General features: G+C 47.2%; 5 protein-coding genes across 11 annotated transcripts in view; 3 read left to right on the top strand and 2 right to left on the bottom strand.

The window, feature by feature from the left end:
* WBP2NL (WBP2 N-terminal like) overlaps positions 1-6714 on the top strand; it is a 24425-nt gene extending 17711 nt beyond the window's left edge. Inside the window, exons 5-6 of the mRNA XM_034987252.1 lie at positions 2936-3046; positions 5830-6714. Coding sequence (XP_034843143.1) covers positions 2936-3046; positions 5830-6269 — 551 coding nt within the window. The 3' untranslated portion in view covers positions 6270-6714. The remainder of the gene's footprint in view (positions 1-2935; positions 3047-5829) is intronic.
* Positions 6715-25879: 19165 nt separating this feature from the next.
* NAGA (alpha-N-acetylgalactosaminidase) lies at positions 25880-42835 on the bottom strand. Of its 6 annotated transcripts, XM_034987381.1 has the most exons (11): positions 35405-35463; positions 34889-34979; positions 33950-34085; positions 33357-33528; positions 32695-32872; positions 32247-32341; positions 31411-31572; positions 29923-30120; positions 29019-29066; positions 28711-28854; positions 25880-28227 (listed from the first exon to the last, which is right to left on the bottom strand). In XM_034987381.1, the coding sequence occupies exons 2-11, from the start codon at positions 34902-34904 to the stop codon at positions 28093-28095; spliced, it is 1284 nt and encodes a 427-aa protein (XP_034843272.1). In that variant the 5' UTR covers positions 34905-34979; positions 35405-35463; the 3' UTR covers positions 25880-28092. The 6 variants fall into 6 exon arrangements, with proteins under 6 accessions (XP_034843272.1, XP_034843273.1, XP_034843269.1 ...); XM_034987382.1 differs by lacking the exon at positions 29019-29066; XM_034987378.1 differs by lacking the exons at positions 25880-28227; positions 35405-35463 and adding exons at positions 38814-39026; positions 42816-42835 and having other exon boundaries at positions 28762-30120.
* Positions 37886-42701, top strand: PHETA2 (PH domain containing endocytic trafficking adaptor 2). 2 transcript variants are annotated; one of them, XM_034987384.1, is made up of 3 exons: positions 37886-38064; positions 39608-39688; positions 40509-42701. In XM_034987384.1, the coding sequence occupies exon 3, from the start codon at positions 40514-40516 to the stop codon at positions 41294-41296; it is 783 nt and encodes a 260-aa protein (XP_034843275.1). In that variant the 5' UTR covers positions 37886-38064; positions 39608-39688; positions 40509-40513; the 3' UTR covers positions 41297-42701. The 2 variants fall into 2 exon arrangements, with proteins under 2 accessions (XP_034843275.1, XP_034843276.1); XM_034987385.1 differs by having other exon boundaries at positions 40455-42701.
* A 542-nt stretch (positions 42836-43377) lies between the features above and the next one.
* SMDT1 (single-pass membrane protein with aspartate rich tail 1) lies at positions 43378-47904 on the top strand. Its single transcript, XM_034987376.1, has 3 exons — positions 43378-43639; positions 45398-45538; positions 47667-47904. The coding sequence occupies exons 1-2, from the start codon at positions 43454-43456 to the stop codon at positions 45533-45535; spliced, it is 324 nt and encodes a 107-aa protein (XP_034843267.1). The 5' UTR covers positions 43378-43453; the 3' UTR covers positions 45536-45538; positions 47667-47904.
* Positions 47905-49102: 1198 nt separating this feature from the next.
* On the bottom strand, positions 49103-57106 carry NDUFA6 (NADH:ubiquinone oxidoreductase subunit A6). The gene is made up of 3 exons (XM_034987375.1): positions 56928-57106; positions 50282-50397; positions 49103-49354 (listed from the first exon to the last, which is right to left on the bottom strand). The coding sequence occupies exons 1-3, from the start codon at positions 57064-57066 to the stop codon at positions 49223-49225; spliced, it is 387 nt and encodes a 128-aa protein (XP_034843266.1). The 5' UTR covers positions 57067-57106; the 3' UTR covers positions 49103-49222.
* Positions 57107-69286: the final 12180 nt, after the last annotated feature.

The following is a 69286-nucleotide window of genomic DNA, read 5'->3' as shown; positions in this document are numbered from 1 at the left end:
AGGCGCCCCTTTGCTTTTGTTTTTACTGAACTATTTGGGAGTAAGTCACAAAGATCATTTCCTTCATTCCTAAGTATTTAGGAGCAAGGGTATTCTCTTATCTACCCTCAGTCTACTTACCAAATTCAGAAAATTTAACATAGAAACAATGCTATTATTTAATATATGGTTTATATTCAAATTCAAATGATTAAGCCATTACTGTTCCTAATTCTAATAGCACACTTTTTTTTTTTCCAATAAGGATCTAATCCCAGATTACACATTGAATTTAGTTGTCCTACATCTTTGGTCTCCTTTAATAAGGACTCAACCTTTCTTTGTCTTTCTTGACATTGACATTTTAAAGAGAATACAGGCTTATTATTTTGTAGAATGTCCCTTAATTTGGGTTTGTCTGTTTCCTCATGCTCAGATGCAGGTCATGCATTTTGGCAGGAATACTGTATTAAGTGATGTTGTATTCTTTTGATCCTATACTCTTAATTCCTGCATCTTATTAAATGTGAGGTACATCGGAATGCTAGTGGCCAGTGGATGTGCAGCTCGGAGCTCCAAAGATGAGCTATATCTAGAGACTGATTTAGAAATCCTCAGCACACAGGTCATCTCTGGAGCCATGTGAGTAATAGGATCATTCAGTGACTTAAGGATGGTATTCCAAGGGTCCTCAACATCTCAGGGATGGGTAGGGAGGGGTGACCGAAATGAAGATTGCAAAGGGGCTGACTGAGGTAGGAGGAGAATTGAGTGAGTTTATTATCCCAGAGGTCAAAGAAGGAAAGTTTCAAGCATTACTGAGTGGTCATCTGTCAGCTGCTACAGAGATGTTTGATAAAATTAAGACTGAAAAATGTGCATTGCATGTGGAAATTTGAGTTTGTTGGTGGTCTTAACAAGAGAGAAATGCTAAAGAAGACAGGTGGCAGAAAAGCCATATCTAGGAAATTGAGGAGTAAGAAATTTTTTACTGTTACCTTTAAGATACAGTGCAAAGATATAAAGGCCAAGGAGTTCACACGCCGTACCCAACCAACAGCTCATCGTTGTCCAAAGAACAGACAGCATCTGGAAGCCTGACACTGGATAACAAGGTGTCCTGGCAGACAGAGCATAGCTATGTGGAACCCAGAGTCAGGGGACACTTGGAAGTCCAGCTCCTCTTTGCTACAGATGTATGCAGAACTCAGAATAACTGCATACTGAGTCTTGAATTTATTCTTATTTTTGGCCTCACAGTACTGATGGGGGCTTATTTTTAGGATTATGGACTAAGAATCAGGCAATGTGTGGGGATCCTCTTTGTGCTCTCATTAAGATCTGTTCCTTGGCCTGCAAAGCTACAGAGTCCCAGTAGTTACATAGCTACTTGGGAAGAATTTAGGCAACTTATGTGAACTTGGCCCAATGTCTGGGCCTATTATGGGTCTGATTATATCATGGCTTATGTGTGGGAGCCTACCCCCACTCCCCCAGTAAGAGTCAGGGCTTGTGAGATGGGCTTCCTTGAGGCCTTTAGAATTAACTACCCATCATGCTTCATGATCTGATTCTTTGACACTTTGCAGAAGTCCCTTCCCCTCTGCAGAGCTGACTTGTTGGGGCTCTTTGATTCTTGTTTTTACCAAATATATATTGAGTACCTATTGTTTGCCAAACACTGTATGAGATAATTGAGAACACAACAGTGAACAAGGCGTCATAGTCCCTACCATTGTTAAACTTACAGTCTAGTGAGAGTCATATAAGAAATAAGCAAACAGAGACGCCTGGATGGCTCAGTCATCAAATGTCTGCCTTTGGTTCAGATCATGATCCCAGGGTCCTGGGATGGAACCCCGCGTTGGGCTCCTTGCTCAGCGGGTAGCCTTCTTCTCCCTCCCCCTCTGCCTGCTGCTCTGCCTACTTGTGCTCTCTCTCTCTCTGTCAAATAAATAAATAAAATCTTTAAAAAAAAAAAAAAGAAGAAGAAATAAGCAAACATAAATTAATAAAATAATTACTTCTGGGAAGAATATGAATAGGATATTGAAAAGGAGGATAATGGGGTAAAGCGGACAACTTTAGATTTATAATGAATTAGTTAAGATAATGCTAGCTACTGAAACAGATAAACTCCAAATTATCAATAGCTTAAGTCAATAGATATTACTGCTTATGTAAAGGACAATCAGCAGGGGTAAAAGGGGGCTCTGAACCACATAGCCCTTTAGGGACCCAGGGTACTAGGGTCTCTGCCATCTTTAAAGCATGGCTTCCACAGCCCCCCTGGATAGCCAGCAGAGAGGGAAAGAGAGTAAAGATTTCACCAGGGAAGCTTGCACCAGGGAAGACCTGGAAGTGGTGTACGTTACTTCTGTCATATGCCATAGGCCAGAAATTAGTGTGGTAGGCTGATAACGGTTCCCAAAGATATATCCATGTCCTAGTCCTCAGAATCTGTGAATGTTGCCTTGTTTGGAAAACGAATCTTTGCAGATGTAATTAATTTAAGGATCTTGAGATGAGGAGATTACCCTGGATTATCCAGGTCAGCTCCAAATGCCATCACAAGGGTCCTTATAAGAGAGATGCCGAGGAAGATAACAAGAAATGCTTTCTTTCTTCTGTATCACATTGCCATTACATTGGTCTTTAATGGATGTATCTTGCCAACTTGATAGAATCCTCACTTGGAAATGTTTTCTGAATGTTTTTTATGGTAAGTGCTATGCTAGGCCCTGAATAAGCACAGACAAATAAGACACAATCTCTGCCCTCAAGAAGCATACAGTTCAGGACAAGGGAGGTGTATATTTTTTATCTTGTATCCTGGGAGCGTTGTTGGACACACATGTAAGATGATGGTTGATAATTAATTATTTGGTTGATAGCTACTGTACATCTGACTTAAAAGGATTAAGAAGTCCTTATTTTGCCAAACTTGTCTTCTCAGCTGCCAGAGGAGTTCCACTTGGAAGTGTAAATTACTGGTTCAGCACTCCAGGACTGTATGTAGTTACTGGGCAGGGGAGCATGATGTGCTCCCAACAGATGCCTTGTCCAGGTAAGGAATGGCAGGGAAGTTCTTCTTGAGAGGTGGAAAAGTATGCCAGGGGCTCAAAGATCCACTCATTACTAGTTTGCCTCCAACTCTGCTACAGGAGAAACGGGAGAAGTTTAGGGAATTGGAAAATAGTTGAGTCCATGACTTCGTTTCTAGACTGAAGCCCAGTGGCAGGTCAGCAAGTGACTGGGCTTCAGTTTCAGGCTTACTTTTAATTGTAATGTACACACATACGGAGCATACCTGGGAAACCCTGTTAGCGGGAACAGTCACTTCCTGCTTATAGCCTGAGCAGAAAAAGTGTGCTCTTCCCCACCTCCCCCTTCCCATTTCACACAAGTATAGCCATCATGCTTGTGCCATGCCCTTCATCCTCACTGAGGACTCCAGCTTTATGCCCTGTGCCCCTTAACAGTTGTGCCTGTCCACAGTGATTCTCAAACGTGGTCCACAGCCTACAGGTGGGCCACAAAGGGTCTCCTAACAGGCTGTCAACAGGCCCCAAAATGTAGCCCTTTCTTGAGTTCTCCTTGGAACATGACATTACATGTCTACCAGCTTTTAGTTTTGTACACAACTGATGTCACAAAATTACATCTTTATAGTTGTGTACCTAAAAATATAATCTAATAATTCTTTTAAATGCATTCATCTCTTAGAGGTGCCTGGGTGGCTCAGTTGGTTAAGCCTCTGACTCTTGGTTTCAGCTCAGGTTGTGATCTCAGGGTCGTGAGATCGAGCCCTGTGTCAGGCTCTGTGGTCAGTTTGGAGTTTTCTTGAGATTCTTTTCCCCCTCCTCCTCCCTCCCCTTCTGCTCCTTCCCCCACTTTCATGCGCTCTCTCTCTCTTCTTAATAAATAAAAATCTTTAAAATAAATAAATAAATGCATTAGTCTCTTAAATTATGTAGAAAACAAACAAAAAAAAATGGAATTACAAGCCATTGGTAGAAAAATACTAGCTTTTGTAATTGTCTAGTGATTCACCTTTACTGAGATCTTTAGTTCTATAAAGATGGCTTTAAATTATTGTCTGTTGTCCTTTCACTTCACCCTGCAGGACTACCTTAAGCACTTCTTGCCCTGCAAGAATGAACTTCAGCTTTTGTTTATCTGGGAACATCTTCATTTCTCCCTCACTCTTGAAGGAGTTTGGCCAAATAGAGGATTCTTGTTTGACAGTTTATTTCTGGCCTCTAAAGTTTCTGATGAGAAATCTGCTAATTATCTTATTGAGGATACCTTGTATGTGATGATTCACTTCTCTCTTGCTTTCAAGATTCTCCCTTTGTCTCTGTCTTTTGAAAGTTTAATTAGAATGTATCTCAGCGTGTGTTTCTATAAGTTGATCTTACTTGAAGTTTATTGAGCTTCCTGGATGTTTATATTCATGTTTTCATCAAATGTGGGAAATTTACAGTCATTATTTCTTCAAATATTTGCTCTGTCCCTTTTTCTCCTCCTTCTGGGACTTCCACAGTATGTATGTTGGTCTGCTCGGTGGTGTTCCACAGGTCCCTCAGTTCACTGTTCTTCAGTGTTTGGTTGGGTTGTTGTTGTTTTTTTTTTCCCTATTCCTCAACCTCTACTGTTTCCATTGTCTTATCTTCAAGTTAACGGATTCATTCTTCTGCCTACTCAAATCTGAATTTGAATCCCTCTAGTGAATTTTTCATTTCAGTTACTGTACTATTCAGCTCCAGAATTTCTTTTTGGTTTCTTGTTAAGTTTTCCACCTCTACTGATATTTGTGTTTGATGCATACATCATTTTCTTGACTTCCTCCACATTTTCCTTTAGTTCTTTGAGAATCTTTAAGACCATTCTTTTAAAGTTTTTTCTAGTTAGCTGAAACATAAATATGTATTACAGCAAAATAACTTGACAGTGGTCCATTCATTGACTCAGTTAAACCACTTTGGAAATGTAGCCAAGAAAATAAATAAAGCCCAGGTTTATTGCAATGTGAATTAGAAAGTTGGAAACGGGGTGCCTGGGTGGTGCAGTTAAGTGTCAGACTCTTGGTTTCAGGTTAGGTGGTGATCTCAGGGTCCTGGGATCGGGTCCACCTCGTCTTCGAGCTCAGTGGGGAGTCTGCTTAAGACTTTCTCCCTCTCCCTCTGCCTCTCCCCCCTCCTGTGCTTGAGCTCGAGCGTGCTCTCTCTCTCAAATAAATAAATAAATAAAATCTAAAAAAAAGAAAGTTGGAAACAACATGCTCTCCTACAGCAGGGAAATTAAGTAGCACCTATCCATGTGATAAAATATTGTCCAACTTTTAATGTATGAAATATGTTAATAATATAAAGAAATTTTTTACAATGTCAAGTAAAAAGAGCCAGATAAAAAAATGTGTGGGTGTTATGATTGTGATTGTATAAAAATATTAACAGAGCTCCTACAAAGAAATACACCAAAATATTAAGTTTTTGTCTTTGAGAGTGGAATTATAGATGACTTTTAAAGTTCATCTTTTCTCTATTTTCCAAATGCATATTTCCATTGAACATGTATTACTTTCTTCATACTCAAAATTAAGTAAATTATATCTATGAGCACAACTATAAGTAATAAGAGATATAACTGTAGGGTTATTTTCATGTTAATTTGAACCCCTCCACAACAGGAAATGATAAAACCTTCATCTTGTGGTGGCTGAAGGATCTGGCTTTAGCATTATTCTGCCTGAATTCTCTTCCTGTGTCAGTTTGCTTCTTCCTCCTTCTTACCTACTCCTTGTCCACTCTAAAAAATGCGTAACTGATTTTTTTTTTTCCTTCTCAGCATACCCATTTGTTGTCTATGGAGCCCCACAGGCAGGATACGGAACCCCACAAGTGGGATACGGACACCTGCAGGCAGGATACGTACCCTCACAGGCGGGATACAGACTCTCACCAGGGGTGTATGGAACCCCACAGGTGGGATACGGACCCCCACAAGCAGGATATGGGTCCCCACCTGTGGGATACAGACCCCCACCTGGGGTATATGGAGCCCCCCCTACAGGATACGGACCCCTACCAGCTGGAAATGAAGCTTCACCCGCTGCAAATGAAACCCCACCTGCTGCAAATGAAGCCCCGCCTCCAGGATATGAAGTTCCACCTGCTGGAAATGGAGCTGGGTCTAGCAGATTTATGGCAGCCCAGCCTGCTGGATATGAGCCTTCTCTCCCCCCTGCTTCGTCTTCTGTGGCCCAGCCACCATCTTTCAGGAAATAACCTTTGAAGACTCACCAAGCAAAGTTGCACTCAAGAACCAAGGTCAGGACAAGAAGGCGGACTCAGGTATGTGATGAAAGGCGTGTCTGAGGTAGTGTGGCACCCTGAGGGAGGGCAGTCTTCGCGGGAGGATAAAGCTTTACTTCCATGCCTAGACTTTAGAGGCTGAGTCAACTCTTGATTAGATGGGCCAAAGGAGAAGTAGAATTAGAGCTAATTCCCTGATAATTTGGTTGACATTGGCCTGCATTTTTTAACATGTGAGGGTGGAAAAAGCTTCCCCGCCTTTCTCCCCTCCCCTCCACTCAAGAAACATTTATTATGCTGTTTGCTAAAATATGTTAGAAATATCAAGTTGGGGTGCCTGGGTGGCTCAGTCATTAAGCGTCTGCCTTCGGCTCAGGTCATGATCCCAGGGTCCTGGGATCGAGTCCCACATCAGGCTCCCTCCTCGAGGGGAAGCCTGCTTCTCCCTCTCCCACTCCCGCTGCTTGTGTTCCTGCTCTCGCTATCTCTGTCTCTGTCAAATAAATAAATAAAATCTTTAAAAAAAAAAAAGAAATATCAAGTTGAACACTTAGTTGTTTTTCACAGCATTGCTTATATTATTGAAAGGATGGGCCAACCTAAACTTCCATTAGTGAGAGAGAATTTCATAAATTATGGTATACCCATACAGTGGAATATTATGTGGCCATTGAAAATGATATCTGGATGTAGGAAAAACCTTCTTTAAGAAGATCAAAAACAGGGGCGCCTGGGTGGCTCAGTCGTTAAGCGTCTGCCTTCAGCTCAGGTCATGATCCTAGGGTCCTGGGATCGAGCCCCGCATCGAGCTCCCTGCTCTGCGGGAGGCCTGCTTCTCCCTCTCCCACTCCCCCTGCTTGTGTTTCCTCTCTCACTGTGTCTCCCTCTGTCAAATAAATAAATAAAATCTTAAAAAAAAAAAAAAAAGATCAAAAACAAAAAACAAAAAAGAAGAAGATCAAAAACAATGAAACAATATAGGAAAGCAGTGATAAGGTTGACTATATCAAAATTTGAAACTTCTATATGACCAAAATGAAAAGACAGGAAACAGAATAGGAGAAAGTTAATCTCCAACATGTATGTTAAACAAATAATTTACAGTCAGAATATATGAAGTTCTCCTACAGGTCAATCAAAAAGAAAAAATGGACAAAAGATGTGAATTCCCAATTAACTGAGGCAATAAGGTGGCTTAGAAACATTTGAAAAGATGTTTATTCAACTTGACTAGTGTTAGGAAAATGCAACTTAACATGAGAAACAATTGTATCTCCAAAGATTTACAAATATTGAAAAGATTGAAAAACTTATGTGTTGGAGAAGGAACACATGTGGGGAAAAGGTTATTTAATACAATATTGGTGAGAATGTAACTTGGTATTAATTTTTAGAAGGAAATTTGGCAGTTCCTTTTAAAGGTTAAAAGATACTCTAGATTTAGCAGTTTCACTTCTCAGTATCTATTCCTGAGAAATCCTTGCACATGTGCACAAAGATGTGTGTAGGAAGTTGTTATTACATTGTTTCTAACATCACAGAATTAGAAATAACCTATGTGTTCACTAATAGTAAATATTTACATAAACTATGGTACATCTAAGCTACATGTGCAAAATTTTCTGTCTTAATGTTAAATGAGAAAGGCAAGTTGTAGGGATTATATACTACAGTGAATTTCAGTCTCATCAGACTGAATGTCCCCATAACAAATAATTTGTAATGTCTCCTTTAGATCATTGGAATGAAATTTGTAGACAACTGTGTATGATTCCACACCATTTCAAACAAAATCAATATATAATACCATAAATGTAATGTAAAGAAATAATAGAAAACTAGTTTGAAGTAAAATTTTAAGTATTTTAATATATAAATGCTCAAATTCCACCGTACTAGAAGACAACAAAGTAATCACTTGCTCACCCCCCATACATAGATTCACCAAATTTATAAACACTAGGAAAGCCAACTAATCCGTGTATGTTGTATTAGTAACTTGAATACCATGCTGGCAATGTCATTTTCCAAAATGAACAATTCTTGACAAATTTCCAAATAAAAGAGTTTAGTTTTCCCTTGATTTACACAGTGGTTGAATTCCTGAAGAGTTCTCTGTATATTAAAATCATTTAAAACAGGGTTAGGCTCTAGGCTTAAATGATTAGAAGCACATGTTTCACCTTTATCAATGGCCAGAGATTCATTTGAAAGTCATGAGGGGGTATAGGACAATTGTTTGTTGTGAGGAACTGCCCTGTACTTTTCAGGATATCTAGTATCCTTGATCCTTCACCTATCAGATACGAACGGTGGCCTCTAGCTGTGATAACCAGAAACGCCACCACTTAACTTCATAATTGCCCCCTGGGGGTCAATGCCTTCCCTGCTGAGAACTATCCTTCTAGACTATTCCAAGGTTTTCAGCCTCTTAAAAGCTCACTATTCCCCTTATTTTGACCAACTTCCTGATTTAATTGGCCTTTTCTTGCTTTCTTTCAGGCTCATCAAGCCACCTAAAAGTGAGGTCTTAAAAATATTATATCAAGTATTTTTAGATATATAGCAGAAGGGTTTCAGAAGCTGTAGTGCACAGCATTACCAGGCCCAGAAGACATTTAAATCATATATTTTTTTCTATGTATATTTTGTATGTAGCTGAAAACATGCTGTACATACAGTGTTTCACCTGACACTTTACATTTTCATAGGGTTTTTTAAAATAGCTTTGAGGTATAATTGATATGTTAAAAATTGCATATATTTAATATATATATTTTTAAAGATTTTATTTATTTATTTGACAGAGAGAGAGCACAGTAGGGGAAGCAGCAGGAAGAGGGAGAGGTAGAAGCAGGCTCCCTGCTGAGCAGGGAGCCCTACATGGGGCTTGACCCCAGGACCTGGGGATCATGACCTGAGCCGAAGGCAGCCACTTAATGACTGAGCCACCCAGGCGCTCCTTAATGTATAGTTTGATGAGTTTCATAGGCTTTTAAGAATTCTTCATAAATAGGGCGCCTGGGTGGCTCAGTTGGTTAAGCGACTGCCTTCTGCTCAGGTCATGATCCTGGAGTCCCTGGATCGAGTCCCGCATCGGGCTCCCTGCTCAGCAGGGGGTCTGCTTCTCTCTCTGACCCTCCTCTCTCTCATGCTCTCTCTCTGTCTCTCTCAATTAAAAAAAAAAAAAAAAGAATTCTTCATAAACATTGTTAGTGTTTACATGACATTCTGACAGGGTTGCACCATTATGTGTTTTCTGATCCCTATTTTAAGGTATTTTAGTTGTTTCCAGGTTTTTGCTATTACAGACAACATTGCAATTAACTTCCCTTATATAGAGGGTTTTTTTTTTTTTTTTCCATCTTGGATTATTTCCTTAAAAGAGGTTAGAGTTACTGATTAATCCTCATTGTAACAATTAGGAAACCAGATGCTCCTATGTTGCTAAGACAGCCTTTCCTAAGGAAGTGGTGGATGTTAATGGGTCTTATGTGAAAAGGGGGGTTATTGAGTCATATATATTTGAAAAAGCCAGGTGAACAGATTTCTTTACTTCATGATTTCTCAGCACCTTGAATATACTAATGAACATAAATCTCCAAGAGGGAGAGACTTTCAAAATATACATATTTTTTCAAAATTATTTGACCTTAGACTATTTTATTCACTAAACGTTTTGGAAAGACTTACTCAGTGGAACAAACTTTGGGAAACACTTTCTGGAATGAGGGGATATTAGAATTAAAGTCCTGTAAGTGTCTGGAATGTGCTAGCCCTTAAAACTCTTCCCAGCAATGAGACAAGTCAAGGACCATTCTTCTTTCCCTTCCAAGAAAAAGAGCTTCATGTCCAGTTTGTAGAGAGCAGGAGATCTTGAAGAAGGCATATGATAATATAGCTCCAGATTCCTCTTAGAAATTACTGGCACAGGGTCATGGGTATAGGAAGCTGGCATGTCAGTAGCACAAGGGACTGCTGGTATGCCCAGACGACTGTCACAAAGGGAAGAAGTAAATAGGGAAAACGTAGGTTTAACCCTTTTCTAAAGGTTCCAGATAGAGAATTTAGACCATATGGATCTTAAATGTGGGTCACAGGTTCCAGATCTCTTTCTCTTAAAAATTTTTGAGGAGGGCGCCTGGGTGGCTCAGATGGTTAAGCGTCTGCCTTCGGCTCAGGTCATGATCCCAGAGTCCTGGGATCGAGTCCCGCATCGGGTTCTCTGCTCAGCGGGGAGCCTGCTTCCCCCTCTGCCTCTGCGTCTCTCTCTCTCTCTCTCTGACTCTCATGAATAAATAAATAAAATATTTAAAAAAATTTTTTTGAGGAAAGTGATAAGGATTTTTTTTTTCTTTTAAGAGTCTCTTCTTTTCTCACTTCTAAACCTCTCTACATGGGCAGAAGTGACAAGGAGAGGAAGAGGGAGAGATTCTACCAACCAGAGCAGGAATAGGGTTCCCCTCATTCAACTTTTCAGTTTCTGCTGGAATGTGATGGTAAATTGGGAATAGGGTCAAGGGGTGAGGCCTCTTTTATGCTGGAATAGTTGTCTAAATAACTAATGTCTGGCAGACATATTCTGGGATTAGAATTCTAAAAGAGTAGCAACTAGACTTTGTCTTCTGCTCTGCATTCTAGGTGGATTTTAAAAAAATGATTTATTTATTTGAGAGAGAGAGCATGTGTGAGTGGGGGGAGGGACAGAGGGGGAGAATCCTCAAGCAGACTTCTCGCTGAGTGCAGACCCCAACTTGGGTGTGGGGGTGGGGGGGAGCCTTGATCTCATGACCCTGAGATCATGACCTGAGCTGAAACCAAGAGTCAGATACTTGACTGACTGAGCCACCCAGGTGCTCCTGTACCAGGTGGATTTGAAGTGAGGTTCAGTGACCTAGAAGGATTAGTAAGTCCAAGTCTCCTGAAGGTGGAATTCTATGATGTTCTCCCCTGCAAAGGGAACTGAGGTTCAGTGACCTAGAAGGGTTAGTAAGTCCAAGTCTCCTGAAGGTGGAATTCCATCATGTTCTCCCCTGCAAAAGGAACCTGTTCACCTGTTTCACCGATTATAACCAAAGGTTATAATCAAAGGTTGTGATTATATACAGATGGGACCAAGCAGAGCCACAGTTTGGACCCGTTTGGAGCTATGTGACACACCTACTCTTAGCTCCCACTGCCTGGTGCAGCTGTTCCCCCAAAAGACTCAGTCAGATTCTTTCTATAAGAAGCACATCGTAGGGCGCCTGGGTGGCTCAGTTGGTTAAGCGACTGCCTTCGGCTCAGGTCATGATCCTGGAGTCCCAGGATTGAGTCCCGCATCGGGCTCCCTGCTCAGCAGGGAGTCTGCTTCTCCCTCTGACCCTCCTCCCTCTCATGCTCTCTGTCTCAAATAAATAAATAAAATCTTTAAAAAAAAAAAAAAGAAGCACATCGTATAAGGAGAGTTTTGGGTCTTGTGTATTCAAAGGGATCTGGTTTTGCTCCACCTATCATAAGTCCAACAAGGATTCAGCTAGGCCTGTTATGTGCTGAAAGCATTGATGCTGGGTCATTCAGCTCCCCACTGACATTTTAAAAAATATTTTACTTATTTATCTGAGAAAGAGAGAGAGTGCACAAGTTGGGAGGGGGCAGGGGGAGAGGGAGAAGCAGACTTCCCCCTGAGCAAGGAGCCCAACGTAGGGCTCGATCCCAGGATCCTGAGATCATGACCTGAGCCGAAGGCAGACGCTTAATGGACTGAACCACCCTGCCCCTCCACTGACATTTTGGATGCTTCCTTCCTGACTCACTCCCTGAGCTGGTGGATTCTTTCTTCTTCCTGTCTCTTTCCCAGCTGCAATACAGAAACTACTCTTGCTTTCTGTACTTTGTCTCCTCATTTCCTATTAGGAATACAAAGGGAAAGGAAGAAGGCCTTTTCTCTCTGGACTATCTGGTAGTGAATCCACAAAATAAGCATCTAAATACTCTTTTTCCTGGATGAGTGGATGCTTGTCAGCCTGCTGGTGCAGAGCCTTCCTGGCTTGACTGTCCTGTGGAATCAAGGGGAAAATGTACAGTTGGTGGGATTTTTCAATCCATAGATTAATATATGCAGGAAATATTGCATGTCTTTGTTTTCTTTTAATTTAGTTCTGTTATAAAGATCCCCACCACCATCTGCCTTGCTGGTGGGCTCCCCCAAACTTCTGAGATTATGCAAAGGTATCCAGATCTTATGCGGCATCAAGATGCCAGGAAGGCCCTTCCAGGCATCAGATTACTTCTGAAACAACCACTGCCCAGTCCTGGCGGTTCCTTAAGTCTGATAGCTCGGTTATTTCCTTATGTCCCTGGAATCTTGGGTGGGGCCTGGCAGCTGGGTTTCAGAGATCCAACTCCATGTACCATGTCACCTGTGAACACTGGGGAGCAGGACCCCAAACCCTACTCCTTGAGAGGCTCCAGTTCCTTTCCGAACCTCTCAGATTCTCCAGTACCCCATCCCCTCTACTTCTTGAGCACGCATTGTAATCCTAATCTCAGGATTTGGGTTTCCACAGAAGATAATAGAGAGCCTTTGCCTTCATGTTGACTTGGCTTTTCTTGCCCACTGCCTGGCTGCTTGCTTGAAATTATGTATGTGTGACTATGTATAGAATGTAAAGACCCAATCCAAATTCATACTGCACAGGTTCCTTATCCATCTGGTAGAAAGTAAAACATGGGGCATCCATCCTAACCTTTCCCTGGAGTGCCTTTAGGAGAGGGGAGATGGTGTGGCACACTCGACCATGGACTGCTGGAGAATAAACTCTTGAAGATTCTTAAATGGCTCAAGAAGAAGGGATTCTGTCTAAGGGAAAGGGTCTATAGATTCCACCAGCCATTTGATTAGTCTAGCTATGTATTTAGTAACTAATATTAAAAAACTTGTATAATATTTAGTAATCAGCATTTATTATAAAAAATAAAACATTTTTTAATTGAACTGAGCATTAATAAGTAGCTACTAATATTGAAAACAGTTGTTAAATTCCTTTTAAGGTCTAAATAGTCATTTGACAAATCTTTGAGTGCCCTAGCCAAAGCCAGTGGGGCTAGATTTTTGAGCTGTAAGAAAAAGCAAGGACAATTTCATCCTCCACCTCTGAGAGAGGTAATGCTCATCTCCTGGGTTTGGAGAGGAGTTATCAGAATGTGCCTTGCTCTCCTCTTTCACCATGTATGTGTGTAGAATGCTTTCTGCCTACCCCTCTCCCCACTGCAATACTATACTCCTTTTGGCTGCCTAGCAAAGTTCTATTCATCTGCTAAGTCTCGACTCAAAGGCTCTATGAAACCTTCCTGAACTTCCCAACCAAATTCAGATGTTATTTCTTCCTCTGTCCCACTCTATTTTGTGCACGACTCCATTAGAGAGCATTTACAGAGTGAATTGTCACTGTTGGTTTATATGTCTGTCTCTGCCCTGAACTGTGAGTTCTCTGAGGACATTTATTGGGCCATTACTCCTAGTGCTGTAGAGAGGGGACAAAGTCGTTTAAAATATAGTCCCTGTCTTCTAAGAACTTACTGATCAGCGCTTTAGGGCAAAAAGGGAACTAGTTGTTAGGTAATTGTTTGCCTCACTCTGCCACTCTTCTGGAGGATCCAGGGAAAAGAATTTCTGGTTATTGTTTTAATATAGGCTTTATTACTATCTAGGTATGGTGAGGCCATCAGATCAGGAGACAGCTGCCATTGAGAAGATAATTTGTTATACTTACAGATGCAAAGGCAGGGGCAGGCCACGCCATGGGCGCCACACAGGAAAGCACCAGGGATGAGGCGAAACTGGACCAGAGTCTTTATTGTGGTTTCCATGGGAAGGAACAGGTGAGGCAGGGTAAGCAGGTTTAGGTTTGCACAGTTTGAGTAATTTCAGCGGGCTCGGGGGCAGAGAGGCTATCCCTGGTTGTCTAGTACCTGGCCCAGGGATGATTAGAGCAGGTAGAGCTTCATAAAAGATATGTGTGGGGGAATGGCCCCAGAATGGTTTGCTTCCTTTTGAAAGGCACATTTACTGGCAGGTTGTTTACCATCTTTAGAAACTGGCAACCTCGAGAGGGGCAGTCCCTTTAGGGGTAGCAAGTCTCCAGATGTCCAAGTATCAGAATACAGAAAATAAAAGATATGATTAATACAGTGGCCTTCCTCTTTGGGTTCCCTAACGCTGGGTGGAATCTCTGAAAATCAGGGTGAAAAGTTCTTTCTTCTGAGAAGCTTTTTCTGAACTCCCCTTCCAGAATAATTGCCCTTCTGCTGAGCTTATATTGTTTCTGGTGAAAAACTGTGCCAAACTTATTGGGATTGTTTGCGTGCCCATCTCCTCCATGACCTATGCGCTCCTTGAGAACAGAGGCTGTATATCCCATTGCAGGGACACCTAGCAGAAGGTGCTGCACAGAGTGGGTGTCCAGCAAATATTTGTTGAGGGAATAAAGATGTGAAAATTTGTGTTTCTTGATTTATGATGTACACACACAACACATATATACACCACTAAATTCTAGCCACCAGTTGAAGATTATAATTTGCAAGATAAGTTTTGTTTGGCAGGCTGTTAGAGAGGATTAGAATTTCAGATTTTAGAGAAAGCTGTCCCTTCTCTGGCTGGTTGAGTTGACCAGTCCTGAAGGCATGGTTATGTTTCACCTCTTCCTACCCCACAGCCATGGTTTATATGGTTCCTATTGGCCAAAGCCACTGCTGGCAAGGTGATCCCATAGACCTCATCTGGTGTTGAAAGGCCTTTGAAAGTGAATTAATGATCATTACTGGAGTTGGATGCCAGGCAATGTACTAAGGCACTTCATAAGCATGTCTCACTTCATCCCCGTAGCAATCCAGTGAGGTGAGCACTATTCATGTCTTCATTTTACAGCTAAACATACTAAAGCTGGGAGACCTTAAGAAACCCAAGAATCCATACCTATTGAGTGGCGGATGCAGGACATGAACTCAGGCTGATTCCAGAGCCTGCTACCCCAACCTCTGACTGAGGAACCCACCCCCGAGCATCATCCTCTTTTCATCCCACAGGTGCCAAGCAGTAGGAGGTGTTTCCTTGCATGTGGTGGCTCGATCCTCTCCGCACATCTGTGAGGTCCTGGTGAGTTCTGAGTCCTTTCCTTGTTGTGGGCTTGATCCCTGCTGGTCCGAGGGCGTCCAGTATGGTCCAGTAGGTCAGAGAGGGCTCAGATTTCTCATAGGGCCAGAAGATTGGTTCCAGATCCTCTGCTGCCATGTGACTGGGGTGTGGGGGTTGGAGAGCCCAAGGCTAGCTGCCCTCAAGTCAGCTAAGCTGGTACAGGAAAGAGGGAACCCTGGGATCTTTGAGTTTTCCTTGGCCTCATGCCCTCACCACAGGCCTGCCATCTGTGGCCTTAGTAATGCCCCTGAATCAAGAGTATGAATAACAGACGGGAGGTGAAGAGTTTGAGACAGGCAGGAATTATGTCCATTTATGAACTAACGAAGCACCCTGCCAGGCACTTCACAGGCATAATCTAGCAAGGTGAGTGCTTGGACCCCCATCTCACAGATTGAGAAACTGGGGCAGAGAGGGAAGCAAATTGCCTAAGGCACACAGCTACCTAGTAAGTGACAGGGCAGGATCTGAACTAGGTTTCGCTTCTCATTCACACACACTCATTTATTGAATGCTTTTTTTTTTTTTTAAGATTTTGTTTATTTATTTATTTGACAGAGAGAGAGAAACAGCATGAGAGGGGATAGGGTCAAAGGGAGAAGCAGGCTCCCTGCTGAGCCGGGAGCCCAATGTGGGACTCGATCCCAGGACTCCGGGATCGTGACCTGAGCCGAAGGCAGTCGCTTAACCAACTGAGCCACCCAAGCGCCCATATTGAATGCCTTTTGTGTTCCATCTCTGTGCACTTGGGATATCAGTGAGCAGACGAAAGTCCCTGCTCTTACCGAGCTTACACTGTAGTGATACTAAGATATAATCAGTACATAAGTGATATGATATAACTAGGCATATCCTATTCAAACTGCAGAAGAAGCAAAGACAGAGAAGTTGATGAGAGTTATGGAAAAGTACAGAGCTAAGTGTGGGAGATTGGGAATGCCAGGGGGTTGGCGGAGGGGGCAGACTGTAACAGAACCTTGTCAAGTAGGTAATGTCTGAGTGAAGACTGGAAGGATAAAGGAGATGAGGGAGCTAGCCATGCAGATATCTGTGGAAGGGTGTTCTAGGCAGAGGAAACAGCTAGCGTAGAGGCAGCTTAATTCCAGGGTGACTCAAGACATAGATGAATGTGAGAAGACTCCTATTCTCAAGGAAGGAAAATGCTTGAAAACAGATTGCAAGCCAATCAGAGTGAGAGAGATCTGAACCAGCCCACGTAATACAGCTTGGGGATGGAGACTGATTTCTAGGTTCTCGTTAGAAAACAGGCCTTCTTCCTGCCTATGTCCTGAGGAGAAAAAAGAAGCTAATGTAACCGAAGAGGCTGGGTCACCCTGGCTGTACACCCTCCATTAAAGCCTGCTTGCTGTTTCAACACCTCTGCCGTGCCCTTGGTCTCTCTGTTCCTGAGGGCATCTGTGATATGTACTGCCTGGTGCTGGTTCCTCAGGACTGCCCTGCAGGCAGCGTGGACAGGCCTGGACTCTCAGCTTCCTGGCTGGGCTCTGCACTTGTCTTCATTCAATGGTTCGTTGTCTGGTTCCGAGACAGATGGATCTTCTTAGTGCTGATGTCTCTGAATCCCCTCAATGGAGTCCTTGCTTGAGTTGGGGAAGCCTGCTCGCTGACTCTCCATAGAGAGGGGCACTGGGACAAATTGATGTGAGAGCTGTAGGCTGACCACTTGTTCATGTTGCTGCCCAGTATTGTGTCTGGGCTTCCTAAGGATCAGTTCAGGTCAAGTACTTACTGAGGCTGCTTTATACCAGCCCTGTGCTCTGAGGAATCTGACGTGCCCTGATCTGGAAATAGATAGTCTTATTATGTTTTGCAAGTTTCCACCCTGGACCCCACCCACCCGTAAGATAGAATGGTAGCAGATAAGTACTCCACCCTCTGTGATCTCCCTGGGGAGGTTGTCTGGAGCTCCTCTAAGCTTGATGGTCTTATTTTCCTTGGTCCTCATACCTCTGTTTGGGCTTTGATGTACCTCAGTTTGGGAACTATTTTAGAAATATTTCCACTCCAGCTTGGGCTTCTCCCTTGGACCTAATTCTTGCATTAGACCTCTGGCTTTTACCTGATGATAATGAGAGAGAGAGAGAGAGAGAGAGAAACTCTTAATTCCTGACAAAAGTGCAATGATAGAGGCCTGCTCGGGGTTCAGGGGAGGGGTTCCAGCCAGCCTAAGGTTGTTTTGTAGGCTTTCCTGGAGAAGAGGATGCCTGTATTGTTTGGATGCCCCAACCAGGAAGGCCCTTGGTCTGGGTGTATGGTCTATCTAGTCTTAGTAAGGAGACCAGTTGTCCCCTTATGCAAATATTCTTGCCTGCAAATCCTCCTGCTTCCTTCATAGATTGATTCCTAAATAGGAGACAAGGGTTTTCTGGTCCAACATGTAAGGGGCTTGGAAGTCAAAACTCCCAACCTCACAAGAAAAAGGTGAACAAACTGCAAATCATCTACTTTTCGTAGATCCATCAGAAAATGGAAGTCATAGGGCAGGTGCTGCCTGCAAAACTGGACAGACAGGTGGATACAGATAATCACAACTTACCAAGAGCAAAAGCTCAGGTAAGGAACCCCAGTGGTGGAGCTAGTACCAGGGTGGGAATACTTAACAGTAATTGATGAATTGCTGGAAGCTTTGTGTAGACAAACTTGAGAGTTAAAAATTTCAGGGAGGGGGCTACTTTTAGGGGGAGCCTGACATTTTTGTGAGTTTTGCCTCCAGGAGTCCTGCCAGGTCCCCCACAATAAAGAGTGAAGAAAAATCCTTTTGTGCTTCCAGCAGGGGGAATAGAAAAGTAGCTATTTTAGGGCGCCTGGGGGGCTCAGTTGGTTACGCGACTGCCTTCGGCTCAGGTCGTGATCCCGGAGTCCCGGGATCGAGTCCCGCGTCAGGCTCCCTGCTCGGCAGGGAGTCTGCTTCTCCCTCTGACCCTCCCCCCTCTCATGCTCTCTGTCTCTTATTCTCTCTCTCACAAATAAATAAAATCTTAAAAATAAAAAATAAAGATTTAAAAAAAAAACATTGTAACAGAAATGAAGCACACCTCTGGTGAGTTCATCACTGAACTGGACATGGCCAAGGAAAGAATCCATGAGTTTGAACATATGTCACTAGTAACCTCCTAAACAAAAGAGAAAAAGGAATGAAAAATATGGAACAAAATACCCAAGAACTGTGGGATAGTTACAAAATGTGTAGCACACCTGTAAAGAAGAAAAAAGAGGGGCGCCTGGGTGGCTCAGTCGTTAAGCGTCTGCCTTCGGCTCAGGTCATGATCCCAGGGTCCTGGATCGAGCCCCGCATCGGGCTCTCTGCTCAGCAGGAAGCCTGCTTCTCCCTCTCGCACTCCCCCTGCTTGTGTTCCCTCTCTTGCTGTGTCTCTCTGTCAAATAAATAAAATCTTAAAAAAAAAAAAAAAGAAAGAAAGAAAATCATAAGGAAGAGCAAGTACAGTACCATATGTATATTTATTGAAAAAAATCCACGTGCAGGTGGGCCAGGCCAGTTGGGTAGGGCACCCTGGGATGGTAATGTTCCATGGCCTGGTGGTTTTTGGCTTAGTGGCAGCAGCCACCAGGATGGCCCACAGCAATGACAGTGGCCTAGAGATGCAATAAAGCTGCCCATCTGCTTGGAGGTACACCACGGGCCTGTGGCCATCAGCAGTTGAAGCTACACGTGAGTGCATCAACCTCTGAGGGTGTAGGCCACTGCAGGAAGGGGTCCACACTTCGCCCTGGAGGGGCCCAAGGTCCACGGCTGCCCCGGCACAGCCCTGAAGCATGTCTGGAGCACTCAAGGGGCAGGGGTGGTGGGATACGGGGCTCCCTTTGCAGCTCCCAGCACACACAGGGTACCTTGCACCTCTGCCTGGTCCTGGGCCCCCTGTGGTTGCCAACAGCCTCTGTGGGCCTCCGCAGATACCCAGAGAGCAGCAGGTATGACCTGCACCAGTCACCTTTTATTCAGTCTGTGACGACGGTGGGGATGGGGCAGTTGTAAATAAATGACTTGTGGCTTTTGTTGTCAACTCTAAAAAATTTCCATGTATAAGTGGACCTGCACAATTCTAACCCACGTTGTTCAAGGGCCAACTGTATAGTCAAATTCAGAATATTCTAATACTGTAACATGGTGGTGTATTCACCATTTAACTCTAGTATAAAGGTTAAAGGACAAAGGTATTAAAAATAATTATAGCTACTATCATTTGTTAAAGAATCCACAATATAAAAAGAGATAAACTTGACATAAAAAATGTACAAAGAGGGAAAGTAAAAGGGTAGAGTTTTGCATATGGTTGAAGTAAAGTTGTTATCAGTACAGAACAGACTGCTGTATCTATAAGATATTTTACGTAAGCCTCATGGTAACCACAAAACAAAACCCTATAATAGATACGCAAAAGATAAAGGCAAGGGACTCAAAGCATAACACTACAGAAAATCATCAATTCACAAAAGAAGACAGCAAAAGAGAGAGAAAGGTACAAGGGAACTTTTTAAAAAACAGCCAGAGAACAATTAATCAGATGACATCAGTAAGCCCTTACTTATCAATAATTACTCTTGATATAAATGGATTAAAAAATAAGATCCAACTATATGTTGCCTACAAGAGACTCACTTCAGCTTTAAGGATACACACAGCTTAAAATGAAGAGATGGAAAAAGATATTCTATACAAGTGGAAACCAAGAGACAGCAGGGATAGCCACACTTAGACAAAATAGACCTTAAACCACAAACTATAACAAGAGACAAAGGAGTTCATTATATAATGATAAAAAGGTCAATTCATCAAGAGGACATAACAATCATATATGTACCCAACATTAGAGTAACTATATTAAGTAAATACTAACATCTGAAGGGAGAAATATACAACGATCCAGTTATAGTAGGGGAATTCAATACCACACTTTCAACCATGGGTAGAACATCCAGACAGAAAATCAATAAGAAAATATTGGACTTCAACTACAGACCAAATGCACCCAACAAATATATGCAGAACACCGCATTAAAGAGCAGCAGAACATACATTCTTCCGAAGTGCACACATAACACTCTGCAGGACAGATCATATATCACAAAACAAGTCTTAGCAAATTTAAGATTTAAATCATACCAAGTATCTTTTCCAACACACTGGTAAGAAACTAGAAGTCAGTAACAAGAGGAAACCTGGAAAATTCACAAATATGTGGGAATTAACACACTCCTGTACAACCAATGGGTCAAAGAAGGAATCAAAAAAGAAAAAATTATCGGAGTGCCTGGGTGGCTAAGTCGGTTAAGCATCTGCCTTCAGCTCAGGTCATGATCTCAGGGTCCTGGGATCGAGCCCCGCATCGGGCTCCCCGCTCAGCAGGAAGCCTGCTTCTCCCCCTCCCTCTACCTGCCGCTCCCCCTGCTTGTGCTCTCTCTCTGTCAAATATATAGATAAAATCTTTAAAAAGAAGAAGAAATAAAAAATTATCTTGAAACAAAATAGAAACACAACATACCAAACTTACAGCAAAAGCAGTGTTAAAATGGGGAAGCTTATAGTGACAAATGTCTACATTAAAAAAAAAAAAAAGACTTCAAATAAACAACCTAACTTCACACTTAAGGAACAACAAAAAGAACAAACCAAACCCAAAGCTAGCAGAAAGAAGGAAGTAACAAAGACTAGACCAGAAATAAATGAAATAGATGCCAGGAAAAAAAAATAGAAAACATTAATGAAAAAGCTGGGTTTTTTAAAAGATAAAATTGACAAGCCTTTAGCTAGACAAAGGAAAAAAAAGAGAGAGGACTCAAAATCAGAAATGAGAGAGCAGAGATCATACCTAATACCACAGAAAAACAGAGCATAAGAGACTACTAAAACAATTATACACCAACAAATTAGATAATCTAGAAGAAATGGATAAATTCTTAGAAACATACAACCTAACAAGACTGAATCATGAAGAAATAGAAAATCTAAACAGATACACAATGAGTAATTGAATCAGTAATCAAAAATCTCCCAATGCAGAAAGGCTCAGGACCAGATAGTTTCTCTGCTGAAGTCTATCAAACATTTAAAGCATTAATATTAACCATTTTCAAACTCTTGCAAAAAAACTGAAGAGAAGGGAAGTCTCTCAAGCTCATTTTATGAGGCCAGAATTGCCCTGATAGCAAACACAGATAAGGACACTGTAAGAAAACTACAGACCCATATCCCTGATGAATAGAGATGCAAAACTCTCAAAATATTAGCAAACATCATATTAGAAGGATCATACTAGGGGCACCTGGGTGGCTCAGTCATTAAGCGTCTGCCTTCAGCTCAGGTCACCATCCCAGGGTCCTGGGATCAAGCCCCATATCGGGCTCCCTGCTCCGCAGAGAGCCTGCTTCTCCCTCTCCCACTCGCCCTGCTTGTCTTGTGTTCCCTCTCTCGCTGTGTCTCTCTCTGTCAAATAAATAAATAAACTTTTGGAAAAAAAAAAGGAGGGGGGGGTCATACCATGATCAAGTAGGATTTATCTCTGGGATGTAAGGATGGTTCAACATATGCAAATCAATTAATATGATATACCACATTGACAAAGTGAAAGATAAAAATCGTATGATCATCTCAATAGATACAGAAAAAAGTATTTGACAAAATACAACATCCAAACATTGATGAAAGAAAGACCTAAATAAATGGAAAGACCTCCCTATTTGTGGATTGGAAGATTTAATATTGTAAAAGTCCTAACAGATTCAGTGCAATCCCTATCAAAATTTCAATGGCCTTTTTACAGAAATGGATAGCTGATCCTGAAATTCATATAGCAAGGGACCCAGAATAGCTAAGATAATCTTAAACAAAAAGGAACAAAGTTTAAAGACACACATTTCCAATTTTAAAACCTATTAGAAAGCTACACTAATAAAAACTGTGGTACTAGAATAAAAATAGACACATAGATCAATGAAATATAGAGTCCTGAAATAAACTCATACATCTATAGCCAACTGATTTTTGACAAAGGCACTAAGACCATTCAATGAGTAAAAATAGTCTTTTCAGTAAGTGGTACTAGGACAAGTAGCTAGCCACACAAATGAATTTGGATCTCTACTTCACACCATATACAAAAATGAACTCAAAATGGTTGACAGACCTATATAAAACACTTAGAAGAAAACATAGGGTAAATCTTAATGACTCTCGATTAGACAACAGTTTCTTAGACACGACACTAAAAACACAAGCAACCAAAGAAAAAATAAATAAATAGAAAACTTTTGTGTGTGTCAAAGGACACTATTAAGAAAGTGAAAAGACAACACACAGAATGGGAAAATATATTTGCGAATCCTATATCTGATAAGGGTCTATTATGGGAATATATAAAGATCACTTACAACTCAATAATAAAAACACAACAAAAAATTAAAAAGACAAAAAGCATAATTTAAAAATAGGCAAGCTCCTCCTGCTTGTGCTCTCTCTTTTTCTCTCTCTCTGATGAATGATTAAATAAAATCTTTTTAAAAATATGGTAAAAAACATAATATAAAGCCTATCTTAACCATTTTTAAGTGTCCATTTCAGTAGTGTTAACTATATTCACATTGTTGTGCAGTGGATCTCTGGGACTTCTTCATGCAAAACTGAAACTCCATACCAAACCCCTGGCAACTACCATTCTACTTTGTTTCTACAAAGTTGACTACTTTAGATACCTCACATAAGTGGAATCACACAGTACCTGTCTCTTTGTGGCAAGCTCATTTCACTCAGTATATCCTCAAGGTTCATCCATGTTGTAGCATGTGACAGAATGTCCTTCTTTTTTAAGGCTAAATAATATGTATGTATGTACTTCATTTCTTTATCCATTCATCCATCAATGGACTTTTGGGTTACATGTCTTGACTATTACGCTTAATACTGCAATGGATATGGGTGTGAGTTTTGTTGTTTTTGTTTTAAATTTTTTATTTTTAAATAATCTCTACAGCCAACATGGGGCTCAAATTTACAACCCCGAGACCAAGAGTTGCGGGCTCTACCGACGAACCAGCCAGGCGCCCCTAGTGTGAGTTTTTTTTAACAGGTTTACTGAGATATAATTCACATAACCATAGGTCATTCATTTAATGTGTACAATTCAATGGGTTTTAGTATATTCACAGATATGTGCAACCATTGCTCCAGTCAAGTCAAGAACATTTCCATCACCTCAAAAAGAAGCCTTGTGCCCTTTAGTTGTTATCCCTTATCCCACCATCCTCCCCCTCCGGCCCTAAGCAACCACTGAGCTACTCTCTGTCTCTACACATTTCCCTATCCTGGACTTTCAAAGGAATGAAATCATATAATATGTGGTCTTTTGTGACCAGCTTCTTGTGACACGTAACCTTAGCATAAGGTTTTCAGGGTTCATCCATGTTGCAGCATGTGTCAGTACTTGACTCCATTTTGTGGCTGACTAATGTTACATTGTATGGTTAACCATATTTTGTTTATTCATTCAGGAGCTGGTAGACATTTGGGTTGTTTCCACCTCTTAGCTGCTATGAATAATGCTGCTATAAACAACTGTGTGCACGGTTTTGTGTGGACATACGTTTTCATTTCTTTTGGATACATATACTTAGATGCGGAATTTCTAGGTCATATAGTACCCTATATTTAATCATCTGAGGAATTGCCAGGTCCTTTTCCACAGGAACTGTACCAGTTTTACATTTCTACCAGTAGCATATGAGGGTTCTAATTTCCCCACATCCTTATCAACAATTACGACTTTTTTATTCTAGCCATCCTTTTAGGTGTAAAGTGGTATTTTGTGGTTTTTATTTGCATTTCCCTAATGGTTAGTGATGTGGAGCACTGGCCATTTGCTTATCTTCCTTGGAAAAATTTCTATTCAGATCTTGTGCCCATTTTTAAATTGGGTTGACTTTTGATTATTGAGTTGTAAGAGTTCCTTATGTATTTTAACCTAAGTCCCTTTTATGGCATGTAAATTGCAGACATTTTCTCCCATTGTGTGGGTTGTCAAATTATAGCTACAGATCTCCCTCTGATCCCTACTTTCACTCCATGTTTTGCTATGTTGTGTTTTTGTGTTTGGAGTACATTGTATGTTCATTTTCATTCTTCTCAAGCATCTTCCCTAGTATGTGCTGATTTGCTTCTGTCTTGCTTTCAGAATTCTCCCTATGTCTTTTGAGAGTTTGATTGGGTTCTGTCTAGGGCTGAATCCCTTTGAGTTTATCCTACTTGGAGCTCATGAATTTCTTGGATGTGTAGCTTCATTTTTGTCACCAAATAGGGGAAACTTGTAGCCATGATTTTTTCAAGTATTCTTTCTGCCCTTTCTTCTTCTGTGTATGTTGGTGTGCTGTATGGTGTCCTGTAGGTCTCTGAGCCTCTGTTCATCTTTCTTCATTCTGCTGTTCCTCACACAGGTCAACTTCAACGGACCTATTTTTGAGCTTGCCGATTTCTTCTGCCTGGGCGTGTCAAATTAATTTTTTAAATCTCAGTTATTATACTTTTCAACTTGCATTTGGTTCCTTTCTGTAATTTTATTTTTTTTATTTTATTTTTTTTAAAGATTTTATTTATTCATTCATAAGAGACAGAGAGAGAGGCAGAGGGAGAAGCAGGCTCCCCGCCAAGCAGGGAGCCCGATGCGGGACTCGATCCCAGGACCCTGGGATCATGACCTGAGCCGAAGGCAGACACTTAACCATCTGAGCCACCCAGGCGCCCTCCTTTCTGTAATTTTAAAGATTTTTTTAAAATTTATTTATTTGAGAGAGAGAGAATGAGAGACAGAGAGCATGAGAGGGAGGAGGGTCAGAGGGAGAAGCAGACTCCCTGCCGAGCAGGGAGCCCGATGCGGGACTCGATCCCGGGACTCGAGGATCGTGACCTGAGCCGAAGGCAGTCGCTTAACCAACTGAGCCACCCAGGCGCCCCTCTTTCTGTAATTTTAGTCTCTTTACTGATATTCTCTATATAGTGAGACATCATTCTTATTCTTTCCTTTAGCTCTTTATACATGGTTTTCTTTAGCTCTGGGAATGTATTTAAAATAGCTGATTTAAAATCTAGTACTAGGGTAAACTAACGCATTACCAAGCTTGCTGTTCCTACCAAGGTTCTACTGTCTGTCTTAACTGAAGGCACTCTGGGTTGCTGCAGGCTTTTGATTAATTTCCAGAGTTCTGTGAAAGTTGATTCTGATAATATGTGGCAAGTTTTTCATTGCTTTTATGGAGGGAACGAACATTTGGTGGTTATTACTGGACCACTTTTGTTGACTCCTTGCTTGCATTTTGATTCAAACAAACTACAGAAAGATATTTTTGAGACAGTTGGCAAAAACTGAACACAGAATGGTTATTAGATTATTAAAAACTTTATTTTGATGGCCAGGAAAGTTGTATTAAGGTCACATATATTTTTAAAGACCTGTTAGAGCTACATAGTGGTATTTACAGTTTTCTTTGATTTGCTTTCAAATACTCCAGCTCACAAAAATTATGTGTGGGAAGACAGCTATGAAATATCGGCACATGTTGATGGTTGTTCGAACTGGGTAATGGGTACATGGAGGTTCACCATTTAATTTTGTGTTTGAAAATTTCTATAATAAAATGTTTCTTAAAAGATGAGGTGTACCCTTGGGTCCACACAAGGATGCCTTGAACTGGTAAAAAATAATTGAGCTCCTAACTGGCCTTGGGTAGAAGGGAGTAAAACAACGCCTAGATGATAGGCAGGCTGTGATATCGAGAGCATGAAGGCTAAAGAGATAGAATCAATCTGGCATCCCCAGGGTAAAAGGACAAGTTATACCACAAGTGAAGATACGTAACCGTGTCTTGGTCTGGAAGGCAAATAAAGGTCAAGTCCGGACTGCTCCCTAATCCTGACTCCCAAGTCCATGGTCTCAGCCACCATCCCTGCCACATCCCAGGGTGGTGGGAAAGATTGCTTTCCTAGGACTGGCCAAAGAAGAGTACCCCACCTGAGGCCATTCCATCTGGCTTGAACAGGACTGTGGTCAAGATCCAAAGCTGGAGCTACGCATGAGGTGACAGGCTTCCAAGGGCAGAGGCCTCCAAGGGAGGAGGTAGGTTTCTGACCTTCTAAGTGACCCACAGCCTTAAGACATCAGCTGGGCAAAGGGAGCACTCCCTGATGACCCCAGACTTCAGTCAGTGAAGCCCCAGTAATCTTAAATGACACTGTAAAATATGCACTTGTAAGACCTTTATACCATATGCCTATAAAGGAACTCAAACCCTGAGGGAGGGAGCATGGGAGATCTACCCAGAAGAGTTCCCACAGGGCAGGATAGTGAAGGCCTGGGGCACTGGGTGCTCTCACATTCAAAGCCCAAGGGAACCCTACCTGCCTGCTCTGCTGCCAGCTTTCCAAGTGGGGACAAGAGCCACCAGGGACCACAGGTGCCCCGTGGCCTTAGCGAAATGAATAGGGCTTGGGAAACAGGAACCAAAGGAAGGCAGTCAAGAACCTGCCATTCTTTTCCTTTCCCAAGGAGGAGGAGAAGGAAATATATTTTAAGACACAAAGAGCCCTTCGACTTGTCTTTGGACACAGCTGGGGGATCTGAACCTCCTCTGAAGCCAGGTTAGGAAAAGAGGGGCCGAGGCAGGGGCTGGGGCACTGCCAGGCAGAGGGCCAGCTGCCGTGGCCCTGTGGGAGGAAGCTAGCTGACCCCCTCACTGGCACCCCACTCCGGGGCGCCACCAAATGAAGCCCTGTCAGAAAGGGGGACATGAGCTGACAGGTGCCTGAAGCAATAACACAAAATCCTTAGCAGATCAGGGTCTTCTTGCAGCAGGAGGGCCGAGGAGAGAGTCCGAATGGGGTGGGGAAGGCGTGCACAGGACAAAGGGCCTGGGAACATTGCTACTCTGCTCGCTGTGTCATCACGACCACTGTGTTGGGCAGAGCAGGATGGCTCCCTGGTGAGAGGCAAGTCTGGCAGGTCTAGGAAGTACAGTCTGCGGGTCCCTTTGGAAAATGAGGAGCCAGAAGATGCCACACACCTTCCATGCGAGGTGGGATTTGAAACCAGCACCCTGTGTGCCGCCACCCAGAGTCCCTCACTGAAGGTGCCCATGGCCCCAGGTCCATACTGCAACTACTCGATTAAGGAACAGCTTTATTGGTAACCTGACGGAACCAAGGTTACCTAGGTGGTGTCAGCCAATCACACGATCCATGGGAGTTCCTGACAAGAGGTCAGATCTCCACTCCTAATCATAAGAAAAATTCCAAATCCTGGTTTCAGAGTGAACAAAAAGGTCGGAGGGTATCAGTCCCCCTGCTTGTGGGGCTCAGGGGGCTGGCTGAGTTGTTCAGTAACATCTGTGGGGCCGCGCAGACAAGGTAGAAGCCAGGAATGCCACGGGAAATCGCCCCAAGACGAGTTTCCAAGAAGGTTCACACTCGGGCAGGGCATGGACCCTGGCCCTGAGATTGCACTTTGGGTCTGACGTGGGTCACCGAGAGAACCCCGCCTGCTGGCCTCGGCATGTGGAGGCTCAGCAGCGCCGCCACAGCCTGTCACATGTCTCAGCTCCTCAGTGCTGGGGCGTCCCCAGCTTCCTGATGGGATACAGGTACCACATCACCACCCCTGAGGGGTTGATGATCACTGTGAAGCTGGTTTTAGAGTGGAGGCCACTGATGACATCAGCCGTGTAGACGTTCTGGGCCTGCAGTGGGAGGACACAGCACCAAAACCACTACAAGACCAGCTGCACAGAGCCCCCCTCCGAGGGCTGGAAGGCCTGGACTTCGGCCTGTCTGTGGTGGGCCTCTGGGGTGCCCCGCAGAAGTGAGAGCCCTGCACCTCCCGTCACTTCTCCACTGGCAAAGCCAGCAGTGGCCCAAACACGCAGTGGCGAAAGCCCCAGCCCACGGCCAGCCTGAGGAACGTGCTGGCAAGGACTGACCAATAAGGGGACGCAGCCTCAGAGCCCAGGCCTCAAGTATACAGAGTAGTTCTGTTTGCAGAGCTTGAAAACACCAGTGCACAGAAGGGTACCAGCAGAGCCCTGCATGCCTGCAGCTGCCCCTTGGGCTCCTGCCAGAGGACCCAGGGTCCAAGGCCGAGGGGAGGCCACGTGTGAGGGAGCACCACCCCCAGCAAGCGCCCCCAGGGGAACCCGCAGCCCCGCAGGTAGCAGGGTACTCACCTCATACGTGCTGGAGTTGTCAAAGTTCAGCTGGGCGAGGGAGGTGTGGTAGTGATAAGGCATATCTGTCCGGCGGCTGAAGAAGACTAAGGCGCTGGCCTCGTTGGCCAGGGGCCGCATGAACACTTCAATGTGGGATTTCTCCTGGGCACAGAACGTGGCTACCGGCTGGCCTCCCTGCTCAGGCAGGCCCTGAAATCCCCACCCTCGCCCTCCTTTGAGCTCCGGGTCTCCCCAGCCCGCACTTCCATGTCATGCAGAAGTTTGAGGGGATACCCCGGCCCTCCAGCACCCCAACTTATTCTTGCCTGACTCAGCAGATGCTCCCTGACACCTCCTGTGTGCCAGGCCCCATGCTAGAACACAGAGACAAATGCTGTATGAGGTCCTGTCCCAGAGAGCTCGTAGGATAAGGGGAGGGATAGACATGGGCAGCTGCTGGCGCTGGAGTGGAGGGCACTGTCCAGTAAGAGCGATGAACTCTGCCCTGAGCAGCCAGGAGGGTGAAGCCCCACCTTCCAGAAGGTCCCTGGGCCTGGTCCCACCATAAGTCCCTCCGGTAGGGATTAGTCACTTCCTCTGGGCATCACCAATTCTGCATGTGCCTTCTCTAAGTTGTGTGGATTTCTTTTAACTAGAGAGGTGAGGATCTGTGCAAGCTTTGAGGCTCTACTGTTGGAGTTAAGTTCTACTGTACCATTTACTAATTGTGTGGCCTTGGGTTACTCAGACTCCTCAAGTCTCAGTTTCCTCATTTGTAAAACAGGGAAGGAGTATTCACCTTCTGAGAAAAGGTACCCAGAATGCCCAGTACACAGCAGGTTCTCAATAGTTAATGCTAGTCTCGTACTAGTAGTAGTTGCATTCCTTGGCTCAAACAACTCCTAAGCTCAGGAGGGAAGCCCTAGTTCTCTGCCAGACATCACAGACGCGTGCAGAAGTCTTGTACTTCCAACCCGAGGGGCCCCACTGTCCCGTGTGTATTTGTGGGGTGATGCGTCTCTTCCCCAGATCCCATGAGCTGTCCTGCTCTGGCAAAGGGGGGGAATGGCTGGAGCAGCTCCCAGTAGAATCCTTGACTGAATGCAACCCGGAAGTTAGGGCTGAGCAGATTTCAGAGGCCCAGCCCTCTGTGACCTCCAGGCTTGCAGCCTTGTTCTCAGGGGAGCCCAGTCCCTTGGCCTCGCCTTCCCTCTCCCCACACCCCAGTACCTTGAGAATCCTGCGTCCCTGGATGCCCAAGGGATCCTGGTTGATTTTGATCATGAGTGGATTCTGCAGAATGTCCATGTTCTGGGCAGAGATGGTACGCAGGTCGGTGGACATGAAGAGGGGGGCTGCCAGCACTGTCCATAGGGCCATCTGGGCCCGGGCTTGCTCAAAGCTGAGGCCAAAGTTCCCTATGAGCAGCTGGGGGCAGAGAAGAGAGGAGTTTTCAGCTCTATCCTCTCCAGGGAGGTAGGCACGAGGCCCAACCCTACACATGTAGCCAAGGCAAGAGGAGATGGAGGAGGACAGTCTGTGGGGCCTGGTCTGTGAACACCATTTCCCAGCGGCGTGGCCCTGGGGTTAGTGAGCACTCTCCCTGTGAACCTCAGCTTTTTATTTCACCAAGAATATGGGGTGATAATATGTTCTGGCCACATCACAGGTTGTTCAGATGATCCAACGGGATCCCCTTGCCAAAAGCGTTTATAAACTGGAACACCAACGTCAAAAAATACAGTCAGAGTGGAAGCGGTAGGTAACCAGACCTGGACAGAGTCCCTGCTCCTGCCCCTAGCCACCCACCTGCCCTAGCCACAGGTGACAGGACCAAGGGGGACTTCCTGACCCCAGGGCAACCAGTCCACAGACTGGACACAAACAATCACTGTTAACGCAACATGGTTACGTACTTAGTGATACCAATTGAACAATCATCGTGTGTGTGCCAAACTATGCCGAGCATTTTAAAGGATCATCCGTTTCAGTACTCAGCAACCATAGATGAGGTAGCTACTATTCTCATTTTCCAATTGACAAAACTGAAGCAGCACAGAAAACATTACGTCACTTTCCCAAGGATAAGTGGCAGAGCAGGAACTAAAACTCCAAAGCAGGCCAATTTGTTTCTCCAGGCGTCTATCTGGCCTATGTAATAATAATATGTACGATAATGTAATTGTGATAATCATCACTGGTAGTAAATGCTTGTTGGAATGAAGAGACAGCTATAAAGTCATTAAGATAAATTGCAAAAAAAAATCTAAGTCACCAGGGCTCTGAGTGAGGCAGGTACGAGGGGCCCACTCTGCCCATAGAGGCTCCACAGGAGGGTACCAGGGCACAGGGCAGGGCAGTCTAGGGAGGGAATGGCAAGAGTGTGTGGACTCTTCATGATCTTCACCTTCCAGAGGACTAATGTCACACAAGAGTCACTACAGACCAAGTTCTCAGGTTTCAAGAAACATCAGAACTGCCTGGGAAGATGGTTAACAATGGGCATTGCAAGGCCCTCTTCGAACATTCTGATCCAAGAGGTGGGGGTGGGGCCCTGGGATCTGATGGGTAAACAAGCTCCCATGGTGAGTCTAACGCAGCTGGTTCAAGGACACGTTTTAGAGACACTGATCTAGAACCTGGAGGTGAGCATCCAGGAAGACAGCACAGGGCAGTGGGGAGCAGGTCTGTCGTGGCCATCCCCCTCCATGCTGGTACCATGTCTGGGTCGTTCCAGTGCCCAGGGCCTGCCACCGGCTGCAGGATGTCCTGGTTGTCCACAAACCAGTTCAGGATGGAGAGCACGCTACTCCAGGAGTCCTGGATGTCATCATAGTTGCGCCAGAGGTTGCAGATTTCTGCCAGCAGAGTGTAGTTCACCTGGATGTTGGGGGAAGGCAGAGTCCAGCACCAGAGTCACGCCCTGCCGCCTGGAAGCGGGCATAGGGGCTGAGGAGCCTCAGCAGGAGACACGGAGGGCAGGGGAGGGGGAGTGGGGAGAGAACAGGCCCTGAGCCAGATTAGGATGAGGAAGGCGTCCCCTGCCCTCTCATGCCACCTGGGGCCAAGCCCAGGGTATGGGCCCAGACTGGTGTACCCACAACCCTCCCCATCGCACTCCCACCCCTGTATTCTCTCAGTGAGTCCCACCATCTGCCAGCACTCTCCCTCTGGTCTGATCCCACCCTTTCTAGTATCCTTGGTGTTGAAGGGCCCCTGGGGAGGCTCAGCCCCACCTGCCTGGCCTCACCAGCCTTCTGGACCTCCTGGCCCACTCAGTACAACCAGGATTCTGCCCACTTGCTGGATGATGTATGTCAGCCCATGACATGTGGTTCCTATGCCTTGGACGCCCATCCCTTCAGCCCACCTCACAAGTGTCTCTATTCTCTAGACCCAGGGCTGGCTGAGGCCCCCCCGGGGTACTTATAACCCTCTCCTAGACCCACAAATCAGCACATGGGCAACTATGATGAGAGCAGCCCTGTCTGCACAGGAGGCAAGGAAGCTTGGGTGTGGGGCGCACTGCCAGGCAGGTGCACAGAATGGCTTACCTTTGGGGGAAGGCCCCCTTCATAGGCTGGCCAACTGCAGGAGAAGGCAATGGGGCGGCCTGTGGCATTCAGGGCAGCTGCCATCTTGGGGTACCCTGGAGAAGCCCAACCCCCACACCTTAGGACTGAGGAGGCTCAGGAAGAAATCTGAGGCCTCAGCCCAAACCTCCCACCAAATGTGAGAAAACTGAGACTCAAAAGAGGAGGTGCATCCCCCTGTACCCAGAGCTGCACACATTTCCTTGGTGGGGCATGGTGCCAACCCAACTGTCGGAAGCCTGGGAGGCAAGAATCCCCCCAGCCTCTGGGTGCAGGGAATTGGGAAATACTACCCCCTAGAGGCCATATGGACAGAGGAGCTCAAGTTCAGCCAGGTGGGCACCTGTGAGCTTTCCATGGCAGCCCCTCCCCATCTACCTGATGGTCCCCAGCCAGCTCTAGGACCCACCCTTGGCCCGTTCCTCAGGGGTCGAAAAGCAGCCATCCAACTTCAGCATGTCCACCTTCCACTCGGCAAAGGTTTGAGCGTCCTGAATCACCTTGTCTAGCGTGGTGCCTGGGTAGCCCATACAGGTGAAGTTGCCCATGTCCCCGTAGATGCCCAGCTTCAGGCCCAGGGAGTGAGCCTGTGGAGGGTTGAGGACACCATAGGCTCAGGTGGGGAGCCACCTCACAGGCACATCTGACCGGGCCCCATTATAAAACTATCAACGGTTCCCCACTGTCCAAAGGAAAGGGTCTCAGTTTGCCGGCCTGGCCTCTGCTAACCATGGTCCTTCTCCTCACTCCCAACACACACCTCCCATTGGCAGTTTCTGGCTTCTAGGCCTTGCTTCTGCCATCCCCTCTGCCTCAAATACCAATTCTCTTGTATCAGCTCAAGAATTGTCTCCTCTGGTGAATCCGAAATCCCAGGCTGGATAAGATGCCTTTCCTGGCTCTTACCCACCACAGTGGGCCCAAATGAGTTGTTCATTTATCTGTTTCCCCCAACAGACTGTGAGTTCTTAAGCAGGGATTGTGGAAATGAACCCTAAATGAAGTGGTGGCTGTGGGGGGGGTGTGTGGTGTGGACCCCCACCTAAAGGGCGGGGCTGGGGTAGGGCTCACATAGTCAGCCAGGAAGGCAATGCCGTTGGGGAAGCGCTTGGGGTCGGGCACAAGGCGGCCTTTAGCGTCACGCCCACCAATCCAGCAGTCATCGATGTTAAGGTATGTGTAGCCTAGGTCCCGCCATCCATCCTGTGCCAGGTGGTCAGCCATCTCCATGAAGAGCCGCTCACTGGTGATAGGCAGGGGATGGGGCAGCTCAGTCACTCCCCACCCCCTTCTTAAGAGCTTTTCAGACTTCTCAGATAATCTGAGTGTGAATCCAGGCTATAAGAACCATAATCATGGTGGAATGAAAGGAGTGGCTGGGCCCCCAGGCTTGCAAGACTGAGCCAGCCTGGCTTTCACAGTTACCTTTCAGTGACCTCTGGGTCTGGTCCACCATAATGCCCCTGCCCCACAGGCCTGACAGTCCCCAGAGAGGCCCCAAGCAGGTCACAGGCTGTCTCAGATGTCCCAAAAGTCACCTCCGGCTGCATTCTCTCTGGAATGGGGTGCTCTGACCCTGCCCTCTTTTCTAGCTGACCCTCCACTCCCTGCCCCCACTCTGCTGGGTCTTGAGCAAGGCTTGTGAGGTGGCGGGCCTTCCTCACCTGATGCAGTTCTTTGGGTCCTCGTCACAGTTGATGTTGCAGCGAAAGCGTTCCCAGGCCAGCCAGCCCATGGGTGGCTTCTGCAGAAGCCCATTCTCTAGCATCAGCACCTGGGCCACCAGGGCCAGCAAGACCACTGCAGGGGGGTTGGAAGGATGACTGTCAGCAGCTCCCATAGCCCCAGCCCTGACGCCACCCCATCCCAATGCTGTTCGGCTCTGCAGAGGCCACTGGCCTTCACCTTAGGGGAACCAGACTCCTGGGCTTAAGGTAGAACCAGCTCTTCCTGCAACTGCTGGCCCCTGCAATCTTAGGGAGGGGGCTCATGGTGCCTGGGGCAGGGCAGTGCGCTTGAGGCCTGAGTCCCCACTTGCTGTCCCCACAGCAGTGCTGGAATTCGTAAAAACTCATGCCTGAGGTTGCGTCCTTTCTATACCCTGACCAGCTCCCCCCATATACACAGAACTTGATAGAACACGGTCGTCAGACTCCGGGTCTCCCATCCAGAGCTCTCCACCACAGGCCCGCCCCAAGAGGCCTCGGAAGGACTTAAGGGGTCAGCCAGCTTGGACCTGCACCTAGCCAGCCCACCTGGGTGAACCCTTGCCCCTCAGGCCTGTTTCCTTATCTATAAGATAAAGTTACTGTACTGACCTAACAGGGCTGTTCTCTGCCATGTTGATAACACATAAACTAGGACCTCTGCACTTTGAGGGAGAGAGGACATGAAAGGAAGAGGCCTCTTTGGAGGGAAACTGATTCCTACGTGGGGAGGATCTCCTTTCTGGCCCAGCTCCAAGAATGAGAGGAACATGTCTCCCCACATTCCCACATCAGGGAAGGAGGCCCAGACACCAGAGGGCTGGACCTTCCTCCAGGTAGCCCCTACCCCCAACGGGTCACCTACCCGCCCCAAACCACCCCCACCCGCGTAGATACCTGTCTTCAGCAACATTGCTCTGGACTCAGCGTCTCAGACCTGACCGGATCTGCTCTGCTTTTACCAGCTTTCTACGTTGGACTTTGGAAGCTATGAAACGTTAGAAAAGCACTGGGGTCACTACTGCGTCGCTAGCTCCGCCGCCCTCAGCCTTGGGCGTGGACCCCCCACTCCGTCCCGAAGCCGCCCTCACTGCCCACCACTCCCGGCCCCCAGCCATCACTTCCCCGAGCCTGGGGAGGCCTCAGAAATACTGAACAAGGTGTCTTAGACGTTAGACCCCACCCTCTCTGCAGTGCTGGGAACCCCGAGCGCCCACGGGCGGTCTTCCGCCGGGCCGGGGCCACAAAAAGGCAGCGGTCGCCTCTGGGACGCCGGGGAAGAACTGAGGCGTCGGGCTGGGACCAGGCTTCGCACTCCCACCGGGTCTGGGTTGCCCCCGGCCCCCAGTGACCGCAGCCCAGCAGCCCCAGAGCGGGGTCCCTCCCCCAGAGTGCCCCACTCACGGAACTCACCCCGCGGACGCCCACAGAACGCCACCCGCCTCCGCCTCTGCCTCTGAGGCAGCCGACCAATGCTGTAACCCGATTGGCCCACTGCGTTCCAGAGGGGCGGAGCCTGACGGCGGCACGCCTTCCCCGGCGGAACCTATCAGAATCCCTATAGCAACGTCATGTCCCGCCCCCTGTGGGCTCAATAAGCCCTCCCCCGAACCTCCCAAAGCCCGCCCCCTTCGAGCTCCGGCTCTGAGCCCACCCCCGGCGGGCACCAGCCGAGCGGGTTTAAGAACTGGGTGACCTGGGTACCACGGCTCCCGCAGAGGGTAGTCCTTTCACCTCTGCGGGGTCCCTGAAGGCAAGCGTAGTGCCCGGCACAATGTAGACGCTTAGTAAATAGTATGGCGTGAATATCTCCTTTATTAAAAGGAAGTGAGGAAATGCCATGAAGCACGACCCAAAATAAGCCACTCAAAAACGGTAGTCGAGGGCGCCTGGGTGGCTCAGTTGGTTAAGTGACTGCCTTCGGCTCAGGTCATGATCCTGGAGTCCCTGAATGGAGTCCCACATCGGGCTCCCTGCTTGGCAGGGAGTCTGCTTCTCCCTCTGACCCTCCCCCCTCTCATGTGCTCGCTCTCTCTCATTCTCTCTCTCTCAAATAAATAAATAAAATCTTAAAAAAAAAAACGGTAGTCGAGGATGAATAGGCATTACGACAAAGATGGGTGGGGGAGAGCAAACCAGGTGTAGGGCACTGTTTTTGCAAAGCCAAGAGACTCTCCTCCCCTACCTGACACTCTGGGCCAGCCACCGGTTGTACTGGCCCAAGCACGCACTCTGCACATTCCTTCTCTTTCATTCATCAAATATTTATTGAGCAACTACTAGGTAGGTGCCAAACACTTTATTCTCTGCACCCTCACTTGGATGGTCACTGGGCATCTCAAACATAACTGGCCCCAAACTGAACACCGAAGACCTTCCATTTCTCAGGTAATGGCAACTCTCCATATGCTCAAGCCAAAACCTTGGAGTCCTCTTTGCCACCCCTTTCCCTCACTCCCCACATCCAGTCTTTTGGCAAAGCCTGTTGCTCTCTACCTTCAAAACCCACCTCTCATTACTCTCCCAGCAACCATCACATCTTGCCTAGATTATTGGTTGCAGCAACCTTGTCACCCATCGGCTTCCACCTGCATTTGTTCTCTCCACAGCAACCAGAGTACTCCTTTAAGACATAGCTCAGGTTGGGGCACCCGGGTGGCTCAGTAGGTTAAGCCTCCCATTCTTGATTTCAGAGGGTCGTGAGATGGAGCCCAGGGTTGGGCTTCTGCTGAGCATGAAGCCTGCTTGAGATTCTCTCTCTCCTTCTCCCTCTGCCTCCCCCCCCCCCCGCCCCTGCTTGCTGGAAGGCTCTTTCTCCCTCGCTAAAAAAAATAAATAAAATTAAAAAATAAAACATAACTCAGATCACGCCTCACTCCAGACCCTGTGATGGCTGTTCATCCTAGTCTAGAGACTCACAGATTTACAAAGCCCCACCCACATATTCTGACCCCATCTCCTACCGCTCTCCCCCTCCTCCCTGCCTCCCTGCCACACGATCCTCCTTACAGGTCCTCAAACACACAACAGGTCTCTTCCCTCTGCCTGGTATGCTCTTCCTAGAGATTTTGGCATGACTGGTTCCCTTATTTCCTTACAGTATTTCTCAAAGGCCACCTTCTCAGTGAGGCCTACGCTGACCATCCTGTTTGAAATTGCAACCTCGCTACTCTAGCAGTTCCCAAGCTCCCTGACCCTCCTATATTTTCCATACCACTTATTCCCTTCTAACACATTTATTACGGTTTCTATTATTAACTGAATAAAATTTAGTGGAAGAGACAGATAACAGGAAATAGAAGCATGAATATAGGGAAGTTTCTATAGTGGGTAGTGCTATAATGAAAATACAACGCAGGGACGTGATAGAGACTTGAAGGTAGGCTACTTTCCTTCGCCTGGTCAGGGACGGGACATTTGAGCTGAGACCTAATTGATGTGAAGGAGCCCTAAGACGTTAGAGCCGAGGGGTAGGGGCAAGAAGGAAGAACACTCTAGGCCGCAGGCAACTGGAAAGGCTAGCGCTCTGAGCTGGGAACCACCAAGTTCGTGGGCAGATACTCCGACCTCACCGGCTGCCGTGGGCCGTCGGAACCCTAGCGTCCGGCGTGCGGTTGAGCACTCCTGCAAACTTCACTTACAGCCTTCCAAACAGACCGACTCCAGGCAGAGCCTGGGGGCCGCGGGGGGGTGGCAGGCCGCTGGGAGTGGCGGAAGCAGAAAAGGATAACCCCCAGAAACAGAGATGCGAGAATTTCAGGGGCCGGTGGAGTCGCCAGGAAGCTCGGCCGGGCCTCGCGGGCTGGATAGGAGCCCGCCCAGAGGAGGCGCCGGGCCGAAGCCGTCCCAGGCTTGGCTCTGTGGGAAAAGTGGGCCGGGCGGGATGAGGGGGCTGGAGAGGGGGAGAGGAGGACTCCGTGTTCTCCCGGCGGTGGGCTGGGCCCGAGGCCCGCGGACGGCCTGCGGTGGGGCCCCGGGTTCGAGGTCGCCCGCCGCTGACCAGCTCTGTCCGGGCCTCTCGGGCCTCAGTTTCCCTCCCGCGTGGATCCAGGGGCGGCTTCGCGGACCGCCCGGTGAGCCGCGGGAGCGGAGGGGAGGGGCGGGAGGGTAACTCGAGGCGCCCGGAAGGGGTCTCCCGGCGCCCGCGGCCACGCTCCGGCCCTGGCGGAGGCGCGGGGTCCGGGGCCGGGATCGCCCCGAGCCGCAGGCTCAGCCCAGCCCGCGGGCCGCCCTCCTGGGCGGCGGCTCGCCCGGCGGCGCGGCGGCGAGCGCGGGCCCGGCGGGCTCTGGAGGAGGCGGCCCCGGGAAGGCGTGGCCCGCGGAGACGTGGCGGGGCAGCCCCACTGCGCGGACCCGGAGACTGAGGCGGCAGCCGCCGCTGTGCCCGGGGGCTCCCGGTGAGGCGACCGCTGTTTTCGGGCGGTGGCGGGACGGGGGCCCACGCCCCAGCCCGCCCAGCTCCCCTAACAAAAAGAATGTGCAGACACGCGGTGTACCGGCCCCCGCGGGCTGTGCGGTCCGTGTCCCGCACCCCTGGGAGGGGAGGGGGCCGCGCCCGCCCCCAGGCTCGCGACCCGGGCGGGGGCACTGCTCCTTCGGGCCCGGAGCCCCTGTCCGCGCCCGGGTGCCGGGAAGACAGGGGTGAGGCCGACGCCAGGGCGGAACTCAGTGAGCCCCCCCGCCTCCCGCGACCAGCCACTGGCACGGCCCCGCCCCCGTGGGCCCCGGCGGGTTTCTCTCCATAGACCTTATCGTGACCGGTCCTTACGTTACTTCTTTCTTAATTTCCCCATTCATTTATTATTTATCTTTGTCTGCTCACAGTGTGTCTCCCCGTGGAATGTAGGCTCCAGGAGGGACGGGTTGCTTTGTCCATTGTTGTATTCTTGGTTATTTCAATACTTTCTGAGGTCCTCTTCCTGATGGGCTGGATATTGGAGGTCACACCGGCAGCCAAGCTGAGTCCCTCCCGAGAGGAGTCCTGCCCTAGACATTCGGGGGGCTGGCGAGAGTGCTGTAAACACAAAGGGCATCACTGTGGGGGGAAGGAAAGGAAAAGAGACGTGAGGGGCTGCTGGTTGGGTCAGCTTGTGATCAGGAGCACCAGCGATCAGGGCAGGCCTCGCAGATTAAATGACTTTGGCCCACAAATAACCCGTGGGACGTGCTAAAAGGGAAAAGCAGTGGGACGCCTGGGTGGCTTAGTCCGTTAAGCAGCTGCCTTCAGCCAGGGTCATGATCCCAGGGCCCTGGGATCGAGTCCCACATGGGGCTCCTTGCTCAACAGGGAGCCTGCTTCTCCCTCTCTCTCCCTCTGCTTGTGCTCTGTCAAATAAATAAAAATCTTTTAAAAAAATAATAAAATAAAAGGGAAAAGCAGGAAGCTGAGGACACTTAACTCTGACCTTGCCTTTTGGGGCATCGGGAACTGAGCTCAGCAAAGTGATTGTCAATTGCTCTTAAGTGCTTGGTCTGGGTGGACGGGTGGGTAGGGAGATTATCAGGGTGTCAGGGGAGGCTTCCTGGAGGAGGAAGTGGTTTAACTGGGCCTCTAAAACTGAGTAGGAGTTCTCATCCTTTAAGATGCAGTGACGGGGTTTGACAATTGTTTTGCAGGTGCCCTAGGAACCACAAAGTCAAAGGGCTAAGCCGAGTGGCTGGACAAGAGGCCCTCGCCCTCTTGCTGTGAATCTGCTGGTAAGTGGGTCCCTGCCGAGACTCGCCCCCAGAAGGTGTGAGGGAATCAGGAGACCAAGCTCTGCTTCTCACTGGTCATGCAGTCTTGGGCAGTTCATCTTTGCTGCTCTGGGCCTCCGTTTTTCACGAGTCAGGACAGTTGGATTAGGTGCCACTTATGATCCGTGGGGTATGCACATTCAGTGGTTGGGGTTGGTCCTACCCAGCCGTGCCCTGTGTTCGTACCACACTCTTGTTTGTTTAGCGATCCCCATCTAAGCGCCCCTAGTGGAGGAATGGGGCCGGCCTGCCCCACCCTGCCTTCATCTGGCCCCGAAGGCTACAGATTTTTAACTAAAGGATAACTGTGCCATTAACGAAGAAGAGAGAGGCTGGCAGGGGCCCAGGACGGTCACAGAAACCTTGGAGGTTTGGCCTCAGGGTTGGAGCTAAGGGTCCCCTGGATTAAGGGATGGTTTAAGCACAATGATTTCTATGGGTTCGGGGTCCATTTCGGCTCAGCTGATGCTTTTTTCTTTGGATGTTAAAAAGCTGTATCAAACCCCTCCCTCCATTCCTTCTGGTCTGGGACAGTCACATTATCCTTCTCTCTGAGTCCTCTGCTGTCCAGTTTTTTGCATGCCCCTCACCCTTTGAGAGGAAAGGCAGGGACACCAACCCATTTCACAGATGAGGACACTGAGAGCTCGGGGCACAAAGCAAGTGAGTAGAGGCCTCAGGGCAGGGGCCCAGGTCTCCTCCAGAGCCAGCATTCTTTTCCCAACAGGGGCAGAGAGGCTGCTTTCTTCTCTGACCTGTGGCCACCCGTCTCCCCTCACAGTTCTTATGGGAGCCATGAAGCTGAACGAGAGGAGTGTGGCCCACTATGCACTAAGCGACTCCCCGGCCGACCATACGGGCTTTCTGCGCACTTGGGGCGGGCCAGGGGCTCCACCGACCCCCAGTGGCACTGGCCGAAGGTGCTGGTTTGTCCTCAAAGGCAACCTGCTCTTCTCCTTTGAGAGTCGTGAGAGCCGGGCCCCGCTGAGCCTGGTGGTGCTGGAGGGCTGCACAGTGGAGCTGGCCGAGGCTCCCGTGTCTGAGGAGTTCGCCTTCGCCATCCGCTTCGACGCCCCTGGTGTGCGCCCACACCTGCTCGCGGCCGATGGGCCCGCGGCGCAGGAGGCCTGGGTGAAGGCCCTGTCCAGGGCGAGCTTTGGCTACATGCGCCTGGTGGTGCGCGAGTTGGAGAGCCAACTGCGTGATGCCCGCCACAGCCTGGCCTTGCAGCGCCACTCATCTTGGAAGGCCACTGGTGGCCACTGTAAGCCCCAGGCTCCTGACCGCCGGTCTCCGGGCCTGGAAAACGGTCACTCCCCCTCCAAGGATTGCAGCCCCATGGACTTGGTTGAAGAAAGGTGCAGCAGGCCAGCCGGGCGGGGCTTGGCCGAGTGGCAGGGCCCTGCCAGCCACTTCCTGGGCAGCAGGCAGAGCCCCTCGTGCCCTGAGACCTCCTACTTCTCTACCCTGCACAACTGGTATGGCGAGGAGATCATGGAGCTGAGGCAGAGGTGGCGGCAGAGGGTCTGGGGGAGCCAGCCAGAACGTGAGAAGCAGGATGGGCCCTGAGCCTCAGCCTTTCGGGTTCCGCCCTTATCTTGCTGGTCAGGACTCCAGGGCCAGTGCTTTTTCAGGAATTTCAGGTTTATTCGGTTTAAAGTTGCTTTTTTTGAGAGGGTTCTTTCCTTCCTGCTTTTTAGACCTTCTCCAGGTTCCAGATCCACCCCCGTGCCTGGAGGGGACTGAGGAATCATTCCTTCCAGCCCCTTTATTTCCAGAGGCCCAGAGAGGAGAGGGGGCTTGCTTAGCAGCCCCAGAGCCAGACCCAAGTCTCCCACCGCTGTGCTGGACTGCCCCTCGCTCAGGGGATATTAAGGAACGGGAGGAAGTGGGGACTATTACGTGGCCACAGACTGCCGTGCGTTTTTACCTACACACCAGACTACAAGCACAACTTCCTACACCGGGAGTCTTGTGTACATTTAAATACCAGTTGGCTGAAGTGTTGGCTCGAGGGACTGACATCATCCGAGAAAGTAGATTTATTGTCCCGGGGGTTTCCGGGGCCCAGCTCTTCCTGCGTGGTGGGGCATAGGACTCCACTCTGCAGTTTGGGTGGGGCCCTTGGAGGGAGAGGGCCTTCAGCCAGCAGAGGGATTGATTCTGCTCAGAAAGTGTTGGGGCCTCCAGCTTCTCTCCTTCGCTGCCCTGTCTATAGATGGTGCTGGTCATTGCCCCAGGAGGGGCTGGTGGCAGAAATCCTTCCTGTATTCTGTCCTTAGAAGCTAGCTCCTGGAGCTGCCACTTGGGAAGCTAAAGGAGTTGGGAGGCAATGGGGCTCTTTGGGGAAGCCAGGTTGTTGTTTTGGTTCTCAGTCACGGTCATTCTAGGAGCTTGGACACGGGATTCCCAGCACCGTGTGATAAACTCTTCTCTCCTAACTGTACTCCCAACGAGCCGTTCCTGATCCTGAACCTGGCCTGGGAACTCATTCACCGTCCTGCTTGTCAGCCAGTGCTTATCTGCCAAGACCCTCTCATTGCTACTCTCAGCAGCAGTGGTGCCAAGTGTTTTCTTTATTGATCGTTTAGGGAGGCAAAGTGGCTGGATGGAGAGAGCCAGCAGCCAGACTAGCCTGAGCCCTGGGGGTGTGGCAGCAGCGGCTGGATGGAAGATGCAGAGCCTGGTCCAGACATCCCCCCTCTGCCTGCACACAATCTGCCCCTTCTTAGCCTCTCCAGCCCTTATTAGGACCTTGGGTACACTGCCCAGGGCCCCACTAGGTCTAGAAGCTTCGACTCAGCCTCCTAAGTCCAGGACGCCGAGAGGCCACCAGGGTCCGGCGCCCATTCCGGCGAGCTTGTTTCCCAGCCCCATGCACGAGCCCACAGCCCACTGCGCCTTGTTTTATACACAGATACTACAGGCTTTTGTTATCGTTTTTTTACGGTTACAATGTTTTTTTATATGATTAAAACACTACGTTTTTATTACTCACTTTGGTTCCTCGTTTATTTCAACAATCACTTGGCCGATTTTGGCGAAAGCCGCCACCTCCCCCCTTCATTTGCCTATATATAACGCATACCTTGGCAAGAAATAAAATCACAAAATCATGGGGCGCCTGGGTGGCTCAGTCGTTAAGCGTCTGCCTTCGGCTCAGGTCATGATCCCAGGGTCCTGGGATCAAGCCCCGCATCGGGCTCCCTGCTCCGCGGGAAGCCTGCTTCTCCCCCTCCCACTCCCCCTGCTTGTGTTCCCTCTCTCGCTGTGTCTCTCTCTGTCAAATAAATTTAAAAAAAATTACAAAATCATCCAGGTAGTAGAACTAATAGCTCTGAAAATAAAAGAAGAAAAATGCAACTGTTTGAGGGCCGATGAAAGTGGCTTCTCTTTTCAACAATCACCGGCTCTGCCCAGCCCGGGCGCTCCACGGTGAGGGAACAATGGCGGAAGTAAGAAGGCTCCACCGGGACCGCCCGCCTGACGACCCGCCCGCCAGGCCCTGAACCAGGCGGCTACTGCGGCGTCGGCCCCCCCTCGTGACGTCAGCACGTCATGCGGGTGACAAACGCCCCTTTCGCACCGCCACAGGAACTAGGCGCACTGCGCAAGTGTGCGGGCTGGGCCTCGCGTCTGATCCCAAAAGCCTCGCGAGGGTTGGGGCGGTGCGCTTCCTGAGGGCGTCCCAGGGGCCGGGTGCCGGGCTAGGGGCGGAGCTGGGAGATGGCGTCCGGAGCGGCTCGCCGGCTGGCTTTGGCATCCGTCCGATCCGGGGCTTTCCGGAACGGACCGAGCTTGAGGAAGGGTGGCGAGGTCTCCGCCGGAGGGGGTGGCTCAGGTCGGAGCCTGGTACCGTCGAGGTCAGTCATCGTTACTCGCAGCGGCGCCATTTTGCCCAAACCGGTGAAAGTGAGTGTCTGCCTGGAGGCGGGGCGAAGGGGCCGCGGCCAATCATTATGGGGAGTGTGCGCGGGTCGACGCTGACTGATAGGAGCAAAGGCCAATCATACGACCGCCTTAGACCGGAAGACGGATCAAGGACAAAGTTAAGCAGTGATGCGCTGCTTATTTTGACAGGTGGGAGGAAATGGGTCAGATCCCGGTATTGAGTTGGGCGCACGGAGACAGAGGATGGGGCGTGAGAGCCGAGAAGGACTGCACTTTGCACTAGTTCATCGTGGGGAGCGTGGTGCCCTAGTTCTCCAGGCCACAAGACGGCTTTATGCGTCCAGTGTAGACAGATCCCGTAACCACTCCGTTCTTGTCTACCTCACAGTTGATGGGATGGAATAATGAGTTGTGAAAGGGCTTTGTAAATAAAGGGTACGTGGGACAGACCTTATATTTTTATGAGTTTTGACCTAGTACTTAATTCACGTGATCTGCAGTCCTGAGAGGTGGGCAGGGAATTACTACAATCACTGTTTCTACAAATGAAGAGTCGGGCCAAAGCAGTGAAGCCGTGAGGCTCCGAGGCTAGCAGCGAGTTAGGGTCTGGAATCCAGGTTTCTGGCTGGTACACCCCCACCCCCAACCAGGTCCTATTTTTTCCCACCACTGAATGCCATCGCATGCCCTGAGTACTCTTGGGTTTTTCTAAGTAAAATGGAAACAGCCCCTTACACCAAACAAGTTTGCTCTTTGACTCCAGGGTTGTGTGGGAGGTACAAAACAAAAATTCCCTTAAAGCTAGTATGGCCAGTGCTGGCTCGCACAGACAAGTGAGTTCAGGATTGTTGTGTGGCAAGCAGCAAGGTCCATACTGGGGAAGAGCTGCCTTATAAAAAGGCATAGCTGGAAAAAAATTTTTTGAAACTCCGTAGGAAAATATGAGGGTATGTTGAAATTCTACTGAAACTGCCCCAGTCCATCTGCCATCTTTTATGGTAAAGACATGCTTTTTTTTTTTTTTTTAAGATTTTTTTTTAATTTTTATATATTTGAGACAGAGAGAATGAGAGACAGAGAGCATGAGAGGGAGGAGGGTCAGAGGGAGAAGCAGACTCCCTGCCGAGCAGGGAGCCCAATGTGGGACTTGATCCCGGGACTCCAAGATCATGACCTGAGCCGAAGGCAGTCACTTAACCAACTGAGCCACCCAGGTGCCCAAGACATGCTTTTTTTTTTTTAAGATTTATTTATTTATTTGAGAGAGCGAGAATGAGAGAGAGCGAGCACATGGGGGGGGAGGGTCAGAGGGAGAAGCAGACTCCCCGCTGAGCAGGGAGCCCGATGCGGGACTTGATCCCGGGACTCCAGGATCATGACCTGAGTTGAAGGCAGTCGCCTAACCAACCGAGCCACCCAGGCACCCAAGACATGCTCACTTTTCCAAAACATGGTTGTTTTTAAGATTTAACGTGGTGAAATTAAACTTCTCAGGCACTGGGGAATCTGTTAAAGAACTGTATGGAGTATGCTTCCACTGTACATGCACATCTAATTTTTAGATGTCTAGAATGAATGCATTATACTTTTCTTTCTGGTAGCCACATTGATGGCCATAAAATAACCTTATCTCTTCTTTTTTCTTGCTCTGAATGTTTCCAAAATCAAGTAGTTGCGTATTACGGGTCTGGGGTCCACCGGAGTGCCCCTGAGGGGCCAAGCCTTCTGTGGTCCAGAGTTGGCTCTGGAGCTCACAGCCACCGCTCTGACCCTCTGCAGATGTCCTTCGGCCTTCTTCGTGTGTTCTCCATTGTGATCCCCTTTCTCTATGTCGGGACGCTCATTAGCAAGAACTTTGCTGCTCTACTTGAGGAGCATGACATTTTTGTTCCAGAGGATGACGACGACGATGACTAACAGGTAAGACTTCCCTTTCTCCTACGTGGACCAGGAACAGGAAGGGGGTGGGGCATCTAAACTCTGATGCAGGGGTGCCTGGGTGGCTCAGTTGGTTGAGCGACTGCCTTCGGCTCAGGTCGTGATCCTGGAGTCCCGGGATCGAGTCCCGTATCGGGCTCCCTGCTCGGCGGGGAGCCTGCTTCTCCCTCTGACCCTCCCCCCTCTCATGCTCTCTGTCTCTAATTCTCTCTCTCTCAAATAAATAAATAAAATCTTTAAAAAAATAAAAAATAAAAAAATAAACTCTGATGCAGTTTGCCCTGGTAGCAGTTTCTGGTCCCTTGAAACGGAAGTGCAGACCTTTAATAAGTTGACTCACTTGGCTGTTTTTATTTTGCCTTTGCTCTATGTTGATGAGAAAAACTATCTTACTGCCTTAAAAATTCACTGGGATGGGGCACCTGGGTGGCTTAGTTGGTTAAGCGGCTGCCTTCAGCTCGGGTCATGATCCCAGGGTCCTGGAATCGAGCCCCGCATCGGGCTCCCTGGTCAGCAAAGAGCCTGCTTCTCCCTTTCCCTCTGCCTGCCGCTCTGCCTGCTTGTGCTCTCTGTCAAATTTTTAAAAACCTTAAAAAAAAAAAAAAAAATTCACTGGGATGGGGCGCCTGGGTGGCTCAGTCGGTTAAGCATCTGCCTTCAGCTCAGGTCAGGATCTCAGGGTCGAGGTGGAGCCCCGGAGCCCCATGTCGGGCTCCCTGCTCAACAGGGAGTCTGCTTCTTCCTCTCCCTCTGCCCCTTCCCCCCTGCTCTTGCTCTTTCTCTCAAATAAATAAAATCTTAAAAAAAAAAATTCAATGGGATCTCTTCCAACTGGGTTGATCCTAACCAGACTTTCTGTCTTTTATGTACCCTTATTCTCTCAACCCACAAGTTTTCTTAACAATTTAATGCCTTACACACCCGTCCCAAACAGCTTCATTCTCCACATTGAAATTTAGAAACTGCAGGTCTTCACCATGGTCAGCAAGGTCATCAAACTCTGTGCCTGTTCCATTCAGCTTTCTGGTGTTGGCTTCTGGTGTTCTAATAACGTGCTGCTTGGCTGCCTTTCTGTTGTGGTTAAGGACAGTTCTGGCTCCGGAGTCTGACATTCAGGCTTGCCATGACCTGGTCACACCGGTTATTCCAGCCTCATCTTCCATATTCCCAACAGCACACCTATCCCCAATATTCACTATTTCTTGAATTACCCACATGCTTACCATTCCCAAGCAGTGGCTCTTCCTTCCAATTGGAAGGCTATTATTTCTCACTACTCCCTTTTTTTTTTTATTCATTTGAGAGACAGACAGACAGACAGCACAAGCAGGGAGCCCTATGCGGGGCTTGATCCCAGGACCTGGAGATCATGACCTGAGCCGAAGGCAGGCGCTTAACCATCTGAGCCACCCAGGTGCCCCTGTTTCCCACTACTCTTACTTCCACCAATTCTTCATTGTCTTTGATGAAGTCTTCCCTCATTCCTCCATTTGAAAGTGGCTGCTGTGCCCTCTGACTGACCAGTACCTCTTGTGACAGTATTATGTGCTTCAGCACACAGGCACACCCCCAAATTCTACTAGACTAGGAGTTTCTTGCTGGCAAGGAACATGGTTGTTTGTTTTTTTTTTAAAGATTTTATTTATTTGACAGAGAGAGAGCTAGAGAGGGAACACAAGCAGAGGGAGTGGGAGAGGGAGAAGCAGGCTTCCCGCAGAGCAGGGAGCCCGATGCGGGGCTCGATCCCAGGACCCTGGGATCATGACCTGAGCCGAAGGCAGGCGCTCAACGACTGAGCCACCCAGAAGCCCCCATGGTTGTTTGTTTTTAAGTAAGCTCTACACCCAACATGGGGCTTGAAATCACGATCCCAAGACCAAGAGTCGCATGTTCACCAACTGAGCCAGCCAAGCGCCCCCCAGCAACATGTTTTTTATACCTTTGGGCCCCCAGTGCCTGGTCTCCGATGACTCTTCATTAAATGTGTGAATGAATAAACAAACTGCTTTGCTCCTGCCTTATTTGGTAGAACCTCTCTGGAATGCTCTTTCTGGTATGTGGATAGAGGGCTGCTCTGAGCCCAGTTCATTGCTGCTTTCCTTTCTTACAGGACACGGAGGAGGTACAGAAAGGAGACAGCCCTAACTTAATTATGATGGTGATGCTCACAGCCTCTCCTGCTTCCCTGTCAGAAGGGCCCAGGGAAAGCCCTCAGCCTCCCAACACCAGTGAAGCCTCCTGCACCATCTGCGACCATAGCCCGGATCCCCAGGCTCTGGGAGGTTCCCAGAAATGTGCTGTCCACTGAGCACAATCAGCTTATGAATAAACATGATAAACATCAGCTCTGTATGACTGCGTGGTGGCTGAAGTGTCTCAATAGGAGTGACCCCAGCTGCAGTTTCTTGTCCCTGCAGTCCTTTCTCTAGCAGCTGAATGGACAGGCCTTTGACTTACAGCCGAAGATTTCCAGGCCCCCCCTGGATCCACAAAGGCAGTTACAGGCACCTGGGACCTATTTCCATTATTTACAAAAGCCCAACAGAAACTTTCCCCTCAGTAAAGATGCACAGGATAACTAAAGCCTCAAGCTTTTTTTGTGTTGAGGAACACTGGCGAGTTATCATATTACCAGTCATAAGCTGTGACTGTTTAAAACTCCAGGAGAAACATCGTTATTAGAATGAATCTGTCAACACTTGGGTTCCTTAGATGAAAAGATAGTAAAGGGGTTGGTGGTGCAGAAAAATCTGGGAATGCTCAGGGTGACTACCTACAGATCCTGAACCCCTCTCTCCAGCATTTAGACTGTCTGGGGAAAGAACCATCGAGAGCAGAGATGAGTTCTTTAACCTGTGTCGACATTTATTCTCCTGTCACTGGAGCTATAGCCCGGTTTGCACAAACAGTAGAAATATTTCTGTTCTGTGTGCACTAAACAACAGTGTTCCTAGCAGAGTACCTAACTGGGTAGGAAGTTAATTTCATTCAGGACGTGCCTGTTGCAGGTAGACAGGCTAGGCCTCTTCAGAACCCAGGAGGAACGGCCCAGCTTGGCAGCTGTTCTTCTGTGCATCCTAGTGTTGCTCTGATCTCTGACAGCAAGCCCTGGCTAATTCTGGATAATCTGTGCTGTGACACCAAGCAAATCCTGGGGGCTGTAGAAACACGGCTAAATTGGGGTGCCTGGGTGGCTCAGTCGGTGAAGCATCCAACTCTTGATTTCGGCTCAGGTTGTGATCTCAGAGTCGGGAGATCGGGCCCCAAGTGGGGCTCTGCGCTGGGCGTGCAGCCTGCTTAAGATTCTCTCTCTCCCTCTGACCCTCTCCCCACCCTCTCTCTCTCTCTCAACAAAGTCATCCAGCCCCATAGCCAGAACGATAGTTTCTGAGCAGATGGCCTCATCCTTCCTGTTTACTGACATGCAAGGCTCTGAGAAAAGAGAATCTAATTTACAGGAAACACCACACTTCAGGAAAGGGAAAGAACAGGTGGTGTGTATACTAAAGACCCCATTTGTTCAGGCAAAAAGTGAGACAGACTGCAGAAGAGGAACTTCCCATTGGCTCACCAATGGAATTCTATAAGGAAGTGACCATCACATACTGAGTTTATTTGTGCTCTAAAATATTTAAATATCAACATGCACCTTTTCCCTGAGTGAATTCACGGGTCATGGCCAACATAGAACTTGGACAGGAAATCCTTTGGCCTCGGTGCTTCTGTTTCATGGAAGAACCGCATGACGTGTGTCCGCTGCTTCCATACATTAATCGTTTCCTCCAGTTCCATCTTTCCCTGCACAAGTGAGGAGAGAGGTGTTCAGTCAGAGTGGCCGAGGGGAAGGAACACGACACTGAAGGCCAGGATTCTGTTCTCTGCTCTGGCACCAACTTATTGAGTCACCTGGGGCAAGTAACATCCTCCGTCAGTACCACAGTTTCTGCATCTGGAAAGTGAGGTGGTTGGGCTAACTGATCTCTGCAGCCTTTCAAATACTCTTTAACTCTGTAGCTAACTGAGCCCAAGAGGAGAGACTTCCAGGTCAATAGGCCCCTGCCCCATGACTGCCTAACCTAACTGGCTTAACTTGGTTTCTGCTAAACATTCCTCCCGTGGTAAGTACTAGTCCAAGCTAAAGTCTGCACTGATGCTAATGTGACTGACCAGAGATAACACAGTCAGGCCTGGGATTTGACCCCATTTACACAGGACTCAGCTAACTAGCCTGCCTCTTCCAGCTGCAACCTGGTGAAGCAGTAACTTCTAGGAATGAGGTTCAAGAAGAATTTCAAACTTTCCTCCTTATGTCTTTTTTCAAAATACAAGCCCTGGGGCACTGCAGTGGCTCAGTCAGTTAAGTGTCTGCCTTTGGCTCAGGTCATGATCTCAGGATCCTGGGATCGAACCCTGCGTTGGGCTCTGTGCTCATAGGGAGTCTGCTTCTCCCTCTCCGTTGGCCTCTCTGCCTGCTCATGCGTGCGCACTCGCTCTCAAATAATAAAATCTTTAAAAAATAAATAAAAATAAAAATGCAAGCCCCGGTGGGTTTTTTTTTTTTAACAATCTTATATTTAATCAGGTGATAACCTCTAAGTTCACGGGTTCTTTGAAACACTAAGCAAAAGTTACTGACCTAGTAGTTGCTTTTTAAACTTGGGAGACAAAATTGAGAAGCTCTGGACAAGTTGGCTGCTCTTAAGTCAGTCAGGGAGGGTCAGTTACCTTAATGACCAAAAGATCCACCACCCTGGGGTCTGTGACGTGGGCATTCTTCATAAACATTTCTCGGACTTTATCCCGTCCTTGCTGCACGGTGATGTCTAGCTGGAACAAGTTCACTAAAGACATGATTCAGGGTAGAAATTACATGGTTAAAACCTGTTTTACAAAAATTGAGTCAACTGATAGTCATTGAACACATACAGGTTGTCCATTCATTTCATTCAGCAAATATTACTAGCCTGACCCTAAGCTAGGTGCTCGAGGCTGTGGAGGAGTGAGACGTGGCGCCTGCTCTCAAGGAGCTTACAGTTTGTTTGAAGAGGCAAGACCGCCGTATTCGAAGAAGAGTATAGCACAGTTTAAGAGTAGGAACAACCTGGCTTTAAATCCCAGCTGTCACATCACCCATGTGATCCTGCGGACTTCTCTGTGCTGGGCTGTATTTGTTTCTGAGGGAAAGGAGGATGATAACAGCACATAACTCCAGAGTTGTTGGGAGGATTCCATGAGATGAGACAAGATGCTTAGAACAGTGCCAGCATGGAAAAAGCTCTCAAAAATGTGAGCATTATTATCATGTAGAACAACTGGCAAAAGATGACAGGATTGAAGTTAACAAGCAATGACGTGGTGTAGGCGTGTGCGGCACACAAACTTAGGGCTGAGGGAGACTGCGGAGTGTGCAGGGAAGGCAGGCTTCAGTCCAGCCAGCGATTCCGACCACGTCCGGTTACTCGGGGGAAGGAGGGAGCAGTCTACGATGTAACTCCTAGTCTCTCAAATTCCGATCCGAGGGGCAACCATCCACAAATGCAAACATAAAATCACAATATTCAGCAATCCCTGGCTAAGCAGATGCCTAAAAGAGTGGCACAGCCTTAGGGACCCAGGACTTCAGATGAGGCACATATATGTCCTTTGTAAATTAGGTTTTAGTCATTTGCATTCCTATCCTCTGGCAGTCAGCCTTCAGTGGACTTGCTGATGACAACGAGGGCATGAATAGGGCCTTGTGTGGTAGGCGGGATTAGGAAGACGGGGCACATTAGGTTGAGGGGACAGCATAAATAAGGCTCATAGGCTAGAATGAGCATGTGGCTGGGGAGACCTGTGTGATCATTTGGTGAGGACGCCCTGTGTTTTGGCCATTCTTGTGACATGTCCATTCTCATCTACAGAATTATCAGAACCAGTCTGAACACCATGAGAGCTATGGAGTGACTGAATGAATCGACAATAAAGTTTGAATCTTTATCTATACTCCATTTAGTGACCAATAGAAAAATAAAGCTTCTGGGGCGCCTGGGTGGCTCAGTCGTTAAGCGTCTGCCTTCGGCTCAGGTCATGATTCCAGGTCCTGGGATCGAGCCCCGCATCTGGCTCCCTGCTCGGCGGGAAGCCTGCTTCTCCCTCTCCCACTCCCCCTGCTTGTATTCCCTCTCTCGCTCTGTCTCTCTCTGTCAAATAAATAAATAAAATCTTAAAAAAAAAATCACATCTAAAAAAAAAAAAGAAAGAAAGAAAAATAAAGCTTCTGCTGAGGGAAATACCATAGAAAAATAAAGCTTCTGTTGAGGAAAATACCATGCTGTGCTGATCCCAGCAGGGAATAAGCAACAGCAGAAATCTAACAGGAGAAACCACAGCCCAGCTTTACAGGTAAGTGTTAACAGAGGACAGAAACTCACTCACACTGGAAAGAACTCAGGATCCAGTGGAATGCTGGAGCAGGCTCTCATGGAGCCTCTCTTCCCAAATCTGCCTTCACTCACTTCACTTTGGTAGCTTAAAATCAACCATGGTGGGAGTACCAGACCCCGGAAAATTGGTCAAAGCTGTAAATCTGGGTTCCCAGCACAGTCCGTATCCTAGTAGGGATTTTATTTTTTATTTTAGAAAGAGAGAGAGCAGGGGGAGGCGCAGAGGGAGAGGGGAAGCAGACTCCCCACTGAGTGGGAAACCTTATACCAGGGCTTGATCCCACAACCCCGAGATCTTGACCTGAGCCGAAACCAAGAGTCAGACGCCAGGTGCCCCTCATAGTAGGAATTTTAGAAAAGAGCAAATAAAGGGACCATAAGACAAAGAGACACAAAAACAAGTGCAAACTAACAAGGATCCTGGAATTTAGAATCCTCCCATTTGGGTAGAGTGAGGCCTCCCACGCTGTGGGTACTTGCCTGAGGTCATACTATTGCTCCCTGGCAAGTGTGGGCCTGGAATTCAGGTTGGTTATTTTTCATTTCCAATCTGGTGCTTTTTAAAGGAAATGAATATAAGGACTCTTCTCCTGCTATCAGTGCTTACCTTTCCTGCATTTTTGTATTAGATCCCTGCCCAACCTTGGGAGTTTAAAAAAAGCAAGGTCCCTCTATCTACTAGCGGAGCTGGTGTCCATTTGCTCCCATTCCTCACGATTTCCAGAACTGTACAACAGGGCGCTGGGTGTGCGAGTCTCCTCCTCAGGAACATGTTCACAGGCGCAAATGCCAAGTTCCGCTTACAATGTCAGTTCACAGATTCCTGAGTGCCCATCCTCCCAGGTTAGGAGCCCTTCTTGTCTCTCGAGAGACAAATTCCATAGCTTTGTCCTCATCTCCCTCCTCCCACCCCAACCCTCTGAACATGCCCCTCCTCCAGTGAGAAGGGCTGTGGGAAAGGAAACAGCAACAGCCTAAGCTACCACCTGCTTTGGTTTAACTCAGTGGTTCTTAAGCCAGCTAGGACTTTGCCCACCAGAACATCTGGCAGTGTCTGCAGGCATCTGGGGTTGTCACAGCTAGGGAGAGAGTGCTGCTGGCATCTAGTGGATAGAGGCCAGGGATGTTGTTAAACATCTTACAATGCACAGGACCGCCCCCACAATCATCCAGCACAAATGGGTTGAGAAACCCTGGTATAAATTAATTCCAACTGCTTTTTCTCAACTCCGTTTCTTGGCTTATTCTTTGAATTCTGAATATTTAAATTGCAATTTTGAAAAAATCTAAGAGGCTCAAAAGGAAGGTATCAAAGTGCCCCTCTTGGATGAAGGTGCCTTTCCCACAGGCTCTGTGTGTTTTTCCAAAATTACTGTCAAGGTTTTCCTGAGTCAGGAAGGCTCTGACACAATAAGAGGGATGACACTGATATTCTCAGCTGTTTGCTCCCATTCACTTTGGGAGCATCCGTACCAGGCACTGGGAGATCCTGAGATGGGAAGGCGGCACGGTGTACTGGAGAAGAGCGTGGGGTCAGGGGTCAAACCAGCTGTAAGGTCCCCTCACCGTTATGAACTATGACCCTGACTAGGGTATAGCCTCCTCAGCCTGTTTCCTCAGCTAAAAAATAGGAAAGAAGAGAACCTCAGACCTAATTCCTTTACAGGAACATGGCAAAAATCGAGTGACAACATCTCGTAAACAGTAAAGCTACTATAAACGTTAAACATCTCAACCCTTACTCCCCATCTGGATATATGCCTGTCTTCCTGACTAGACCATAGAGCCCGAGGGCAGGGTTGTTTTATTCACTTTTGTATCTCTGGGCATCTCGTATCGGCCCTGTTGTACAAGAGATATACCCAGTGAAATGGAAATTAAAGGAATAGTTTCAACGGAAAATCCCGTTTTGTAACCAGCAAGCCTCATGTAATACTTTTTCAGCGGAGGGATTCGAAGGAAGGCAGTTCTGTCTCCGTGCCCCCACGCAAGGCAGCCACCATCCCGGCAAATGGCTGCCATACACGTGCAGCGTAACTGGGCCCCAGGAGATTCAGGGAAAACTAGAGCAGGAGCAAAGGGCCAGGTATGACAGTCGGATAGTCAGGGTCTGAAGTCTGGCTCCTCTCCTTACTAATGGTGTGAGGAGACACATTTATATGCCTCAGTTTTCTTATCTGTAAGACAAGGACACAATTAGAACCCACCCTCAAATAAGGCAATGTGAAGCATTTAGCATAGTGCTGGGCCGTATGTATGCAATTCAATAAATGTTAGTTATTAGGGGCACCTGGGTGGCTCAGTCGTTGGGCATCTGCCTTCAGCTCAGGTCATGACCCCAGGGTCCTGGGATGGAGCCCCGTGTCAGGCTCCCTGCTCCGCGGGAAGCCTGCTTCTCCCTCTCTCACTCCCCCTGCTTGTGTTCCCTCTCACACTGTCTCTCTCTCTGTCAAATAAATAAAATCTTTAAAAATAAATAAATAAATAAATGTTAGTTATTAGAAATACTATTACTATTCCCAATTCTTGGTTTGGTTCCTCAGCTGGAGTCCCAATGCCAGACAGCATGACACCAGTGTAGACAGAGGCCTGAGCAACTGACCCCCTACAGACAACCAGCTACAGACCACCAATCCTCCCCATAAGGGAGGTGCCACCCCTTTGACCCTCCCCACCTCCTCTCCCCCACCCCTTTCAGGACCCTTCTGTCTCTGGAATAATCTTCTCAAACAGTATTTGAGGGGAATTCCTGAGAGGGGATAGTTTAAAAACTTCTGGGTCCTGACGGTGGATAACTGGGTCTATCCTCAACTCAGCCACTGATTTTTTTTTTAACCCCTCGCAAACCATTCTTCCTGCATCTGGGTCTTGTTCCCTACCTTCTACTCCTCTCTGCAACAAGAAAGGGTTCTCGGCACTCATCGCAGTATTCTGCTAGGCAAACGTTCTGTTTTTAAACATCTCCAATTGAATACACACCCCTCCCCTGCCCCAAACACACAAATGCAGACACTTGCTACTGTCACTTCCCTATGCCTATTATCCACTTGTCCCCTAAAGGCATGAAAGTTTGCAGTCCCTGAACCAGCAGTTCACTTAAGTTTCCCCCTCCCTTGTATCCCGGGGCCTAAGTTCTGGTCATGAGCAACCGCTCAACAAGTCAGGTTCAGGATAGGGACACTGTGGAGCAGACAGTTCTCACACATCAAAAAAACTGGATTCTGCACAGATGCTCCTGCTATAAATAACAGTAATAATTAGGGGCGCCTGGGTGGCTCAGTCGTTAAGCATCTGCCTTCAGCTCAGGTCATGATCCCGGGGTCCTAGGATCAAGCCCCGCATCGGGCTCCCTGCTCCGTGGGGAGCCTGCTTCTCCCTCTCCTGCTCCCCCTGCTTGTGTTCCTGCTCTTGCTATCTCTCTCTCTCTCTGTCAAATATATAAAATCTTAAAAAAAATAAAGTAACAGTAATAATTAATAATAATCATAATAAAAAAAACAACAGTAGCAGCCAACATTCAATGAGTACCTAATTAAGTGCCAGGGCTTACCCTCAGCACTTTAGAAATATTACCTATTTAATAAGGGCTACTCTCTGAAGAAGATACTATCATGATGCTCATTTTACAGATGAGGAAACTGAGGCATAGCAAGATAAAATAATTTGCTCAAGGTCACACAGCTAGTAAGGGGGCAAGGTCTGGAGGCAAGTCTCTGTAACTACCACATTCTATTGCTTCTCACACACAGGCAGGGAAGTGACAGCCCACAGCTATGGTGCTCTAACTCACTTTTAAAAACACCTTCCCTCTGGGCGCCCAGGTGGCTCAGTCGTTAAGCGTCTGCCTTCGGCTCAGGTCATGATCCCAGCGTCCTGGGATCGAGCCCCGCATCGGGCTCCCTGCTCCGCGGGAAGCCTGCTTCTCCCTCTCCCACTGCCCCTGCTTGTGTTCCCTCTCTCGCTGTCTGTCAAATAAATAAATAAAATCTTTAAAAAAATAAAAATAAATAAAAACACCTTCCCTCTGAGACGCGCAGTGACAGTCCACATTAAAACACAATCAGTCAACAAAACAACAAAATATCGACAGCCCCTGACATCTGTACGGTCCTTGGCAGTTTAGGTGGGATTTCCCCCCAATCTTCCTCTCATCAGAGACGTTGGGCAGTGCTGAGGGGGGATGCCAAGATAAGAAAACAGAATCTCCGCATCCAGGGACCTTGTATTTCAATCCTTCCAGTGAACAGATTGGTTCTCGGACATCTAAGTGAAGGCAGCGGACAGTGAGTCAGTAGGGGGCAGGCCATTGGGGGGAGGGGACGAGTTCCTAAGAAATAGGAGAGACAGGTAGAGCTAGGGGGCAAGCTTGGGAAACTGGACGTGGGAGGAGGCCATCTCACCTGGACCGGAAAAAGGCACCACTGACTTAACTGGATGACCTTGGGGAAGTCACTTCCCTTCTCCGGTGGTCTGTTTTTCTGTGGGAGACGTGGGAAACAGATGACCGCTCAAGTCCTACAGCCACTTTGTTTATATAACCTAATGGGCACCTGTAAATACATTCAGAACTCTACGGCTGGCTCCGGGCCTCGGGGGTATCACCTCGCCTCTAGGTGCCTCACATGCCTCACCTGTAAAATGAGCACGTCACCCACAGCCCCCACTCTCCCTCCCACGGGTTCGTTAAGAATTGCGGGGGACAAAAGGGCCAACGCGCCCAGGGCTCCTAGGAGCTTGGTTCGGCTGCAGGGCACGGCTTGTTTGAGTCGGGCGCCGCCGCCGGGTCGGGTCCACCAGTGCTCGGGTGACCCTCCTCCCCTGAAGCACCCGGAGTCGCCTGTGCCCAAGTCGGTGACCTCAGCTCGTCCCGGGACAAATGGGAGGCCAGGACGGCTGCGACCTTGGGCGGCTGCACCCGGAACCCCGCGGCCGTCGCGGCCTCTCACCAGTGTTCGGCACCTCTCGATACCAGGCGCGGTACAACTCGCGCACCCTCCGCTTGGCTTCGTTCATGTCCCGACTAAAAATGGGCTTCACTGAAGTGGGAGCCGCAGCGGCAGCCCGCCGGAGGCCGCTGGCCGCCATCTTGCTAAACAAACCAGCTTCCGCTAGGGCGGCCGAAGGACGAAAGTCTTTGGTCATTGGCTAAAACGGAAAGCCACGCCCCTAAGCGCCACGGGTAGGCGGGAGGATAGCTGTGGGGCTCTCTGAATGGCTGGGAGGCCTCCCTCTCGCCGCTGGGAGCTGCGCATGCCCAGGTGCGGAAACCCCGGCTCAGCCGTTGGCGGTCCTAACCGTGGCCCAACCGTGCCGCCAGGGGACGCTCGAGCGCCAGACTGGCCGCGGAGCAGCTGCCTGGAGTCCCCCAGCGTCCCGCCGGCCACCTGCTCGCCGCGCTCCTTTGGTTGCGCCCGTGGGCGCGCGGGCCTCGCAGAGCTTCGCGGGTCGCTTTCCCCGGGCGGGGGCCGCGGGTCCCCAGGAGCGGCGGAAGCCCCGCATGGCGCCTGGGCTTCCTTGGCGCTGGCCTGGCCCCTGTGTGGTTTTTTCTGCTGCAACATGTTTTTCTTTATTTCCCCAATACACCAACTCTTGGGAAACGCTGTGTAGCTGCCAAAGCGCTTTCCTGGCCGTTGGCTTCCTGGCGCTTCTCCACATCCCGGGGAGGTAGGTTCTATCATCAGCCCCGTTTTAGACAAGAACGTTTCATCCTAACCTGTGGACCTCTGTGAAAAGCAGCCCAGAAATGTGGAGCTGCAAGGAGCCTTGCTTCGGCCATCCCGGGTATCCCCTCCGTTGCTGGCATTTTTCTACGGAGGTTGCCTCTGACCATCCCGGGCGGCCCCGAGCTGCTAAGGCAGAAAGAACAGCTACCGCAGGGCAGGCCGCGCACTAGGCGCACTAGACCATTTTATCTGGTCTTTAATCTCATGGATCAGAGAGGTTCTGTTAGCATCCCAGGAGACAGGTGGTGTAGGGTCCAGGCATATGAACACATGCATCACAACACACCTGTGGGATAGGCACTGTTAGACCCATTTTACAGATGAGAAAACTGAGACACAGAGAGACGAAGTTACTTGACAGGGTTGGCTTGAGACTCAGGTAGCTGGCCTTGGAGTCTGTGCTCTACCTCTCACAGCACCTACGTCATCATATCTGTCTAATTCTAACCCCATACACGCTCCTGCCTCCTCCAGGAGTAACCACTATCATGAATTTAGTGCTTAACATTCCTTTTCATTGAAAAAAAAAAAATGGCCTCCAAAACAACCCACAAACTGGGGGAAAATATTTGCAAATCATATATTCCATAAAGTATTTGTATCTAGAATACATCAAAGACTCTTACAACTCAGTAATAAAAAGACAAATAGCCCGATTTAAAAACAAGCAAAGATGGGGCACCTGGCTGGCTCAGTAGGTAGAGCATCGGACTCTTGATCTCAGGGTCATGAGTCCAAGTCCCATGTTGGGCATGGAGCCTAGTTTAAAAAAAAAAAAAAAAAGCAAAGGTGACAAACTCAATGGCAGGAACTCTGTCATTGCTGGTGAGAATGAAGAATCAGACAGCCACTTTGGAAGTCAGTTTGGCAATTTCTTAACAGAACTAAACATGCTCTTCCCATATGATCCAGCAATCACTTTCCTCAGTCTTCACCCAAAGGAGTTGAAAACTTTTATTCACCCAAAAACCTGCACACGGATATTTATAACAGCTTTATTCATATTTGCCAAAACTTGGAAGCAACCAAGATGTCCTTCAGGAGGTGAATGGATAAATAAACTTTTGTATATCCACACAATGGAATATTCTTTAGCATTAGAAAGATATGAGCTATCGGGCGCCTGGGTGGCTCAGTCGGTTAAGCGACTGTCTTTGGCTCAGGTCATGATCCTGGAGTCCCAGGGTCGAGTCCCATGTCGGGCTCCCCGCTCTTTAAAAAAAAAAAATCTTTTTTTTTTAAAGATTTTATTTATTTATTTGAGAGAGAGAGAGAGCACATGAGAGGGGAGAGGGTCAGAGGGAGAAGCAGACTCCCCGCCGAGTGGGGAGCCCGACATGGGACTCGATCCTGGGACTCCTGGATCATGACCTGAGCCGAAGGCAGTCGCTTAACCGACTGAGCCACCCAGGCGCCCCTAAATAAATAAAATCTTTAAAAAAAAATAAAGATATGAGCTATCAAGCCATGAAAAGACGTGGAGGGGGGAGCCTGGGTGGTGCAGTGGGCTGAGCAGCCCACTCTTGGTTTCGGCTCCAATCTTGATCTCAGGGTTCTGGGATGGAGCCCCAAGTTGGGCTCTATGCTCAGTGTGGAGTCTGTTTAAGACTCTCCCTCTCTCTTCCCCTCTCCTCCCCCACTAAAATCAATCAATACATCTTAAAAAAAAAAAAAAGACATGGAGGAAAGTTAAATGGATATTACTAAGTGAAAAAAGCCGATCTGACAAGGCTGTATGCAGTATACTTCTAGTTCTATGGCATAACAGAAAAAGACAAAACTGTGGAGACAATAAAAAGATCATTGGTTGCTAGGGGCTGGGGGGAGGGAGCAAGGAATGAATAGACTCTGTGATACTGTAATGGTTGATATCTGTTAAACCCATAGAGTGAACCCGGATGTGAACTGTGGGCTTTGGATGACAGTGGTGTGTCAATGGAGGTTCATTAGTTGTAACAAAGGCACTACTCTGGTAGGGGGGGATGTTGATAACAGGGGAGTCTGGGGTTGAGGGGTAAGGGTATATGGGAAATCATTGTACATTCCACTCAATTATGCCGTGAACCTAAAACTGTTCAAAAAAATAAAGTCTATTTTTTTAAATGGGCAAAGGATTTGAATAGCTATTTCTCCAAAGAAGATATACAGTGACCAATAAATACATGAAAAGACACTCAACATGGTTAGTCATTAGGTAAATGCAAATCAAAACCATAACAAGAGGGGCACCTGGGTGGCTCAGTCGTTAAGCGTCTGCCTTGCTCCCTGCTCCGCGGGGAGCCTGCTTCTCCCTCTCCCACTACCCCCTGCTTTGTTCCCTCTCTCACTATGTCTCTCTCTGTCAAAAATAAATAAAAAATCTTAAATTTTAAAGTAAATTGTAGATTCATATGTATAAGAAATAAAACAGAAAGGTCAGGTGTGCCCTTTACTCAGCTTTTCCCAATGGTAGCATTTTGTAAAATAATAGTAACAATAGAACCACCAGAATATTGACATTGATACAATCAAGATACAGAACATTCCCATTACAAGGATCCCTCACGTTTCCCTTCCCCCAACCCCTTCTTGGTCCCTGATAAAGGGACTCCATTTTGTCATTTCAAGAGTGTTATACTTTTGGAGTGCCTGGGTAGCTCAGTCGTTAAGCGTCCGCCTTCGGCTCGGGTCATGATCTCAGGGTCCTGGGATCGAGCCCCGCATCAGGCTCCCTGCTCAGCGGGAAGCCTGCTTCTCCCTCTCCCCCTCCCACTGCATGTGTTCCCTCTCTCACTGTGTTGTGTCTCTCTCTGTCAAATAAATAAATAAAATCTTAAAAAAAAAAAAGAAAGAAAGAAACTACTGAATTATCTTCCAGAGTGACTGAACTATTTTACACTCCCATTAGCAATGTACAAGTGGTCCAATCCTCCGTATCCTGTTCTGCGTTGCTGCAGTAACTTTTGTATTTTAGCCACTCTGACAGATGTGTGTAGGGATACCTCATTGTTTTAATTTGCATTCTCCTTATGGGTAGTGATGTTGAACATCCTTTTAAATGCTTATTTCCCATCTTATATTCTCTCTACTGAAATGTTTTTTTCACGTCTTTTGTTCATTTTCTAATTAGATTGTTTGTTTACCTGGTGAATTCTAAGTGTTCTTTATATAGTCTAGATAGTAGTCCTTTGTCAGATATGTGGTTTGCCAATATTTCCTCCCACTCTGTAGCTTGTCTTTTCATCTTTTCAACAGGGTCTTTCCCAGAGCAAAGATGTTTAATTTTGATGAAAGCCAACTTATCAACTTTTTCCCTCTTACGGATTGTGCTTTTGGTGTCAAATCAAAGAACACTTCTCCAAGCCCTAGGTTCAGAAGATTTTCTATGATTTTTTTCCCCCAAAGCTTTATGTTTTACATTTAAGTACATGATGCATTTTGAATTAATTTTTGTATAAGGTGTTAGATTTAGATAAAGATTCTTTTTTTTTTTTTTTTTTGCCTGTGGATGTCCAGTTACTCCAGAACCATTTGTTGAAAAGCCAGTTTTTCTCCACTGAATTGCTTTTGCACCTTTATCAAAACTCAGTTGAGGGGCGCCTAGGTGGCTGTCAGTTAAACATCCGCCTTCAGCTCAAGTCAGGATCCCAGGGTCCTGGAATCGAGCCCCACTTTGGGCTCCATGCTCAGTGGGGAGTCTGCTTCTCGCTCATCCTCTCCCTCTGCCCCTCTACCCCCACTCATGTTCTCTCTCTGTCTCAAATAAATAAAATAAAAAGATTTTTTTTTAAGATTTTATTTATTTATTTGAGAGAGAGAGAATGAGAGAGAGCACACGAGAGGGGGGAAGGTCAGAGGGAGAAGCAGACTCCCTGCTGAGCAGGGAGCCCGATGTGGGACTCGATCCAGGGACTCCAGGATCATGATCTGAGCCGAAGGCAGTCGCTTAACCGACTGAGCCACCCAGGCGCCCCAAAATAAAAAGATTTTTAAGATTTTATTTATTTATTTGACAGAGAGAGAGAGAGCACAAGCAGGGGGAGGGGCAGGCAGAGGGAGAGGGAGAAGCAGGCTCCCCGCTGAACAGGGACCCTGACATGGGGTTTGATCCCAGGACCCTGGGATCCTGACCTGAGCTGAAGGCAGACGCTCTCAACCGACTCAGACACCCAGGCACACTTCCTTATCTAATGTTTCTTTGCTGAGACTTTTTTATTTTGTTTCAGGCATGTTCATAAATGCTTGTTGAAGCATGTTTATGATGGCTGCTTTAAAATCTTTGCAAATAATTCTGCCTTTGTCATCTTGCTGTTGGCATCTAGTGATTGGGTTTTTTGTTGTTGTTCAGTTTAAGCTGTTTCTTGTTTTGGATATGATGAGGGATATTTTAATTGAAACCTGGACATTTTGGGTATTATGTTATGAGATCCTGGAGCTTATTTAATTTTTTTTTTTTTTTTATGGTAGCTTCCTTTGACACCACTCCAGCAGGGGAAATGGAGAAGCTTCCTTGTTACTACAAGTTGGGGAAGAAGTCCAGGTTCCCCACTCGGCCTTAGTTGGCACTAAGGAGGGCCTCACAGTAATTAGCAGGAGAGGTAGTTCTGGCTGCCTACAGATCTTCCTCTTACACCTCTCGGGTCGGTAAGGGTCGAGTGCTCATTACTGCTCCTCCCCTGTGGCTTCCACAGACACCATGCGAGGGAGGTTGCTTTTTACCCATGGTCAAAGGTGAAAGTCCCGCCTCTCTGCTAGGTCTCCTCTGACAGTACTCAGTAGGAAGGGGGCGATACACCAGGTGTGGTACATCTGAGCCCAGGGCCCCATGTGACTGCATAGGTTATGTGCCTATGAAGCTGGCTCTGAAAATAACCTTATCACTTTAGGCTGCCACCTAGAGAGGGAGATCTCACAAAGCATGGGCCAAAATCAGAGTCCTCAGGAGCGGAGAATAGGGGGCAGGAATCTGGATTTCGGGCCCTTACCCTCTGTGTGACCATGGCCTGCATTTCCCCAGACATTTCCTGAGTGGCGTTTGCGGCCAGCCATTGAGCCAAATACAGAGGACATAGAGGAGATGGAGACATAGTCCTTGCCCTCGTAAGCCTTGGCACTGCACAAACTCCTGGGATCTGGTAAAATTCTGGGTGGGGGTGAGTGGTAACGATGCCTCAGGAATGACTTAGGATTCATTTCCCGCCAACCTGAGTTGAGGGCTCGGAGATTAAAATGATATAACGATATATAACAACAAAGAAGTGTGCAATTTCACTACTTCTTGCACATTTGAATTTGTGGGCTGAAATTTTGGAGAGGTTGTGTATTCATGGCTCCTACCATACCCATCTTACTTTTTTCACTAAATGTCTCCAAGATCATTCTCTCAGTTTCTCTAGATCTGATTCATGTCAGTTCTGGAAAGAATTTGTAATGTGGATATATCATATTTCATATTTCAGCTGTTCCCTTATTCATAGATCTAGTGGTTTCCAACTCTGTGCTATTAAAACCAAGGGACATCTTCATTCATGCCTCATGTAAGCCTACCTGAGTAGGGTTTTCTCTGGAACAGATAACTAGAAGTAGAATTGCCGAGGCAAAAGGTATGTGCATTTTACATAGGTGTTGCCAAGTGCCCTCTCCTCAGTGATTGAAAGTACTGGTTCCTTGCACCCACTTCAACATTTAATATTATCAGTTTTACAGTTTTGCCAACTTGAGGGGAGAAAAAATAGCTCTCTCTTTTTTTTAAATTTTCATGATTATTAATGAAATTGAGCTGCTTGTCATGTGGCCACTTTTATTTCTTTGTATCCTTTGCCCATTTTTCTATTTCATTGTCCAGTTGATTTGCAGGAGTATTTTTTGTGGTCTCTGTATTAATTTTTGCCACATATACTGCAAATACCCCATTTCTTGTTTTCAACTTTGTTGATGGCTTTGTCATATAGAAGTTTAAATATTTATATAGTCTAAGTATTTTGTGTCTTATTTATTTTTTTTAAAGATTTTATTTATTTATTTGAGAGGGCGGGGAGGGGCAGATGGAGAGTCAGTGAGAGAATCTCAAGCAGACTCGTGCTGAGCTCGGACCCCAATGCGGGGCTCGATCTCACGACCCTGAGATCATGACCTGAGGTGAAATCAAGAGTTAGAGGAGCCACGCAGGCATCCCTGTGTCTAATTTTTTTTTTAAGATTTTATTTGAGAGGGAGAGAGAGAGAGAGAAGCAGACTCCCTGCTGAGCAGGGGAGCCCAATGTAGGGCTGGACCCCAGGACCCCAGGATCATAACCTGGGCCAAAGGCAGACATTTAACCGAATGAGCCACCCAGGCACCCCCCCCACCCGCCCCCTGTGTCTTATTTGTAAGAAGATCTCTTCTACTCCAAGGTTGCAAACATATTCTTTTTTTTTTTTTTTTTTAAGATTTTATTTATTTATTTGACAGAGAGAGACACAGTGAGAGAGGGAACACAAACAGGGGGAGTGGAAGAGGGAGAAGCAGGCTTCCAACTGAGCAGGGAGCCCGATGCGGGGTTCGATCCCAGGACCCTGGGATCATGACCTGAGCCGAAGGCAGACGCTTAATGACTGAGCCACCCAGGCGCCCCGCAAACATATTCTTTATAAAAGTATTTTGAGAGGGATGCCTGGGTGGTTCAGTTAGTTAAGCATCTGCCTTTGGCTTAGGTAATGATCTCGGGGTCCTGGGATCGAGCCCTGCATTGGGCTCCGTGCTCCACGGGGAGCCTGCTTCTCCCTCTCCCCCTTTCTGCATGCCGCTCCCCCTGCTTGTGCACTTGCTCTCTCTGACAAATAAATAAAATCTTTAAAAAAATACTTTGATAGACTTTTTGAATGCTTTTTTTTTAAATTTACTTGAGAGAGAGAATGAGAGAGAGAGAGAGAGACCACATGAGAGGGGGGAGGGTCAGAGGGAGACGCAGACTCCCTGGTTAGCAGGGAGCCCGATGCGGGACTCGATCCAGGGACTCCAGGATCATGACCTGAGCCGAAGGCAGTCGCCTAACCAACTGAGGCACCCAGGCGCCCTTGAATGCTTTTATTTATTCGTCTATGTGGGGTCATGAAAGCACATTGCCCGTCAGGCTCTACTTGTGGTTAGACTTTAGGGCGCTGGGGCTCCCCATTCCTACTGGGTGTTCGTTACCAGCCACCCAGCACTTCTCTGGCCAAGAATCCTCGAATGTGTTGCTCTCAGCTGGTGGTTGATACCTCTGTTTTTGTCTGCTTGCCACAGGTGGGGAGAGAGGAAGTCTGTCACCTTTCTGCTTCACATGAGTCCCCCAGCCAGTTTTCCTGATTGGGTTCTGTCCTGCTCCCCAGACCTATCACTTTGATGGACAGAGACCCCCAGGGACCTTCCACCTTTCACGACGATGCTCTCTGCCTGTATTTAGTGCTTTCGTGTCCTCTGCCAACCTCCTCCTTCCGCCTTCCATTATTGAGGGATTCCTTATAGCTTCTAGTGTACCAGGCATCACCTTTTGTTGTCCGGTACTATTATGGATTTATTTTCAGATCTACATTCTTTTACCTCTGTGGTGTGAGGTAGGAGAGAGAGGCAGTGTGCAGGTGGCAGGCTGGTGTCTGGGCCCAGGGACCACTGAGAACCTTCCTATTGTCCTGACACTGAAAGCTGACTCGGCTCACACAGAATTCTTGAGTCACAGTCATTTCCCCTCAGAACTCTGTAGAACGGTACTCCACTCTCCGCTAGCAGTTAGTATTGCATGTGGCAATTCTGATACCATTCTGAGTCTTTGTTCTTTTTAGGTAATCTGGTTTTCCCCTCTGCCTTAATGTTTTCTTTTCTTTCTTTCTTTCCTTTTTTTTTTTTAAGATTTTATTTATTTATTTATTTATTTATTTATTAAGATTTTCTTTATTTATTTGACAGAGAGAGACACAGCAAGAGAGGGAACACAAGCAGGGGGAATGAGAGAGGGAGAAGCAGGCCTCCCACTGAGCAGGGAGCCCGACATGGGACTCGATCCCAGGACCCTGGGGTCATGACCTGAGCCGAAGGCAGACGCTTAACGACTGAGCCACCCAGGCGTCCCACTTTACTCTTTTTAAAACCAACTTTATTGATGTATAATTGGCATACAGCAAACTGTTGATATTGGTATTTGATAACATATACTTGTGAAACCATCATCACAATTAAGAGAGGGAGCATATCTATCACCCGTAAAAGCTTCCTCGTGTGCCTTTGTAATCCCTGCACCCCATCTCTCCCGCTTTGGAGTTCCATCTCAGACAACCATTGATCTGCTTTCTGTCATGAAAATGTATTTGCATTTTGTAAAATTTTTTATAAATGGAATCATACAGTATGTATCCTTCTTTTGTTTTTTTTTAAAGATTTTATTTATTTATTTGACAGAGACAGTGAGAGAGGGAACACAAGTAGGGGGAGTGGGAGAGGGAGAAGCTGGCTTCCCGCCGAGCAGGGAGTCCAATGTGGGGCTCGACCCCAGGACCCTGGGATCATGACCTGAGCCGAAGGCAGACGCTTAACGACTGAGCCACCCAGGTGCCCCATAAGTATCCTTCTTTTTGGGCTTCTTTCACTCAGCAAAACTATCTTGAGATTCATCCTTATTGTTATGGGGATCAGTGGTCCATTCCTTTTATTGCTGAGCACATTCCATTATATGGATAGGCTGCATTTTGTTTACTTAATCACCTGTTCATGGATATTTGGTTTGTTTCCACTTTGGAGCTATTACAAATAAAGTTGTTATGAATATTTGTGTACATGTCATTGTGTGGAATACGTTTCCTTTCTCAGGTAAATACCTAGAATGGAATGGCAGGTAACACAGCAGGTGTATGTTTTTATTTTTAAAGACACTGCCAAACTCCCAGAACTAGTCATATCATTTTATATTCTTATCAGCAGTGGTTGAGAGTTTCAGTTATTCCATTTCTCATCAACGGTCAGTCTTTCTAATTTGAGACAGTCTTTAGTAGGTATGCAGTGATATCTTATGGTTTTAATTTGCATTTTCTTTCCCTAGTGACCAGCGATATTGAGAGTCTTTCCATGTGCTTATTTACCATCTGTTTATCTTCTTTGGTGAAATATCTGTTTAAATCTTTTACCCATTTTATTTTAGTTTTTTATTTAAGATTCTATTTATTTATTTGAGAGAGACAGAGTGAGAGAGAGAGTACGAACAGGGGGGAGGGGCAGAGGGAGAAGCAGAAGCCCAATAGGGGCCTCGATCCCAGGACCCCAAGATCATGACCTAAGCCGAAGTCAGACGCCCAACTGACTGAGCCACCCAGGTGCCCTATCTTTTGCCCATTTTAAAAATCATTTGTTTTCTTATTATTGAGTTTGAGAGTTCTTTGTATATTCTAGACAGATCTCTTAATTAGATATAGAATTTGCAAATATGTTCTCCTAGTCTGTGGCTTATCTTTCTACTCTCTCAATAGTATCTTTAGAAGATTCAAATTTAATGAAGTCCAATATATATATCAGTTTTTTTCTATAATGGATCATGATTTTTGTGTTATATTGAGAAATCTTTGCTTAATCCGTGGTCACAAAGATTTTCTCCTATGTTTTCTTCTAGAAATTTTATGGTTTCAGGTTTTAGATTTAGGTCTATGATTAATTTTGAGTTATTTTTTGTACTGGGCATGAGATATGAATCAAAGTCCACTTTTCTCCATATGAATATGAAGTTTCTCCAGGACCATTTACTGAAAAGACTTTCCTCCAGAGAATTACATTTACACCTTTGTCTAAAATCGATTGACAGTATAAGGCTCTGCCTCTGGACTCTTCTGTTCCATCTCTCTTGACATCAACAATTTCATATTATCTTGATTGCTGACCAACTTAGTTTTTTTTCAAAACTGTTTGGCTATTTTGGGTCCTTCACATTTCCATATGAACCTTAGATACAGCATATTGTTTTGTTTTGTTTTGTTTTTAAGATTTTATTTATTTGAGAGAGAGAGAATTAGAGACAGAGAGCATGAGAGGGAGGAGGGTCAGAGGGAGAAGCAGACCCCCCGCTGAGCAGGGAGCCCGATGCGGGACTCGATCCCGGGACTCCAGGATCATGACCTGAGCCGAAGGCAGTTGCTTAACCAACTGAGCCACCCAGGCGCCCCCAGCATATTGGTTTTAACAACTAAAAAAGTTTGCTGGAATTTTTACTACAATTACACTGAATTTATAGATCAATTTGAGGGTGGAGTTGACATTTTAACAATGTTGAATCCTCTGATCCATGACCGTGGTATATCTCTTCACTTATGTAGGTCTTCTTTAATTTCTCTCAGAAGTGTTTTGCCGTGTTTAGCGTACAGATCTTGCACACATCTTTTGTCAGATTTTTTTCCACACATTTCATATTTTTGATGCTATTAAAAATGGTGTATTAAAATATTTCAATTCCCAATTGTTCATTGCTATTATATAGAAATATAATTGACTTTCTAAATTTTTAAAGATTTTATTTATTTATTTGCCAGAGAGAGAGGGAGAGAGCACAAGCAGGGGGAGCGGCAGGCAGAGGGAGAATCAGACTCCCCGCTGAGCAAGGAGCCCGATGCAGGACTCGATCCCAGGATCCTGGGATCATGACCTGAGCCAGAGGCAGACGTTTAACCGACTGAGCTACCCAGGTGTCCCTGACTTTAAAAAAAAATTTTTTTTTTAAGATTTTATTTATTTATTTGATAGAGAGAGACACAGCGAGAGAGGGAACACAAGCAGGGGGAGTGGGAGAGAGAGAAGCAGACTTCCCACGGAGCAGGGAGCCCGATGTGGGGCTCGATCCCAGGACCCTGGGATCATGACCTGAGCCGAAGGCAGACGCTTAACGACTGAGCCACCCAGGCGCCCCTAAAAATTTTTAAATATACTTTATTTTTTAGGGTAGTTTTATGTTCACAGCAGATATAATTTATTTTTATATATTGATCTTGTATCCTTCATCCTTGCTAAACTATAGTAGCTTTTTGTATGATTCCATAGGATTTTATACACAATCATGTTTTCTGCAAAATAAAGACAGTTTTACTTCTTCCTTTCCAATCCAGCTGATTTTACTTCTCTTTCTCTGTCTCTCCTATTCTCTTTCTTTGTATGTTAAGCTTTGTAGCTCATTGAAAGGAGTGGTCATCTTTTATAATGGCTGATTATGATTACAAAATTTGAAAAACATTATTTAATCCATGAGCAACATTATGATATATTTTCAAGTGAAAGGCTTTTGTCTCATTTGCAATTTGCCACAGAAATTGATGGAGAAAAATGTTATAGCTCTTTTATGAAATGGACACAAGTAGTATTATAAGATATATATTTTTGGTATATACATATAAATATGTATTTTTGGTATATTATATATATATAATGCTGAATCATGCAGTAATAAGGCTCTGACTCTGGAGATCTGCTACTCAAAGTATAGAGTTTGACATCAGATTTTCAAATGTTTGGTTGATTGTTGGACTAGATTAGTCAGGGTGGGGAAGTTTGATGTTACGCTTTATTATTGACATCATTGCCCTTTTCAGGAGTATGGCAGGTTTACTAATGGTGAAAGG

The sequence above is a fragment of the Mirounga leonina genome, unplaced genomic scaffold, assembly GCF_011800145.1.
Source record: "Mirounga leonina isolate KUSES-001 unplaced genomic scaffold, KU_Mleo_1.0 Mir_418, whole genome shotgun sequence".
Lineage (NCBI taxonomy): Eukaryota > Metazoa > Chordata > Mammalia > Carnivora > Phocidae > Mirounga > Mirounga leonina.
The sequence above is the reverse complement of the archived record's forward strand: the minus strand, read 5'-3'. Positions and strand labels throughout refer to the sequence as shown.

What these genes read in the sequence shown, in the direction of transcription:
- NDUFA6 (XM_034987375.1), bottom strand. Translation starts at nt 57,066, where the DNA reads ATGGCGGCCAGCGGCCTCCGGCGGGCTGCCGCTGCGGCTCCCACTTCA. An exon ending in TCGAGAGGTGCCGAACACTG is followed by an intron (nt 50,398 to 56,927) that starts GTGAGAGGCCGC and finishes TCATGTCTTTAG; the next exon opens with TGAACTTGTTCCAGCTAGAC. An exon ending in TGGATCTTTTGGTCATTAAG is followed by an intron (nt 49,355 to 50,281) that starts GTAACTGACCCT and finishes TCACTTGTGCAG; the next exon opens with GGAAAGATGGAACTGGAGGA.
- PHETA2 (XM_034987384.1), top strand. Translation starts at nt 40,514, where the DNA reads ATGGGAGCCATGAAGCTGAACGAGAGGAGTGTGGCCCACTATGCACTA.
- NAGA (XM_034987378.1), bottom strand. An exon ending in GACCCAAAGAACTGCATCAG is followed by an intron (nt 33,529 to 33,949) that starts GTGAGGAAGGCC and finishes GCCTATCACCAG; the next exon opens with TGAGCGGCTCTTCATGGAGA. An exon ending in TTGCCTTCCTGGCTGACTAT is followed by an intron (nt 32,873 to 33,356) that starts GTGAGCCCTACC and finishes AACCCTCCACAG; the next exon opens with GCTCACTCCCTGGGCCTGAA.
- SMDT1 (XM_034987376.1), top strand. Translation starts at nt 43,454, where the DNA reads ATGGCGTCCGGAGCGGCTCGCCGGCTGGCTTTGGCATCCGTCCGATCC. An exon ending in TTTTGCCCAAACCGGTGAAA is followed by an intron (nt 43,640 to 45,397) that starts GTGAGTGTCTGC and finishes GACCCTCTGCAG; the next exon opens with ATGTCCTTCGGCCTTCTTCG.